Genomic DNA, 72,089 nt, shown 5'->3' with positions numbered 1-72,089 from the left:
CGAGCAAGGAGCGTGGCACGTGGTTGCTTCATTGCCGAAACGGGCATGGTACCAGCAGAAGCCAATTTGTGCGTGATCTGACATCTACAGGGTACAGTTGGAGCGGCTGTTGCTGCATTGCCAGCTGCGCTGCCTGTAGCGTGGTGTGCTGCTGCTGCGATGCGTGCTGCCCTCTTGCCGTGAGCGCGCCAACCAGTCGACTTGCGTGGAGAGAGTTGCCACCTGTGCGGCCCAGTTTTGCACTAGCTTGTGCAGGTCATCATCCAATGTGGGTGTGGGAGGCGCATGCCACCACTGAGGTGGGGGGGGGGGGGGACGGTGTCGTAAGCTTCCACGGTGCTGTCAGCGCATCGTGCACGTGGTCGTCCAAGTTAGCAACAGTGTCCAGCTGCATCTCCATCTGTGCTGTTATCACTGCCTGCACCTCAGCTGGGTGGCTGCGCACCCAGATAGTGCATAACAGTGAATCAGGCACCATGTTGGACTGCGTGAGACTCCGTAAGTGACGCAGGAACTGCGAGGGGCTCTAGTCGCCGCATTCCTCTTGCCGCAGCAGTTGGTGCACTCGTTGTTCTTCAGATGATGAGATCCGCCGGATCAGCTCTTCCTTGAGCCATCTGTAGGATGACTGCGTCAGCGGGGCATCTTGCACTTCGGCCGCGTAATTCTGGTCGAGCTGGCTCACTACGTGTCCAAATTTTGCCAGGTTGCAGGTTATGTGGCTGCTCATAAAGACTGCCTCGACTTGGCTGAACCACATTAGAGGATCGCGCGGCCTAAAGGGAGGCAGCCTGATCAACATCCGACCAGTGCTTGTTGGCATTCCAGTGATCATAGGAGGCATCACTGTGGCAGGGATTTGCGCGCCAAAATTGTCCTGGGCTGTCTGGCTGTGCAGCATCCGCACGTGTAGTCCATGCTTGTAGCTCACTCTCCAGCCCCTTGTTGCATGCGAATGGGTCTTCAACAGCCTTTTGCAACTCTTCCAATGTCGCTATCTTAGCTCAGAGTCGAATCCTCACTAAAGAGTAAAGCACACAAAATAACACGCCAAAGGAAATCACACAAAAAAGAAAAACATTAGACAGCTCACGAACGAAACATATGCGCACAAATACAATACAAAAAAAGAGTTTGTACACAAAAAAAGTTTATCACTAAGGAGCACTGTTCAGCCTACTCGCGGTTCCACATTACTCATACCGACAAACGTTCGTCACCATGTGTTTTTAGCCTTGGATCACGTCGGGGTCTCCAGTTAAGCGGGGACGTGTGGTATTACTGTCATGATGTGCAGTGAACCAGCTTTATTGCCATGCCAACGCACTGTGTTCAAGGGAGAGGCTTGGTGACAGAAACAACTAGGGCAGTTTTTGGTCGTGACACATTTATTCTTCACTAGTTTTACAATAAGTAACAAATACCATTCATCAGTAACCTCCATCCATACAGGTGTGTTGAGCTAGCTGTACAGCTTGATCACCAATCCTGGAGGGTGTACACTCCAGTGATGAGCCTTGGCGCGACAGTGTGGACTGACTGAGACAAAAGCCGTGTCACCAAAAGTTTAGCTCCTGGCATGACCGGAGGCGCCGTGATGTCTGTGAAAGGGCGAAAGGCACTGCCAATGGAGGAGTGTACACCACTAAACGGGCGACTCCATTTAGGGCTGCGCACATGCATTTGCGGTGGAGTCGCTTTCACTCGATGCATGTGGTCCGCGGCATGAGAAGTCAGAGACATGTGTTGCGTCGCGTTGATCAGCTCGCACTGTCTGTCTGCTTTGTCCTGTATGATCTGGAATGGGATGCATTGATGCCAAAACTTGGTATAACGGTATAGCTGCACTCGTGAATGCCGATCGTCGCTTACTTGTGTCGTCTGTGCAATAGTTCAGCAATTTTGAATGGTGTGGCCGCCACAAGCCTATCCTCAATTCATGCCAGTGGCTCGGGGAAGTGGAGTAGCCTGCTGGCCTCGCCTGTGGGATGCAACCAGAGATGGCAAATTGCAGCATTGTTTCCTCAACCATTATCTTTGGCTCTGTGATGATCTTGGATGCAGATTTCTAGGGCTACATTATTGAGTGGAAAGTCGTAGGACCCCTGTTGACAGGTCACGGGTGTAATACACAAAGGAAGGAGCTACTCATGTAGCAGGGGTATTCGTGGAGTGCTCAAGGTTTTTTTAAAGGCTATGTGATACTTTGTATTCATCTCATAACATACATTTACAGATTATCCGATCATGCTGTACAGAATACACGTCAAATTTAGCCTTATGATATACATAATTACATAACAGTATTTTTACCATTACTGGTTGATACTGGACACAGCACTATTATTAAATTGTTTTTCTTATGATGTGACGGTATATTACCTTTATATATGTGTACAATATTATACACAATTCTATAATATTAAACAGTCACACTGTAAAAATGATGGCCATAGTAATTATATAAAATTGTTTTTCTTATGATGTAACAGTACATTATCTTTATATATGTATCCAATATTATACCCAATGCTATAATATTAAACAGTCACACTATTCAAATGACAATTTCATTGTTGATAAATTCCTCAATTGAATAGCAGCATTTTTCCAAGAGGATATTATATAGTTTTCTCTTCAATGAACCTATCTCCATGCTCAGTACAGCTCTACCCTTGAGTTTATTGTAAATTTTCATTTCCATGGACTGAGGTGTCCGTTGGTAGAGTTTTAAGTGATGTGGAAGCATGAAATTTTCTTTGTGTCTAGTGTTGTACGTATGTTTAAAATGGTTTTCTTCTGTCAGCTCAGGTTTACTATTTAAAAAGATGATAATTTAAAATCTGTACAATGCAGGGATAGGTAATATTTTTAGGTTCTTTAATAATTGGTGGCAGGATGTTCTTGGAGGGGCAGCACAGATTTTTCTAATAATTATTTTTTGAAGTAGCAGGATTCATGACATGTAGCTTGAATCCCCCTCCCCCCACATTAAACCATATCTAATTACAGGTTCAAAGTAACTGCGGTTCACCGCTTTCCTGCAGCTTATGTCTGGTATACCACTGCAAAGGCAAGGCTGTTTAATTTTGAAGTTAAATAATCTATATGTGCTTGCCAGCTTAGATTTTTGTCCAAGTTTATTTCCAAGAATTTAATGGACAGAGCTTCGACCATAACTTGATTTTTGTGTACAATACTGAAGTCACTGACTTTTTATTGTTTGGTTCTAAATTGTGTAAAGAAGGTCTTGATTAGTATTTGCTACCTGTTTGTCAGAAAACGCCTGAGCCACTGCAGAGCATTTTGCCTGATGCCATATCTGTCTAGTTTATGAAGCAGCATGGAGTGCTTCACAGAATTGAATGCCTTTGTAAGGTCGCAGTAGACATGTGACATGTTACCATAATAAACTTTATGTCCTCCTTAGCTGAAGAGCATTTCATTACCAGCTTGTGGACTGCAATATACAACTACAGAATGGACCGTGCGTTTGACACTGTGTATGACTGTTTAAGTGTTTTAAACTCTAACAAACATAATTTACAATATGCTCCTATGTCCTCTCTACCATCTACATCTACATCTACATCTACATCTACATCTACATCCATACTCCGCAAGCCACCTGACGCTGTGTGGCAGAGGGTACATTGAGTACCTCTATTGGTTTCCCTTCTATTCCAGTCTTGTACTGTTCGTGGAAAGAAAGATTGTTGGTGTGCCTCTGTGTGGCCTCTAATCTCTCTGATTTTATCCTCATGGTCTCTTTGTGATATATACGTAGGAGGGAGTAATATACTGCTTGACTTCTCGGTGAAGGTATGTTCTCGAAACTTCAACAAAAGCCCGTACTGAGCTACTGAGCGTCTCTGTTGCAGAGAGTTTATCTATCATCTCCGTAACGCTTTTGCAATTACTAAATGATCCTGCAACGCAGTGCAATGCTCTCTGTTGGATCTTCTCTATCTCTTCTATCAACCCTATCTGGTACGGATCCCACACCAGTGAACAGTATTCAAACTGTGGGCGAACAAGTGTACTGCAACCTACTACCTTTGTTTTCGGACTGCATTTCCTTAGGATTCTTCCAATGAATCTCAGTCTGGCATCTGATTTACCAACAATTAATTTTATTTGGTCATTCCATTTTAAATCACTCCTAATGCCTACTCCCAGATAATTTATGGAATTAACTGCTTCCAGTTGCTGACCTGTTATATTGTAGCTAAATGATAAAGCATCTTTCTTTCTGTGTATTTGCAGCACATTACACTTGTCTACATTGAGATTCAATTGTCATTTCCTGCACCATGCGTCAATTCGTTGTTGCATTTCAGTACAATTTTCAGTCGTTACAACCTCTCGATATACTACAGCATCATCCGCAAAAAGCCTCGGTGAACTACCGATGTTATCCACAAGGTCATTTATATATATTGTGAATAGTAATGGTCCTACGACACTCCCCTGTGGCACACCTGAAATCACTCTTACTTCAGAAGACTTCTTTCCATTGAGAATAACATGCTGCATTCTGTTACCTAGGAACTCTTCAATCCAATCACACAATTGCTCTGATAGTCCATATTCTCTTACTTTGTTCATCAAACGCCCGTAGGGAACTGTATCAAACGCCTTGCGGAAGTCAAGAAACATGGCATCTGCCTGGGAACCCGTGTCTATGGCCCTCCGAGTCTCGTGGACAAATAGCGCGAGCTTGGTTTCACATGATTGTGTTTTTCGAAACCCATGCTGATTCCTACAGAGTAGATTTCTAGTCTCCAGAAAAGCCATTATACTCAAACATAATACGTGTTCCAGAATTCTACAACTGATCGACGTTAGAGATATAAGTCTATAGTTCTGCACATCTCTTCGACGTTCCTTCTTGAAAACGGGGATGACCTCTGCCCCTTTCCAATCTTTTGGAATGCTACGCTCTTCTAGAGACCTACGGTACACCGCTGCAAGAAGGGGGGCAAGTTCCTTTGTGTACTCTGTGTAAAATCTAACTGGTATTCTATCAGGTCCAGTGGCCTTTCCGCTTTTGAGTGATTTTAATTGCTTTTCTATCCCTCTGTCATCTATTTCGATATCTACCATTTTGTCATCTGTGCGACAATCTAGAGAAGGAACTACAGTGCAGTCTTCCTCTGTGAAACAGCTTTGGAAAATGACAGTTAGTATTTCGGCCTTTAGTCTGTCATCTTCTGTTTCAGTACCATTTTGGTCACAGAGTGTCTCGACATTTCGTTTTTATCCACCTACCGCTTTGACATAAGACCAAAATTTCTTAGGATTTTCTGCCAAGTCAGTACGTAGAACTTTACTTTCGAATTCGTTGAATGCCACACGCATAGCCCTCCTCACGTACATTTCGCTTCATGTAATTTTTGTTTGTCTGCAAGGCTTTGGCTATGTTTATGTTTGCTGTGAAGTTCCCTTTGCTTCCGTAGCAGTTTTCTAACTCGGTTTTTGTACCACGAAGGCTCTTTTCCATCTCTTATGATCTTGATTGGCACATACTCATCTAAAGCATATTGTACGATGGTTTTGAACGTTGTCCACTAATCCTCAGCACTATCTGTACTTGAGATAAAGCTTTTGTGTTGAGCCGTCCAGTACTCTGAAATCTGCTTTTTGTCACTTTTGCTGAACAAAAAATTCTACCTACCTTTTTTAATATTTCTATTTACGGCTGAAATCACCTATGCTGTAACAGCTTTATGATCGCATGATCACTGATTCCCTGTTCTGCGTTAACTGTTTCAAATAGTTCGGGTCTGTTTGTCACCAGAAGGTCTAATATGTTATCGCCACAAGTCGGTTCTCTGTTTAACTGCTCAAGGTAGTTTTCAGATAATGCACTTAAAAAAATTTCACTGGATTCTTTGCCCCTGCCACCCGTTATAAACGTTTGAGTCTCCCAGTCTATATCTGGTAAATTAAAATCTCCACCCAAAACAATAGCATGGTTGGGAAATCTACTAGAGATATTTTAAAGATTTTCCTTCAGGTGTTCTGCCACAACAGCTGCTGAGCCAGTGGACCTATAGAGACATCCAATTACCATGTTTGAGCCTGCTTTAACCGTGACCATCACCCAAATTATTTCACATTCCACATCTCCGCCAATTTCCTTCAATACTATTGCACTTTTTATCGCTATAAACACGCCTCCCCCTCCACTGTCCAGCCTGTCTCTGCAGTATACATTCCAATCTGAGTTTAGAATTTCATTACTGTTTACATCTGGTTTCAGCCAACTTTCCGTTCCTCGTACCATGTGGGCATTGTGACTGTTTATTAATGAGAGCAGTTGTGGGACCTTTCTATAGATGCTCCTGCAGTTTACTATTACCACACTAATATTGTCATTCGCTGTTGCGTTTTGCCTACTGCTACCTTGTCGCGTCCTAGGAGGCGTCTTGTTGGGCCAAGGGAGGGAATTCTCTAACCCAAAAAAACACACATGCACACTCCACACGTACTCCGCTAACTTGTAGCCGCTTCCTGGGTGTAGTGCATGCATGACCTATTCATGGGGACCCTACAATTCTCTATCTGATTGCAGAGCTCGAGAAATTTGCATCCCAGATCTCTGCAGAATCGTCTGAGCCTCTGGTTTAAGCCTCCCACTTGGCTCCAAACCAGAGGCCCGTGATCGGTTCTGGGAATGACATTCAAAATAGTTAGCTCCGTTTCCACTCTGCGATCTAGGCAGCCACCTTCACCAACTCCGCCAACCGTCTATATGAACTGAGGATGACCTCTGAACCCAGACGGCAGGAGTCATTGGTACCAACATGAGCAACAATTTGCAGTCGGGTGCACCCAGTGCTCCCTATCGCCGCCGGCAGGGCCTCCTCCACATCTCGGATGAGACCCCATGGCAAGCAGAGTGAACACTGGCCTTCTTCCCTGACCTTTCCGCTATTTCCCTAAGGGGATCCATCACCTGCCTAACATTGGAGCTCCCAATCACTAATAAACCCCTCCCCCCATGTGCCTGCTCGGACCTTGCTGAAGGAGCGGCCACATGTCCACTCACAGGTTGAGCGGGCGATGCCACATGGACAGCCTCCACATTGACCCTCCGCCTCATGCGACGCGAACATCGTTGAACCCGCCACTCCCCTTGGGAAGAGGGTGGCCCAACTGTGCCCGGTACCCGCGAAGATGTCTCGACAGCAGGGACTGTGGGTGAAGCATGTAACACCTGGGGTGTACCACGGGATGCATCAGACTCCCCACTGCCCCTACACTCCGAGGCAGCAGCCTGAAGACGGCTGACTGTGGCCATCAGCATGTTCAGCTGTTCGCAAACAGTGGCCAGCTCCTCCTGCATCCGTCACACATCCTGTCCATCCCAAGGAATCAACAATTTACTGTAGAGCGTTAAGTAATCAGTTTTGTACTAGACTGCTAATTCAGTAAAGGCGGCTAATAGCTGACTAAACTGTGGTTACTAGACACTTCTTGTTGGAAACAATGAGACTAAGCACTAACTGTCTCTGGACTGTATTCGAAACAAACACAAAATCTATGGAACACTATTACTAGTGCTCGAAAATTAAAGTTTCCTAAAAGCAAAAACACACGGAAAAAGAAGTGACAAGTAAGAAAAACACAGTTAATACTTCAATTTACGTTGCTTGCTGCACAGGAGATGTGTAGCAGACGGCAGTTACCACTGACAATCATGTGGTGTCAGCTAACAGATACCTTTCAGAACATTTCCAGAATGCTTTTTAACGACATTCTGCAGTATGTCTACTGATATAATAGAGATATATGCAAGTTCACTGCACTACTAGAAAAGAAAACCCTCTGCATCTAAATTGACATCGATCTGTGCTAAAAGATGATAAAAAGTAGGTGGATTAATCAGCTGAGAGGGGGTGTAATGAGTTATGATTTAATGGTAGACTGATGATGCATTCTAGAGACGGTGAGAAGTTGTGGCTGGTCATGTATTGCACTTTCAACCATTTTTTTCTGATGTTTTCTCATAGTGTATCAGTTGTGTGGTATAACTTTCATTCAACTCATATATAATTGTATGTTCTACATGTGATTTAGAGAGCTATGTACCTGCGATCATTAACAGGAAACCCCTCCATACCACAGCCAGCGGAGCACTTCCAATGCATGTGCGATGAACCATGTCTACCAAACCGATGGAAAACCTATTTCAGCATCCTCCTCTAAACAAATGAAGATGTATGCAAAGTACTCCATTCCCCTGCCACATCTTGAACATAAATTGAGGCAGGGGTTTGTGAGGTACTGTAATCCCTGCGTATACATTTGCTTCACAGTTATTGTGTTTGGAAGAGATTGTGTTCTGTTCTCATAGATAGTGCAGCATTGGTGTAGTCTGACATGTCAAACACCACTGCTATGCGTTTGTCTTTTTCCTCATAAGATGTGGTAGTTTCATGAATTTTCCATTGCTGACAGTCATTTTATATGACTGACGCAAGCGTAGAATAATTTTTGAACCATATTTGGACATGAACAGTGTGTGCTGTACACCTCCAGAAAGCTGTATAGTGCATGTTTCACAAAGAGTCTATTTTTTCCTCTTGGTGTAGAAGGTAGTAGTTTTATCATCATAAAGCTTCTCACCATAGTAAGTAGGATAGAAATCTTAGAGGGTGAGTAAATGTCAGGTGTTGGACATATATTTACTCCATTGGAGTATTAATAGCATCGCATTCCATGTAACTAACATATTGGAAACCACACTGCTTTTACATTATAGCATGTTTAAGTGTTGAATCGTGTAGTCTTATGAGTGTATGTTCATTTTCTGTGACAATTTATCTTTTTCCAATACTACAGAATTGCTAGCACAAGTGATTTATGTACAATTTTTTAAACTCCTTCCTCCTGGAGTTCCATCATGCATAAACCATACGTTTCTTCTTCTTGATCATCTGTTATATCACTGCAACAGTCTCAAATGTATCAGGCTCGTATTCGCTTCACACAAGTAAAGAGTGCTAACCTCCTCAGCATGGATGCATCTAGAGAGATCGTGTGTAATTGGATGAGTGATGTAAGATTGGTATCAAACAGTCTTCACAGAACAGCAGCTACAGTAGTGGAATGTGCATACTGGTCTGTATCGCTAGTATCAGTTGGTTGTGCAAGTTTGGAAGTCGTGTTATGCTCTTTCTGAAAGCACAATATCGAAATATATTGATTACATGGAACTCAGTTCATCCCGTTCTTTAACAAGGTATCGAATGTAGTGGGTATAGTGCGCTCATACTTCAGGTCAGTTCCAAATTAAGTTGGCGACAATGTGCGCAGGGAAGGTTGGTTAAAGGCCAAGGGACAGTTACAAGGTGCATAGAGAGAGCGTCTAGAGTTTTTTCTCAGGATCATTAGTCGACAGGTTCAATCAAGGGGCAGCTCATTTTGATATAGAGGGCAGAGTGCTGCTATGAATATGATTCTTTTGTTGGGATGGTAGTTATCAAAGGTGATCTTTCAATCTCAGACTTTATTCTATGAATGCAAGGGACATAGGCAATTGCAATAAAATATTACAGAATGTATGCAGTGTTTTGGCTAAGGAAAGTAGCTTTTGCACATTCTCTCTGCTAATGACTATTTCCCACATTAAAGAACAGTATTTGTCTCATGTCATGTAGGAAGTGTAACAGGGTTTGCGATATGTCCACATGTATATAGCACTCGCAAAGTAATGGAGGGTATGGTTTAGCAGTGATACAGAAAATGAGACTCATGCTGCAGTGCCACAGTTTCCATATGTTGCAGTCTCATCAAAATTTTTGTCAATAAGAAACACCACCTCTGTCTTTTATTTCAACCATCCTGTGTGTTTTGGCAGCAGCTTAGTTTATGCCATGGTATGTCCAAGTTTCTGTGAGAGCTCAGGGATTGAAAAGTGTTAATGTCAGTTTAGCACCTGACACAGACCTCAAAGTCAAGGTAGAAAACCAAAATGTATGGTGGTGTACAAAGCTGTAGCCACACACTGTTTCGATGCATTAAAAAAAAATCAATGTATCAAACTGCTTATGAAACATCAACACAGGAACCCTCTATTGTGACTGATGGTCTGTAGGATATGGTCCTTCCTCCAGCACAGACGAAAAAACTTTGCACTGCTCTGTGCAAGCAACTTTGACCACTGGCCACCTGCTTCAGTGTGCCAATACCTACATATTTAATAGGATCTCCAGATACGTCAGCATGCAGAAAGTATTTGTTTTCGACATATTGGAAATGAGAGGCATGTTAAAACCTTACCACCGTTCTCTACCAGGTGGCGTTGGTGAAGTTTTAATAGTTCATTGGATATTATAAAAGCAAATTGTGTGTGTGTGTGAGTGTGTGTGTGTGAGTGTGTGTGTGTGTGTGTGTGTGTGTGTGTGAGAGAGAGAGAGAGAGAGAGAGAGAGAGAGAAAGAGAGAGAGAAGAATAAGAAAAAGAAGAAGAAGAGAGATTGGTTGGTTGGTTGTTTGGGGAAGGAGACCAGGCAGCGTGGTCAATGGTCTTATCGGATTAGGGAAGGATGGGGAAGGTAGTCGGCCGTGCCCTTTCAGAGGAACCATCCCGGCATTTGCCTGGAGTGATTTGGGGAAATCACGGAAAACCTAAATCAGGATGGTCGGACGCGGGAGAAGAAGAGAGACTTTGCCATTAACAAAGGATCTGACGATCTGACACTATTACACTGTTGTATATCTAGCATAGTAATCATAAGAATATGATAAAGATTAGGACATGTACAGGGGGATATTTATAGACAGTCATTCGATATCGATGAATTGTAGGTGTAGTGCTTCCGAATTTCTTTGTACCGTCCATGTATACCCTGCATAGTTGAGAATTTCCTTCTGCATGTTAGTGTTCTATTTTTCTCGTTGCGATATCTCTCTGCCCAATCAGTGATGGGTGGAGGAATAGACAGTCTTCCAACTAATAGAATGGTGCTGTCAGGACGTAATGGGATTTCGAGAGAATGAACTGGGATGTGGGACTTGCCAGGGGACATCTCTTTCTCGTCGGAATCAGGTGGATACAAATGCTATACCGTGGAACCTCACTTAACGAGCACTGCTCATAATGTGCAATTCGCATAACGAGCAAAACAAATGGTAAAAAATGACTCAATTAACGAGTAATGTTATACATAATGAGTGACGATGGCTAGTGTGATGTCACCAGCCTTTTGTGCATAGCAGGAGAAACGTTCAACAACATAAACACCTTTCATTGTCTGCAGCTACCATCTTAGTGCAGATTATGATCATACATTTTTCTAAATTTGTGTTCACATGGTGTTTTTCTGTGTGCAAACGTTAATAACTTTCATACAAATGTCCCTTAGATAAAGCCATTAGGAGACGACAATAAGAGAGAGAAAGTGGCCTTAGAAATGAAACGTAAAATCATTGAAAAACGCAAATGTGGTGTGAGCATTGCTGATTTAGCATCCATGTATACTATGTGATCAAAAGTATTTGGACAGCTGGCTGAAAATCACTTACAAGTTTGCAACGCCCTCCATCGGTAATGCTGGTTTGCACCATGACTGATGGGGATACTTTCACGAATACCAAACCTTTATTCTTTGCAGAACACATTGAAGACAATTTTGGTGAAGTGGACTCCCTGAGAAAGATGCGGTGGGGTTCGTTGTTGATCAAAACTGCTTCAGCTGCCCGGTCTGTGACCCTTCGTGCTTGTAACCATCTTGGCACAATTCCTGATTCCTGTGTCAATTACCCCCCCCCCCCCCCAAACCAGTCTCTAAATATGGTTCAATGTGTGATTTTTCACAGGGGCCTCATCCTTCAAACTGATGAGGAGCATCGGGACAATCTCGGATGGTGGGGTGTTCACTTTGTTCGGCGTGTTCAGAAGGGTCTGAAGTACAATCGCATTGATCCTGACGTCTTTATCCTGGCTTTTGAAGGGGGATTCCCTCCCTGAGAAAGTAAAGATTATGTTTTATCGATGTGATGTGATGCCGCATATCCCACCTCCTATGAGGTGTTTCAAGTCTTCCCTCTGTTCACGGGCCCCTCTCTGTGGTCACTGTGCACGTCCACTCCATGAGAGGAGTTCCTGTGTTCCCCCTCCTGTGTGTGTTAATTGTCATGCCAATCACTCTCCACGTTCACCAGATTGCCCAGTTTATAAGAAGGAAAAGAAGACACAGGAGTATAAGTCCCTTGATCGTTTAACCTACACTGAGGCTCGTAAGAGGTATGCATGTCTTCCCCTGTGTCCATGACGTCTAGTTATGCTTTAGTTACATTTTCACCCCTTCCTCCCCCTTCCTTACCCCAGTCCCGGACAGCTCTTCTCCCCCCTCCCCTGCGGCTCCCACACCTTCTCCTCCAAGCGCTGCTCCCCCTCCCAAGCCACTTCTTCAGCGTCTGCCAGTCAAGGGCGCCCCTCCCGGGGTGCCCCTTCCCGGCACCTTCCAAGCCAAAGGTCTACTGCCACGCGACGACCGCGAGAACCGTGGTCTGTTGGCCCCAGGTCACCCGATCTCTTTATGTTCCCAATCTTGTTGCAGCTGACTCCATTATGCCACACAGCCCTCCTCGATCTCAAACAGAAAAGAAGAAGAAACATAAGTCCTGGGACAAGGAGCCTCTTGTGTCACCAGAGGTCCCATCCCCAGCTTCACAACCAGATTCTTGTCGGTGATGGGTGGTGACCCGGCGGTATGACTGGCTTTAGCCTGTTCAACCCCCATTTGAATCATCGTTCTGTGGTTATCCAGTGGAATTCTAATGGTTATTACCGTCACCTTACAGAGTTGAAATCAGTTATTTCGTCTTACTGTGCAGCTTGTGTAGTTCTACAGGAATCTCATTTTACTGATAATCATTCACCGACCCTCTGTGGGTTCAGTGTTTTCTGTCGAAATCAGGTCTGACACCTGCGGGCTTCTGGTGGCGTTTGTACATTGGTCCGTACAGATGTTGCTAGCACGTGACTTCCTCTTCAAACTACATTGGAAGCGGTTGCTGTTAGGTTCCACATGGACTCTGAGGTCACGGTTCACGATCTTTATCTCCCTCCTGACAGGACTCTTACACCTGCTGCCGTAACTACCCTTCTTCAGCAACTTCCTCCTCCCTTCCTCCTTCCCAGGGATTTTAATGCTCATCATTCCTTGTGGGGCAGTGCTTTTCCATCTAGACGAGGTCTTCTCACAGATCAGTTTATTACAGACCTCGACTTCTGCCTTCTTAATGATGGCCCCCATACACATTTCTTGCTGGTCATGGTAACTTTTCTGCCATTGATCTTTCTCTTTCTTCTCCCTCCCTCCTCCCTTCATTACACTGGTCGCCACACGACGACCTTTGTGATAGTGACCATTCCCCGTTGATTCTCTTGCTCCCTTCCTGCTCCCCCATGGACAGATTACCTCGTTGGTCTTTCCAATGCACCGATTGGCCTCTATATACTGCACAGGTCATGTTTTCTCCCTCTTTGTCAGGTTGTATTGATGACGTCTGCTAGCGTTGCTGTATTGCGCTCATCTGGACCATTTTGTCGCCGGCAAGTCCCATGGTGGAGTACGGCTATTGCCATTGCCATCCGTGATCGTTGTCGAGCTTTGCAACACCTTAAGAGACACCCATCCATTGCCAACCATATTACCTTTAAACGCCGTCGCAGTAAAGCCTGTTATTTAATCAAATGGAGCAAATGGATATGTTGGGAGCGCTTTGTTTCTTCCCTCGGTTCTACTGTCCGTATGTCACGGGTATGGGCTACACTTCACTCTCTCCAAGGTTGCCATCGGCAGTCCACCCTCCCAGGCCTTTACCTTTGTACGGACCTGTTGATTGTTGCAGAACATCTTGCGACCCATTTTGCATCAGCATCAGCCTCCTATCCAGCTTCTTTCCTTCAGCGGAAACAGCTGGCCGAATCTTCCGCCTTATGTTTTACCCCTTGTCAGTCAGAATCTTAAAACAAACCTTTTACTGAATGGGAATTTCTTTCCACACTTTCTTCTTCTCATTATACGGCCTTTGTGGCCTTTGTCGGTCCTTTGGTCACTCCTGCTCTGTATGTGGATGATTTCTGCATCTGGGTTAGTTCCTTTTTGATGGCCTCTGCAGAGCGGCAGCTCCAGGGAGCTATACGGTGTGCCTCTGTATGGTCCCTCTCACACGGGTTTCAATTCTCTCCTTTAAAATCGTGGGTGGTCCACTTCTGTCACCGTACTACGATCCAACCTGATCCAGAGCTCTATCTTGATGCACAACAATTGCCTGTGGTCCCACAGTTTCGTTTCCTGGGTCTTCTTTTCGACAACAAGCTCACTTGGCTGCCCCATATCAGACTTCTGAAGGTAGGATGTTTCCGTAAACTCAATGTTCTTCGCTTCCTTGCCCACACCTCTTGGGGTGTGGACCGCTCCCTCCTTCTTTGCCTTTATCGTGCTTCAGTTCTGTCTCGCTTGGAGTATGGTTGTCAAGTTTATGGCTCGGCTGCTCCTTCCACACTGCACGTGCTGGATCCAGTCCACCATCATGGTATCCATTTGGTAACCGGTGTCTTCCCTAGTAGTCCTGTTGATAGTCTCCTGGTTGAAGCACGGATACCCACCCTTTCTGTTCGGCGGTCCCAGCTTCTGGTGTCTTATGCAATCGCTGTCCGTTCCTCTCCCATACTTGCTATTCTGTCCTGTTCCAAAACCATGGACGCCACCCACCTGATTCCTGCCCTTGGACAGGTTTACCGGTTGGGCTCTGCTTTGCGTCTCTTCACCGTGATTTTCAGCTTCCTTCTTTGTCCTGTCTTCCACGCTCCCTCCACCCACCTCCACCCCTGCTTGGTTAGTTCCTCAGCCCCGAATTCAGATGGATCTTAACCAAGGTCCGAAAGATTCCATTTTATGGGAGTTTCGGGATGCTGCTGTTTTTTACACCGATGGCTCTAAATCTGCTGATCATGTCGGATATGCCTTCACGTCCTCTGTTGGAATGGAAAATCATCTGCTGCCACCTACATGTGGGGTGTTTACTGCTGAATTGATGGCAATTTCCCAGGCCCTTACCTTTGTTAAACAGTGCCAACAAACAGTCCCAACACAACGGCATTTTGTTATGTATGGACTCAATGAGTGCCCTTCTGGCTACTGACCCGTGATTTTCGGGCCATCCCTTGGTCTCTGCCATCCATGACCATCTCGCTGATATTCGCCGTGCTGCTTGTTCCGTTGACTTCCTTTGGGTCCCTGGCCATGTGGGTATCCCAGGTAATGAGCTTGCTGATCGTTTGGCTGGGGGAGCAATCACTTACCCCCCATTTTCTGTAACCCCTCCTGTAGCGGATTTATGGCTTCAAATCAAATCCCACATCACACAATAAGGGGCAATTCTTGGCAGGCTACATCCCTGTCTAATAAACTTCATGTGATTAAGGTGACACCAGGCCCATGGCATTCTTCCTTTCACCTCTCCCGAAAGGACTCGACCACACTGTGTCATCTCCGCATTGGCCATACAAGGCTGACCCACGGTTTTCTTTTGCGTGATGAGCCACCCCCACTTTGTGGTTGTGGAGCCTTCCAGTCAGTAGCCCACATTTTGGTTGAATGCCCCCTTCTTCTGGCTCTGCGTGCTAAGTACAGACTCCTCTGCACTTTACCTTTGATGTTGGCTGACGATTCCTGGATGGTCGAACTGGTTCTCGGTTTCCTCTGGGAAAGTGGTTTTTATTCTCAGTTTTAAGGTTTTTAATCTCTCTCTGGTGTTGGGGCAGGGTGGTGAGTTGGGGTATCTCCCACTGTAAGCTGTGTTTGGAGATTCCCGACTCCCCTCCCTGGTCGAGATCCTCTTTTCTTCCCCTTTTACTCTGTTTTTATCACTGTTTAGGATTGGTTAGTCTCCTTTTCCCATACGCACTTCTACATTCTAGCAGTTGCACACTTTTAAGTCGCAGGTGGGCTTGCCTCTACTGCTTCAGAGGTGGGATATTTCCTGTCTCTAGCATAGCGTTGGGTTTGCTCTCTTGCTGACTTGCTGTTTTTACCATTGACAACGTGACTGCACTTTTACATTTTTTAGCTTTTCCCTTTTATCGTTCTGACTTTTCTGAGATGTCACACTATCGGAATGGACTACAAGTGAAACAAGGGACTGATGACCTTGCTGTTTGGTCCCTTCAACCCCAATCAACCAACCAACCATCCTCCCAGATAAATGGACACGACCTCCACAAAAATGCGGCAAGTCAGGTGTTTGGTATCAACCTGTTTCTAATCCACCATGATTTCAGCTGTGATAGATGTGGAGTGAGGCATAGATGATAGATGTAACAGTGGAGGTGGGGTCCAGCAGAGGGTGAACACCAAACAGGGAGATCTCGAACCACAAATAAACAGAAAGTTGAAAGAAACTCAGATTTCGTGAGGTTACACCATAAGAGGTAAAACTAAATGTGCAAATTTTTCAAGTGATCAGCTGCAGAACGAAAAAATGCTTCAAATGGCTCTGAGCACTATGGGACTTAACATCTGAGGTCATCAGTACCCTAGAACTTAGAACTACTTAAACCTAACCAACCTAAGGACATCACACACATCCATGCCCAAGGAAGGATTCGAACCTGTGACCGTAGCGGTCGCGCGATTCCAGACTGAAGTGCCTAGAACCACTCGGCCAAACCAGGCAGCGCTGCAGAGCAGCTCATGACATCATCATCCAGATAATTAATGCAAACTGGGACAGGCTTAGTCAATTCCTCTAAAAATTCTTGGAAAATAGCAGGAATGCTAGCCACACCAATAGGAGGGTGCAAATATTGATATAAACCAAAAGGAGTATTCAAAACCAGAACTCACCAAGACACTTTGTCCACAGTAACCAGCAGATATGCTTTAGACAAATCAATTTTAGAAAAGTACTGGTCACCCAATATTTTTGACAACGGTTCCTCCTTGCATGGGAGAGCATATGTATCCACAATCGACTGTGCATTGACAGTAGTACTGAAGTCGCCACAGAGGTGAAGTTTCCCTGACAGCTTCTGAACTACAGTCAGCAGAGATGATCATTCACTATCTATAACACATTGCACCAACCCAAGAGATTGAATTCTATCCAATTCTGCATTCGCTTGATCTTTCAGGGCAACAGGAATAGGACGCGCATGACAAAAATGAGGCAGATACATGAATTTTAACAAAAATTGAGCAGAAAAATTCTCAGCACATGCTACACCTTCCAAAAACAAGCCTAAAAACTCCTCACACAGTTTTTCCAATAGAGAACACTGTACCTGATTGGATATAAGGTGAACTGTGCCAGTGATAGAAAACTTAAATGCTTGAAATGTGTCCATCCTGAACAAGTTCTCAACACCAGCATCATCAAACACCAAAAATTTAATGGAACTCCAGTACATTTTGTGGTGCATACTTGTATGAGGGAATGTGTTGTTTTATTAGTTTAAGTTGTATGGCAACTTGTTGATATATTATTTGTGCTACATTGTCATGTCTTCTAGGGTATTCTGTATATGCTCGTATTGTACATCCTCTTGTGATGAGATCTACTGTTTCTATTTGTTGTTTGCGAAGTCTGAATTTATCTGTTGTGGTATTGGGATCTTTAATAATATGCTTGCTGTAATATCTGGTGTTTATTGTTTGATCCTGTATTGCAATCATGAATCGTTCCATCTCACTGTGTATATTGCCTTTTCTTAGCCATGTGTTGTATGCATCTTGATCAATGTGTGGCTGTGTTAGATGATACGGGTGCTTGCCATGTAGTGTTTTCTTTTTCCAATTTACTTTCTTTTTATCTGTTGATATGTGATCTAAAGGGTTGTAGAAGTGGTTATGAAATAGCAGTGGTGTAGCCGATGTATTCATATGACTGACTGCTTTGTGTATTTTGCTAGTTTCTGCTCGTTGTATAAAGAATTTTCTTAAATTATCTACCTGTCCATAATGTAAGTTTTTTATGTCGATAAATCCCCTTCCTCATTCCTTTCTGCTTAATGTGAATCTTTCTGTTGCTGAATGTATGTGATGTATTCTATATTTGTGGCATTGTGATCGTGTAAGTGTATTGAGTGCTTCTAGGTCTGTGTTACTCCATTTCGCTATTCCAAATGAGTAGGTCAATATTGGTATAGCATAAGTACTTATAGCTTTTGTCTTGTTTCTTGCTGTCAATTCTGTTTTCAGTATTTTTGTTAGTCTTTGTCTATATTTTTCTTTTAGTTCTTCTTTAATATTTGTATTATCCATTCCTATTTTTTGTCTGTGTCCTAGATATTTATAGGCATCTGTTTTTTCCATTACTTGTATGCAGTTGCTGTGGTTATCCAATATGTAATCTTCTTGTACAGTGTGTTTTCCCTTGACTATGCTATTTTTTTCTTACATTTGTCTGTTCCAAAAAGCCATATTTATATCATTGCTGAATACTTCTGTTATCTTTAGTAATTGGTTGAGTTGTTGATTTGTTGCTGCCAGTAGTTTTAGATCATCCATGTACAGCAAATGTGTGATTTTGTGTTGGTATGTTCCAGTAATATTGTATCCATAACTCGTATTATTTAGCATGTTGGATAGTGGGTCCAGAGCAAGGCAGAACCAGAAAGGACTTAATGAATCTCCTTGGTATATTCCACACTTAATCTGTATTGGCTGTGATGTGACATTATTTGAATTTGTTTGGATATTAAGTGTGGTTTTCCAATTTTTCATTTCTATGTTTAGGAACTGTATCAATTTATGATCTACTTTGTATACTTCCAATATTTGTAGTAACCATGAGTGGGGTACACTATCAAAAGCATTTTGGTAATCAATGTATGCGTAGTGTAGTGACCTTTGTTTAGTTTCAGCTTGATATGTCACCTCTGCATCTATTATCAGTTGCTCTTTACATCCTCGTGCTCCTTTGTAACAGTGTTTTTGTTCTTTATTATTATTATTATTTATTTGTATAACATTTTTTGTCAAACCCATACCCTGTTTTAGCTAAGTAATCCTTGAATGTATAAAATGTATTGCATAACAGCTACTTTTCAGCTGTATTTTTGCAAATTCTTTAATCTCTTTTGGTAATTTATTGTACAGTTTTATTCTTGGGTAGAAAGTGCTGTTTTGAGTTTTATGTTTATTTTTTCTTGGTAAATGTAAGTTGAGTCTATCTCTTGTTGGATGGTCATGGACAGAGCTCTTTGTGCAGTAATTACAAATGTTATTTTTGATGTGTACAACTGACTGCTAAATGTATTCACATGGAGCAGTTAAAATCCCCAATGTTCTGAACAGATCTTCACAATGTGCTTGACTACTATTTTTGGTTATTATTCTTATGGTTCTTTTCTGGGGTTTGAAAATTGTGTTCATATTTTGTGCATTTGTTCCCCAATAAAGAATGTCATAGCTAAGAATTGAGTGTACATATGAATAATATGTAACTAAAAGACACTGCATGTTACACAGTGATGATAGGATTCTAAGGCCATAACATGCTGATGACATTTTGTTTGCAAGTACCTTTGTGTGTTCACACCACTACAACTGAGAATAAGTAACCATTCCTAAAAATGTTGCACTTGTTACACAGCCTATAGAGGTAAAATCTACATTTAATTTAACATGGTCTTTTCTCCTCTCCAAACTGAAATTCATGACATTAGTTTTCTTCATGTTCAATGTCACCTTATTGCTTATTGACCAATCACAAACTTCCTTGAGAGTTTCATTTGCTTTCTCAGCAAGGAGTTCTCTTGCTTTCTCAGTGACTATAATATTGCTGTCATCAGGGAAGAGCCCCCCTGCGGGTCCGGGGTAAGAATAGGCCTGAGGAATTCCTACCTGTCGTAAGAGGCGACCAAAAGGAGTCTCAACCATTTCGGCCTTCATCGTGATAGTCCCCATTGGGGTTTGACCTCCATTTTTCAAAATTCTACAGAAGTATGAGCCTTTTGGGGAAGGACACCTTACGTGGTGTATCACTGGTCCTCAGTGCAGTAAGACCTTGACACTCATCATCATAACGGCGTCGTAACTGCACCCACTGATCATCAATTTGGGCCTAAACACCTGATGGGTTGCACAGGTTACGCCCGTAGTGTGTCCCCATCTGCACCTTCAATCGTGATGGACTTTCCATGGCACCCGAGATCCAGCACAGTAGCTAGTCCATTGTGGTGGGGTCATCATGTACCCTCTAGGTTGTAGCCCCCTGACAACACAGGGATCGTACTGCCGGTACCTGAGCTGCACCCTCCCCACGTAAGACAAGGAGTAGATGCCCGTCTACCTGGGGCATCAGGACTCCCGGCAATGGTCATCCTGCCAGGTGGCCCTTGCTGAGGCTGGGTGGTGCCTGTGGGGAGAGCCCCTGGTCAGAGTGCATGGTATTGGGGCAGACGTTTCGCAGATGAAACGTCAACATGAATCGGGGCGCTCTGCGGCCGCGTCTTCTAAGAGGAAAGGTTCTGTCTCTGGTTCTGGTCCTTTTGCCTTTCCCCCCTTGGCCACTCCCTGGGAGGAAGGACAGGCCCGCCGGCTTGGGGCTAAATACTTCCCCCGCTATTTAGTCTGTTCTCGGACCAATGGGGGATGTTCGCCACCTCCAACCCCATGTTCTTTGTACAGCATATCAAGGATATCTTCGGAGAAATTGATGCTCTTAATAAAATTCGTTCGGGGTCCATTCTCATAAAGACCACCTCCGCTACACAATCGGCGGCGCTCCAGGCATGCGACCAACTAGGGGATATCCCAGTGTCCATTGTCCCACATCTGGAGCTCAATAGGATGCAGGGGATTATTTTCCATCGGGACCTCCTGCTGCAATCTGATGAGGAGCTCAGGGCCAACCTGGAGCGCCGTGGCATGCATTTCATCTGGCGAGTCTAGCTCGGCCCCAAAGATCATTGCGTCGACACTGGGGCCTTTATTCTCACCTTCGAGGGAGATGTTGTCCCGGAGAAGGTAAAGGTGATGTGCTACCAGTGCGATGTTCGAACTAATGTCCCACCTCCTATGCGATGCTTTCGATGTTTGCGCTTCAGGCACATGTTGTCCCGGTGTGAAGCTGAGCCCCTTTGTGGCGATTGTGGACATCGTCTTCGCGAGGGACATACATGCACCCCACCACCTCAGTGTGTCAATTGTCCTGGCCTCCACTTGCCTAGATCTTTCAACTGCCCCGCCTATCAGAAGGAGAAGAACATACAAGAATTGAAAACCTTGGACCGTCTGTCTTACTCTGAGGCCAGGAAGAAATATGACCGCCTCCATCCCGTGATGTTGACAATGTCGTTGCTTCAGTCGTGTCCACTCCTTCTGCAGTATCCTCACCCCTATCCTGTCCCCCCTCCACCTCCTCACCCCATCCGGGGTCTATGCCTCCGCCTCCCACATCCCTCCCTTCCAAATCCTCCTCCCTCGTGGCCCCTGCCCCCTCTGCCCCAGGGGCCACTCTTCCTCCTCATCCTCATCCTCATCCTCATCCTCATCCTCCTCCTCATCCTCGTCGTCGTCGTCGTCGTCGTCGTCGTCGTCCTGAGAAGCGATCCTCTTCTCAGGCGTCCATCGGGGAAACATTACGGACTCCAGCTTCCGAGGTCCGGCATTCAAAAAAGGACCCCGAGCGTGAGGACTTTCTTCAGGTCCAGCCCCCACAGCTCACCATCCCTGTGACTCATCAGTCTTCCAAGAAGGCCTCCAAGAAGAAGTCTTTATCCCCCTCTCCACCCCGGCACATTTCGTCTGATGCTCTATCTGACAGTCGCTGCTCCCAGCCATCTTCAGTTTCGCCGGGATGCTCGGCTGCCAGGCGCTTAGCAGGCCTGTTGCCAGCAGACAACACTGCCCGTCCTGTGCAACCCAATAATGTGGCTGCAGCTGGCGACGACTCGATGGAACAGGATCTGCCTCCCGACGGTTGTAGTGATGTTCCCTTGAAACCTGGCTCTCTGCGGCCATCGAGGTGACCGGCTCTCCCCCGTTTCGTTCCCCCTTTCTCTGACTCGTGGTGGCTCTGTTACATTGGAACATAAGAGGTATTTGATCTAATTGGGAGGAATTAAAACTGCTCCTCCGCCTGCACTGTCCACTCGTCATAGGTCTCCAGGAAATGAAGTTACGCCCAACTGACCGTATTGCTTTTACCCACTATACCTCCGAGCGATCTGACCTAACCCCTGTGGACGGTATTCCAGCTCATGGTGGGGCCATGTTGCTCGTTTGGGACGATGTCTATTACCATCCCATCCCATTGACCAACCCACTCCAAGCAATAGCTGTCCGTATTACTCTTTGTGCCTTTACTTTTTCTGTTTGTACTGTCTACACTCCATCGGCATCCGCAGTTAGTTGGGCTGACATGATGCACCTGTTTGCTCAGCTTCCTCCGCCGTTTTTATCGTTTTTTGACTTCAATGCCCATCATCCCCTTAGGGGTTCTCCTGTATTCTGTCAGAGAGGCTCCCTCTTGGTGGATGTTTTCAACCATCTCAATCTTGTCTGCCTCAATACTGGCGCTCCGACTTTCCTCTCGGACTCTACTCATACCTACTCCCACTTGGACCTCTCGATCTGTTCTACCAATCTTGCCCATTGGTTCGAGTGGTATGTCCTTTCTGACAACTATTCGAGCGACCATTTCCCCTGTGTTGTTCGTCTCCTGCACCACACCCCATCCCCACTTCCCTCGAGCTGGAACATACCAAAAGCTGACTAGGGACTTTACTCCTTCCTGGCGACCTTTCCAGACCAAGATTTTCTCAGCTGTGCCAGTCAGGTCGAATACCTCACGGCTGTTATCATCAACGCTGCCAAACGTTCCATTCCTCGTACTACCTCTTCTTCACATCACGTTTCAGTCCCCTGGTGGAATGAGGCTTGCAGAGATGCTATCTGTGCTCGACGACCTGCTTTACACACTTTTTGCCGCCATCCTACACTGGCGAATTGTATTAATTACAAACGACTCTAAGCGCAATGTCGTCGAGTCATCAAAGACGGCAAAAAAGCTTGTTGGGCCTCTTTCACAAGCTCCTTTAACAGTTTCACTCCCTCTTCTGTCGTCTGGAGTGGCCTGCGCCGGCTGTGGGGCATTAAGGCCCACTCCTCGATACCTGGCCTGACTTCAGGTAATGAGGTACTTGTAGACCCTGTGGATGTCTCCAACGCCTTCGGCCGTTTTTTTGCGGAGGTTTCAAGCTCCGCCCATTACCACCCTGCCTTCCTTCCCAGAAAAGAGGCAGAAGAAGCTCGGCGACCTTCCTTCCACTTGCTGAATCTGGAAGATTATAGTACCCCCTTTACCATGCGGTAACTCGAACGTGCACTTGCACTGCCCAGTCCTCTGCTCCAGGGCTAGATGCCATTCACGTTCAGATGCCGACACACCTTTCTCAGGTAGGCAAATGCTTTCTTCTTCGTACCTATAACCGCATCTGGACCAAAGGTCAGGTCCCCACGCATTGGCGTGAGGCCGTCGTTCCCATACCCAAACCCGGGAAGGATAGACACCTTCCTTCTAGTTACTGCCCCATTTCTCTTACAAGCTGTGTCTGTAAGGTGATGGAGCACATGGTTAACGCTCGGTTGGTTTGGATTCTTGAATCTCGACAACTACTTACTAATGTTCAATGCAGCTTTCGTCAACGCCGCTCCGCTGTTGACCACCTTGTCACCTTGTCGACGTTCATCATGAACAACTTTTTGCGAAAGCGCCAAACGGTAGCTGTGTTCTTCGATTTGGAGAAGGCTTATGATACCTGTTGGAGAGGAGGTATCCTCCGCACTATGCACAGGTGGGGCCTACGTGGTCACCTGCCCCTTTTTATTGATTCATTTTTAACAGATCAAATGTTTAGGCTACGTGAGGGTTCCGTATTGTCCGTCTTCCTCCAGGAGAACGGAGTGCCTCAGGGCTCCGTTTTGAGCGTAGCCCTTTTTGCCATAGCAATCATGCCCGTTATGGACTGCATTCCACCTAACGTCTCCGGCTCTCTATTCATCGATGACTTCGCAATCTACTGCAGTGCCCAGAGAACATGCCTCCTGGAGCGCTGCCTTCAGCGTTGTCTTGACAGCCTATATTCATGGAGTGAAGCTAATGGCTTCCGGTTCTCTGAAGAGAAGACGGTTTGCATCAACTTTTGGTGATATAAAGCATTCCTTCCACCATCCTTACAACTCAGTCCTGTTGTTCTCCCCTTCATGGAGTCAACAAAGGTTTTAGGTCTCACACTAGACAGGGAACTTTGTTGGTCTCCACATGTCTCTTATTTGGCTGCCCGTTGGACACGTTCTCTGACTGTTTGTTTGAAGTGGGCCCGATAACAAGTCATTGCCTTCAGATATCAGATGTGCCATTTGAGGCCTTTTATTTCTGTGGTCCTGGTATTTCATCAGTTCAAGAAGTTAAACTTTGCTGGATATTTGCTTAAAAAGTTGTAAATTTAAAAAAGAATAAGGTTTGACGTGACATCGATATTGTCTCTAATACATTTCTTTCTTTTCTTAATCTGAATGTGGAAAAAGACATGTTGTTGTTGTTGTTGTTGTTGTTGTGGTCTTCAGTCCTGAGACTGGTTTGATGCAGCTCTCCATGCTACCCTATCCTGTGCAAGCTTCTTCATCTCCCAGTACTTACTGCAACCTACATCCTTCTGAATCTGCTTAGTGTATTCTTCTCTTGGTCTCCCCCTATGATTTTTACCCTCCACAGTGCCCGCCAATGCTAAATTTGTGATCCTTTGATGCCTCAGAACATGTCCTACCAATTGGTCCCTCCTTCTTGTCAAGTTGTGCCACAAACTCCTCTTCTCCCCAATTCTATTCAATACCTCCTCATTAGTTATGTGATCTACCCATATAATCTTCAGCATTCTTCTGCAGCACCACATATAGAAAGCTTCTATTCTCTTCTTGTCCAAAGTATTTATCGTCCATGTTTCACTTCCATACATGGCTACACTCCATACAAATACTTTCAGAAACGACTTCCTGACACTTAAATCTATACTCGATGTTAACAAAATTCTCTTCTTCAGAAACTCTTTCCTTGCCATTGCCAGTCTACATTTTATATCCGCTCTACTTCGTCCATCATTAGTTATTTTGCTCCCCAAACAGCAAAACTCCTTTACTACTTTAAGTGTCTCATTTCCTAATCTAATTCCTTCACCATCACCTGATTTAATTTGACTACATTCCATTATCCTTGTTTTGCTTTTGTTGATGTTCATCTTATATCCTTGTTTCGAGACACTGTCCGTTTCATTCAACTGCTCTTCCAAGTCCTTTGCTGTCTCTGACAGAATTATAATGTCATCGGTGAACCTCAAAGTTTTTATTTCTTCTCCATGGATTTTAATACCTACTCTGAATTTTTCTTTTGTTTCCTTTACTGCTTGCTCAATATACAGATTGAATAACATTGGGACACTGAACTCACATTCGGGAGGACGACGGTACAATCCCACGTCCGGCCATCCTGATTTAGGCTTTCCGTGATTTCCCTAAAATCACTCCAGGCAAATGCTGGGATGGTTCCTTTGAAATGGCACGGCCGATTTCCTTCCCCATCCTTTCCTAATCTGATGAGACCGATGACCTCGCTGTTTGGTCTCTTCCCCCAAACAACCCAACCCAATAACATCAGGGAGAGGCTACAGCCCTGTCTCACTTCCTTCCCAACCACTGCTTCCCCTTCATGCCCCTCGACTCTTATAATTGCCATCTAGTTTCTGTACAAATTGTAAATAGCCTATCGCTCCCTGTATTTTACCCCTGACACCTTCAGAATTTGAAAGAGAGTATTCCAGTCAACATTGTCAAAAGCTTTCTCTAAGTCTACAAATGCTAGAAACATAGGTTTGCCTTTCCTTAATCTTCCTTCTAAGATAAGTCATAAGGTCAGTATTGCCTCACGTGTTCCAATATTTCTACGGAATCCGAAGTGATCTTCCCCGAGGTTGTTTTCTACCAGTTTTTCCATTTGTCTGTAAAGAATTCGTGTTAGTATTTTGCAGCTGTGACTTATTAAACTGACAGTTCGTTAATTTTCACATCTGTCAACACCTGTTTTCTTTGGGGTTGGAATTATTATATTCTTCTTGAAGTCTGAGGGTATTTTGCCTGTCCCATACATCTTGCTCACCAAATGGTAGAACGTTGTCAGGACTGGCTTGTCAGGACTGGCTCTCCCAAGGCCATCAGTAGTTCTAATGGAATGTTGTCTACTTCCGGGGCCTTGTTTTGACTCAGGTCTTTCAGTGCTCTGTCAAACTCTTCATGCAGTATTGTATCTCCCATTTCATCTTCATCTACATTCTCTTCCATTTCCATAATACTGTCCTCAAGTACATCGCATTTGTATAGACCCTCTATATACTCCTTCCACCTCTCTGCTTTCTCTTCTTTGCTTAGAACTGGGTTTCCATCTGAGCTCTTGATATTCATACAAGTGGTTCTCTTTTCTCCAAAGATCTCTTTAATTTTCCTGTAGGCAGTATCTGTTTTACACCTAGTGAGATAAGCCTCTACATCCTTACATTTGTCCTCTAGCCATCCTTGCTTAGCCATTTTGCGCTTCCTGTTGATCTCATTTTTGCCTGCTTCATTTACTGCATTTTTATATTTTCTCCTTTCATCAATTAAATTCAAGGATTTATACTAGCCCTCGTCTTTTTACCCTACTTAATCCTCTGCTGCCTTCACTACTTCATCCCTCAACGCTACCCATTCGTCTTCTACTGTATTTCTTTCCCCCATTCCTGTCAATTGTTCCCTTATGCTCTCCCTGAAACTCTGTACAACCTCTGGTTTAGTCAGTTTACCCAGGTCCCATCTCCTTAAATTCCCACCTTTTTGCAGTTTCTTCAGTTTTAATCTACAGTTCATAACCAATAGATTGTGGTCAGAGTCCACATCTGCCACTGGAAATGTCTTACAATTTAAAACCTGGTTACTAAATCTCTGTCTTACCATTATATAATCTATCTGATCTCTTCTAGTATCTCCAGGATTCTTCCGTGTATACAACCTTCTTTTGTGATTCTTGAACCAAGTGTTAGCTATGATTAAGTTATGCTCTGTGCAAAATTCTACCAAGCAGCTTCCCCTTTCATTTCTTAGCCCCAATCCATATTCACCTACTATGTTTTGTTGTCTCCCTTTTCCTACTCTCGAATTCCAGTCACCCATGACCATAAAATTTTCATCTCCCTTCACTACCTGAATAATTTCTTTTATTCATCATACATTTCATCAATTTCTTCATCATCTGCAGAGCTAGTTGGCATATAAACTTGTACTACTGTAGTAGGCGTGGACTTCGTGTCTATCTTGGCTACAATAATGCGTTCACTATACTGTTTGTAGTAGCTTACCCACACTCCTATTTTCTTATTCATTATTAAACCTACTCCTGCACAACCCCTATTTGATTTTGTATTTATAACCCTGTATTCACCTGACCAAAAGTCTTGTTCCTCCTGCCACCAAACTTCACCAATTCCCACTATATCTAACTTTAACCTATCCATTTCCCTTTTTAAATTCTCTAACCTACCTGCCCGATTAAGGGATCTGACATTCCATGCTCCGATCCGTAGAACGCCAGTTTTCTTTCTCCTGATAACGGCGTCCTCCTGAGTAGTCCCCGCCCGGAGATCCGAATGGGGGACTATTTTACCTCTGGAATATTTTACCCAAGAGGATGCCATCGTCATTTAACCATACAGTAAAGCTGCAGAGACATATGCAGGAATAATTTTAAAATAGGCATATAATGGGGCCATTGCCATGTGGCTTGAAAGGATATATAGCTGCAACTGACGAAAGAAGGTACCACACTCTGAAAATGGCATATTACTAAAACACTATTAACAATCTCTTGATACTGCCATTACTGATTTTGGCTTACAGTTAATTCATGAAGAAGGAATTCATATATGTATGTATTATCATACTGTGATTCATCAGTTAAGCACTAAGAAATCACCACTAACACAACAATAATTTGTTATAATTTTGAGATGCTGAATGTATTATGTTGCACGTAAAGAGCTATTATCATTACTTGTTGGGCAATATGTGTCTGCTGGATTGACTGGGAATCAAAGGAAAGAGAAGAGAAAATGATATGGGAAGAGCCATGCTGCTACGGGATACTATATTAACACTTTGCTGGCTGCATATATCGTACAAATTGATCCCAACAGTGGTAATTCAGATTACTTGGCTTGTCACTGGCCATTCTTGACATTATTAGGAGATATCATCACTAGTTCTTGTAAGTTCTCAATCCTGTTCCCCTACTTACATGAAATTTCGAAGATATACGTATGTAAATAAATACAAAATTTGTTTGTTTCAAATGTTTGTTCATTTAAACTTTTTGGAAAAATAATCAATTACGAGTTGCACTTTGAAAAGCTGGTAAGCATTATCCAGTTTATTTTGCTGTCAGAAAAATGTAAAAATGATAATATTTGTGTGAATCGCCTGCGGGACAGCGCTTTGTCAAATATCGGTGTGTGTAGCAACGGATTCGTTGACCGATAATCAACAATCCTTGCTTTTTTTTTTTTTTTTACAGTTTCCATAAGGATAGCCAGCCCAAATCACTTTCTAAGTTTGGGTCCTCTAACGTGCGTATGCGCAGACACACGCGCGCACACACACACACACACACACACACACACACACACACACACTCTCTCTCTCTCTCTCTCTCTCTCTCTCTCTCTCTCTCTCTCTCTCTCTATTTCAATACACGAACACTATCCCAATAGCTTGAAGTGCATATAGGAATCTCTGTTATATTCCAAAGAATGATTGGTGTCAAGACAATGTCCTGCAGTGGCAGATTTACTTGGCTGTTGTAAGCGTGCATGCCATTTATGCTCAGAACATTGGCCTTTCACAGTCCTGATAGTCTGACCAATATATGACATGAAACAGCTGCAAGGAATACAGTAGACAGCCACCTTACGTGAACCAAGATCATCCTTTATGTTACCTAAAAGGACCCCAATTTTAAATGGTTATTAAAACACACACATCACATTGTATTTCCACAGAATATGACCAATCCTGTTTGAAATGCTTCCTGTGTAAGGCCAAAAAGCCGTAGAATTTGGTACCACCTCAGTATTATCATGGCTCACACAGTGCATAGTTGGTCAAGAGTGCAACATATGTCTTATCTCTCTTTCACTACAACCATTCCGACAAAAGGTGACTTCAAGATGGACTAACTCTGCTGACAAACTCTCAGGGCCCAGGATGACATGGGCCCTGTGAACCAAGGTTTGAAGTACCCCTTCATGTTAAGCTGTATGGTGAAAACTATTAGCCTGCAGATACAAGTTAGTGTAAGGAGGCTTCCTATAATTGGCATGTCCCAACGCACAATCCATCTTCCTCCTAACCACCACATCAAAGAATGGAAGACAGCCATCCTTTTCCACCACTGTTGTGAAGTGAATATTGAGGTGGGTTGAATTCAGGTGTTCTAGAAAGTCATTCAAATTCTCACTGCCATTAGGCCAAACAACAAAAGAATCTTCTACATATCTGAAAAAAAAACATGCAGTTTTCAAAGCCGTAGACTCCAAGGTAAGTTCTTCAAAATCTTCCATAAACAAGCTGGCAATGATAAGTGACAACTCCATCTGTCCGCTCATAGTACTGCTCATTGAATAAAAAGGAAGTGAGTTAACACATGTTGAAATGGGTTCATTAATTCAGCACCAATCCTAACCTCAATCAACTGTAATGAATCGGACAGAAGTATATGAGTGAAGAGAGAGAGAGACCACATCAAAACTTACAAGAATATGTCATTCAAATGCATTCACTCTAACTGATCTACAAAATCTCCTGAGTTCTTAACATGATGCTTACATTGACCTACTATATGACTCAACAGAGTAACAAAGTTTTTTTCTACACAATGTCAGAGCAACAGTCTTAATCACAATCTTATGAAGAGGAGCCTCTTCCCTGTGGTCCTTAGGGAGGCCAAGTACCCTAGAGAGAACAGCACAATAAGAATTGAGGCTCTTGATATTCTCCTACCATAAGGAACTTTTTCCAGGAGGTTGTTAGTCTTTCTCTCAACACTTTTTGTTGGGTCAGAACCGATCCTGCGATATGTGGAATCAGACAGTAAAAACTGCATCCTTTGACGGGTCAACTCTAAGTGAATGTAAAGCAGTCCTCTCAGCTGCTGTGATATTACTCTTGGGTGTACGTCCCCCAGTCAACACACAATATGCCTTCCTCCTAGTATATTCTGCAACATAAGGAGGTAGTTTAAAAACAGTGTGTACAAGAGAACTTATAGAATCAACCACTGGCAAATGCTTTGGAGCACCGATAAAGCTGCTTCATCAAAAAGCTTTCTCCATGAGACATATCACAGAATGTTGAGATACAGTATAGATTCCAAGCCACAGAAACATTCAAACTTTGCCAAATGCCTGGCAGTTACAGAATGAAATTCCCAGTGCCATGAAGCATCATCCACCAATCCCAAGAAAAAGCTGAAATTTTGAAGCAGGCGTTAAATGAAGCTGAAAAAATTCCTTGGAAACAAAATCCAGCTGTCAGTGAGTGTAATGGATCCTCTCATAAACAATATCTAGGCTAGTGCATTGCTTGATAAGACTAGTGGCAGGAGAATTAATATGATGCACTACTTTGGCAAATGTTGGAACAATATTTTGATCACAACACTGCAGTAAAAACGACACTGCACATTGCAATCTTACTGTACTGCTGCAGAATTTACCCAACCTCCACAAGCAGTGATTAGTTCTATTGGGAGGATATTAACAATGTGAGATTTAGTTTCTTCTGGCATATACAGTGTTCAGATAACTTAAGAGAATGCAGCTGGGTGGCATCGTTGACAACTTCAGATACTTCAACAGGAACATACCTTGCCATTTTCAATGCAAAACTGCAGAAAGTAAGCACTGTGTTGACACCCACTTACTTTTTATTCAATGACCAGTACTGTGAGCAGACAGATGGAGTTATAATGGGAAGCCCATTGTCACCCATCATTACCAATTTGTATATGGAAGATTTCGAGGAACACACCTTGGAGTCTGCAGCTGAAACTAGCATGTTTTTTCAGATACGTAGATGATAGTTCTGTTATTTGGCTTCATGGCAGTGAGAACTTGAATGACTTTCTAGAACACCTGAATTCGAACCAGGGAGGAGGCAGGAAATGGGAGAGGCAGAGGGAGGGGGAGGGACAGCATTGTTATTGAACTTCGCTATTTGAGCAGGTGTAGGTGGAAAACCATTTACCATATGGGTACCCAACTTTACAGTGTTCAGACTGTGTGCTGCAGAATTTGCATTGTCAGCAGTGGTAGCATCATGACTTGCCATTAGTAGGAATACTAGTACAGAGACAAAGTGCTGAAACGTAAGTATCAATGTGCATTACAGCTGCAGACAGTCAATAAGGGTCTGGGCATGTGAGCAGAGCTTTACTCATAGAACTTTTTTTTATCAAAACAGCAGCACTAGTGTTGCTGCTCTTCACAAGTCTCATGCATTAAAGGTATATGAAGAGGTCCTCTTTCTACACCAGTGTTGAAGAATATGATTCAGAAGTCAGAACTAACTGACAATTTGGGAATTACTCCTGAAAAAGGCCGGTGGCCAGTTGTGTCACATGTTGTTGAAGAATGTACTGTTGCCATGGCTGAGAAAGCTGGACACAATAACGATCTTCAAGCTGTGCCACAACTGCTGAACATTCCATTGTCCTTTGTTCAAAAAGTGCTGCAAACAATTGAGATGGTATCCAGGCTATCATGGATGCAGGAGGTCATAACATTGAGCAATATTTGTAACTTGGAATGTAAACATGGCAATTTATGTGTTGAAATTTCTCCCTACTCACTCTATATGTGACTTATTATAATTTATGCTCTGTATTTTATGCATGCCCAAGCCATAGAACAGATTTCTGTTAACTATTTTGTGTCTGTCTAAATTTTTCATGTGCAAAATCCAGATCTATCTTAACTTTCTGAGAATCTTTCTTAAATACCACCTAATGTTCTCCCATTGTGTTTAATAGTGCAATAATACTTCATCATGTGACCTGTGAGTATTATCTAACAATTCCCACCTAACTGATTACCTCATGAGGCTATGCCTAGAAAGTGATTTCATTACATTTCAAGTGTAACCTTCATATGCTCCTTGCAAGACTCATGAGCTGAACTGAAATTTAGTCTCCTCCTTAACCTCAGCTTCTTAGTGTGTCATTGCATAGGATAGCTTTTGAATTGGAACACAACTTATTGATGCAAATTAAATACTGAATAAGACGTAGAAACTGTACTCAAAGTATGAAGAAACAAGCTAATTTTATACAGTGTTATCATGGAAATGTGACTCTACTAAGAACCATGCACAGACTGCACAGTTCAGTGTCAAATTTTTGAGTAGTTGGAGCTAGGTTCATTTGGCAAAACTCGAAAATTTTCATTAAGGCGATAGGCACTTGATTCACTTATTGTATTTATGAAATATTCAAAATAATACCCAAGTTCTAGCTCAAATTAGATCACACCTACTGAATATTGTACCCTTATAGTGTGTAACTACTACACGGCTACATGATAAGAAAGTGCAGACTGATTCTGGGATTACTGTCCAAATCATGTAGCATGTAATACCCCGAGATGATATGCACACCATAGTATGAGATGCAACAGAGGTGCACAGAGGTGAAGAAACAATGTTGATCAGGTCTGTTTAAAGTTTTGTGGGTTTTGTAAATTTCTTCAGTTTTGAAGACATGGTTTATAGTCTTTGTATTCTCTTTGGTTTTCTTATGTAAGTGCTGAGAAACATTACAGACTCAATTATACGCTTCCTTTGTTAATTAATTAATTAATTAATTCTTAAATCTTTGCATGGAGGACATAAAGTAGGGATTTTTTTCTGTTGGCTATATAGAGGATTGAATATCTGCATTAAAAGATTGAAGTAAGAACATGTTTAGTCCTATTTTGAGTTTCCTTAACAGATTGTTTTGGTCTCATTTCATCTATGAAAGTAGCAGTTTTATGAATTAATCTACAAGGTATATAATAACTGTCCCCAAAATAATGTCTATCATTCACATGCCATTATTCAGAGTCTTGCTGGGCACATACAAGAAAAGATAGAGCCACTGGTGGTGCCAGCTATTCTTGAACATGAAGAAATAAGTGGCTTGACAAGCCAGATACCTAGTGGAAAGAGAGGAAGAGCTGTGTTGTCATCATGGGATTCTGAGCCATTTTTGGGTGTACAGAAGTCATTGGATGCACTCTTGCAGGAACTAAATTATATCTATAAAATTATGGGGAACCATGGTGTTGACCCAGAACTTACTGTCCAGATATTTTGGCAGGTGAGATGACCAATTTCCTAACAGTAAGTTACATGATCCTAGACTATAAGGAAACTGCTGTATTTTGTAAATACTGAAGTCTCTAGTAGATTGCAAACCAGAAATAAAAGAAAATACCCATGACAATGTTACCATTTTAAGTGAAGTTGTGTGTTTTAATTTTGCAGGTATTCTACTTCATCTGTGCCATTTCAATGAATAACCTACTGCTCCGAAAGGATTTGTGTCATTGGAGTACAGGAATGCAGATAAGATATAATCTATCACATCTTGAACAGTGGTGTCGTGACATGAGACTACAGGTACATGTAGTGTTATCAGTAGTCTATTTTTTTTCCTCCTCCCTGCAAAGAACAACATTAATGAAACGTGGAGTATTCATAGGCTTTGGCTTATGGAATCACTTTTGTATTGTCAAATCGACAACAATAAGGATTTAGGGAAATCAATGCAGTCCCTTTAATCTCATTATGTTGTGGGAAAAATAATGTTGTTTTAGACTATTATGTAACTAAAAATTAAATTTGGTCTGATTAGGTCACTTACTTGGGGTATTATACAGTGTTTTGCCTTGGGACACCCTCTTTTCCTGTTACTCAACAATGACTTGTCATCAAGTGTAGCAGATGACTCCAAAGTAACTTGCAGATAACATAAGGAATAGACTGTCATCTGGAACCGCATAATGTAGCCCCACAAATAACATATCAGAGGGAAATCTGTTGATGTGTCACATATAAGAGTGTAACTCTGTCACAATAAAAATGTACTATAAGTAATTTTTATTGAATAATTCCTTTTGGATTGGTGTTATTACAGCCATCAATAATGTCCTAATCATGTAGTGTGGTACGTCAGACTTCTAGGACTGAAGACAAGTGTGGCAACTCTTGTGGAAGGCATGTACATTTCATCTGCAAATGGTGAATGTAGATAACATGCTTTACAATAATAATACCAATATCTACAGTCAGCACCTGTGGTATGCTTTAACTACTTTACTTTGAATTGTATATAATTCCTTGATGTCATGTGGGATAATATTGTGAGGTATCTCAGCACAGGTGCCTAGGATACCTTCTACTCTAAAAACATGACAGATACACTTACATTAAACTAACTTCATGCGTGATGTTTCATTGTATGGAGCAGTAGATCTGTATTGAAATAATTTACAGAAGAACCTCCCGTCTCCATAGTGAACTGGATTTTATTGTACAAGGTGTACAACTTTGCTTCCGCCATTTTTCCCCAACATTTGAGGCTTTAATGAAACAAATGGTTACACGTGTTTCATTCAAAGTATTTTCCATTGCTGGCCACTACTTTCTCCCATCTTTCAGGCAGTGTATGAATCCTGCATCAAAAAAATTGTTCAACTTTTGAAGCAATCCATGAATCGATCCAGTTTGTGGCTTCTTCATGAGATTGTAAGTGTTGGTCAGTCAGGCCACGTGCCATTGATCTAAACAGGTGATAGTCTGAGGGGGCAATGTCTGGAGAGTACAGCAGGTGGGATAGGACTTCCCATTTTAATGTTTCCACGTATGTTTTGACCTCTCTTGCAACGTGGGGTTGAGCATTGTCGTGCTGCAAAATCACTATATTGTGCATCTCACTGTATTGCGGCCGTTTGTCTTCTAATGTTCCACTCAAATGCACCTAATTGCATTCGATAGCAAGCATCTGTGATTGTTTCACGTGGTTTTAACACCTCATAGTACACGATGCCAAGCTGGTCCCACCAAATGCAAAGCATTATCTTGGAGCCATGAATATTCGGTTTGGCCATCAATGTGGAAGCATGGCCAGGATATCCCCATGATTTTTTGCATTTAGGGTTATCGTAATGAACCCATTTTTCGTCCCTGGTCACAATATGATGCAGAAATCCCTTCTGTTTTTGCCTTTAAAGCAACTGTTCACAAACCTACAAATGCCATTAAACGTCTCTTGGTTTCAGCTCACATGGGACCCAACTTCCTTCTTTCTGAATCATGCCCATAGCCTTGAGAAGTTTTTAAATTGCTAGATGTGTCACTCCCACTAATTGTGGCAATTCTTCTTGAGTTTGACACGAGTCTTTACTCAGCAATGTCTCCAATTCTGCATCTTCAAAAACATTCTCTCTTCCACCATGCCAGTCAACGACATTAAAATCACTGTTCTTGATGCATTGAAACCACTCAAGACACATTCTTTCACTAATAGCATCCTTACCATCCATACTTGAGAGCATTCAATGAGACTCAACCACTGTTTTCTTCATATTGAAACAAAACAGTAACATCTCCCACAAATCATGAGAACTAGGCTCATAAAATGACATTTTCAATCAAGTACAACTTCATGATGCAGACAAAAATTGACTAATGTTTGACTGAGGTTATGTTGACTGAGGTCCAAGCTAACTGCCTGATGTCTGTGATCTGTTTGTTTCGACTGCTACTTACTATTGTCGCCACCTATTGGCAAACAGTGTAAGCAAAGTTGTACACCTTGTATTGTGACTTTAAATGTTGTAGGAATGCATTTATCTAGTGATACCATTCCATAAACACTTCACATTGCCAACATACCTGATCCAGTATTTAATTTTTCAGCTCATTGTTGCTTTCACAGGAAGAGCACTTGTTCAATTTGTTTGTAAAACACCATGTAGTTAGGACTAATAAAAGAAATCCATAGCTATGTCATTAGATGGTCTGTAGTAAGTGTTCTCAAACAGAAAATAATTCTGTTTTGCATATGTTTCAGTGGTAATTGTTGATGTGTAGCACTATGGAATTCAGCTTAGGTATGTGCAAAAGGTATCTCGATTTGTTTTTGCACTCATCAGTGGGAGTATTTGTATACAAGCTAGTGATGTTAAACGAAACTACCCTACCTGACAAAGAAAGTGAACCTGCAAGAAGGGAAGAAATATAAACTTCACAGTTTGAGAAGTTATGTGATGTTACAGCAGTGGTTACAAAACTGAATCAAATTTACAAAGAGCTTAATAGTAGGAGTCCACTTATCAGTATGATGCTGCAGCCCTCTGAGATTGATGTATGCACTTCTTTGGTTGAAAAAGGTGTCATAAGGAGTTTGTGACCTCTCCTGAGACAAGTTGGCCAACAACTTTTGTAACTAGTCCTTAATATACTGCATGCCAGCATGGGATGTTAGTTGAGATCCAAGCTGATTCCACACATGTTCCATCAGGGGCAGTTCTGGGGATTTTGTTGGCCACCGGCAAACCTCAACATCATGCAGACAGTTCATAGATACACATCATGTGTGAATGACCATTATCCTGTTGAAAAATGGTACCATAATCTTCTTGCATGAGAGGTAACACACAGAATGCCTGTGGTGTACCATTGTCTTTCAGAGTTTTCTGCGTCAGTATAACCTGTTACCTGAAGTTACACCCAATGGCTTTACACCCCGTAATGCCAGGAGTAACACCTTGTGCCTCTACAAAACCATGAAAGAATGGGACCTCTCCCAGACTGGCATTGTACTCACCAATGATGGTTATCCAGGGTAGTACAAACTTCAGTTCATCAACAAAGACAATGTGACATCATTAATTAGCAATTTATTCTTCCTGGCCGTACCATGACTCCAAAAAAAAAAAAAATAGTCTGTTTTGTGGTTTTAATGACCACCTCATGGGATGGTAATTCTCTGGTGAAACTGCTGCTGGTTTCTGACCAAAGGTATGGAATGACACAGAATGTAGCAACAGTTCATTATTTGTTCTCAGAAGGCAGATGTAAGTCAGAAGGGGTTACAGTGTTGTTAGTGCAAACTATGACAGTCCCTCTATGTGGTGGTTAGGTGCGGTTCACTGAAACATTAACAATAAGTATATGAGCCCTCACACTCCCATACAGTCAAACAGTCACTGTCACATACAAATGCCATCAGATCTGGATATTGCACAATATGATGAGGCAGCCAATTGAAGACCCACAATGAGGCCCCTTTCAAACTCTGTCAGGTGCTGATAACACTGTCTAAAAAGAGTATGTGGCACCTCCACGTTCTTCACAGTGATCATTCAACATCTTACACTGTCCATGCTCCTTATATATCCTACCAGGCTTGGTAACAACAATTAACTCAAACGACAGTAATGGACTACCTGCAACTCTAATCATTACATACTCAACAATCGTGCATATGTATATGAAAGTAAATTGATACCTGACCATGGCTATTAAGTGACTTTTTGTCAGGCAGTGTAGTTAAAGCCAATATTGTTTGAATTTTAGCTACAAGAGCTGAGGAATTTCTGATGCCAAATATTAGTTTAAGTTTTGTTTTCTTATTGTGATGTAATCTAGTTTCTTCCATAGTAATCAACAAGAAGCAGAGAAACTGGACACTACTGGCTGTCATACGTATGTAACATAGGTAAACCAAAACATCTAGGAGCCATTGGAGTAATATTTACAAGTGTCCAGCTGCTGGTTTCTGTCCCGAAATTTTTACATGATTTTATAATGTTTTGTTCCTCTTGGTTGTTAGAAGCTGCAGTTGGATCTTCATACAGATTGTGAAATTTAGAATTATTTAGGCATTTTTATTTTTTGACTTTGTTAGTGATAACATCGCTAGACACAAGTTTCCTCTTGAACTTGATAATTGTATTAATTTCACCACACAAAATAGCATCACTATTGGCAGCAGCACTTTTTAATTGTGATCTGGCAAATGTTTCATAGAAGGATCTCCCATTAACACAATTAAAGGTCTATTTATCACTTACAGAAAAACAGCTACTTCTACTGTGACCTGTGCAGGATGGTACCATCCAGTCACAAGTAAGCAGCTTTCAGTTCCTTGGTGTGTCACCTCTCACTGGTTCCATTATCCAAATCTGATTTTCAAACAATATCCATAACTTAATCATTATTTTAAATTAAAGACACAATGAAATATTAAGAGCAGATCAGTGTGTACAAAATCAACTGCAAACACATTGGAAAAGTATAAGTGGTCAGTCAAGCAGATCTGTGGCAGTTAGGTTGTCAGAACACCAGAGAAGATGGACACTATGGAAGATGGGTTCAACCTTGCATCTCTTAAAAGAAAATAATGCATTAAGATGTGTGCTGCAACATTTTACCTAACTTTTTAGGAAAAAAGGAAAATGGATAGTTTAAATCAATAAACGTATGATATAGAATACCACCTTAGTTTTGAATGACAAAACAGTTTTCATTCTCATTTCAAATTAAGGTTCATTTATGAAGATGTTAGATTAGAACATTAAAATCAATTTCATCATTATTTTTTGTCAAATACACTCCTGGAAATGGAAAAAAGAACACATTGACACCGGTGTGTCAGACCCACCATACTTGCTCCGGACACTGCAAGAGGGCTGTACAAGCAATGATCACACGCACGGCATAGCGGACACACCAGGAACCGCGGTGTTGGCCGTCGAATGGCGCTAGCTGCGCAGCATTTGTGCACCGCCGCCGTCAGTGTCAGCCAGTTTTCCGTGGTATACGGAGCTCCATCGCAGTCTTTAACACTGGTAGCATGCCGCGACAGCATGGACGTGAACCGTATGTGCAGTTGACGGACTTTGAGCGAGGGCGTATAGTGGGCATGCGGGAGGCCGGGTGGACGTACCGCCGAATTGCTCAACACGTGGGGCGTGAGGTCTCCACAGTACATCGATGTTGTCGCCAGTGGTCGGCGGAAGGTGCACGTGCCCGTCGACCTGGGACCGGACCGCAGCGACGCACGGATGCACGCCAAGACCGTAGGATCCTACGCAGTGCCGTAGGGGACCGCACCGCCACTTCCCAGCAAATTAGGGACACTGTTGCTCCTGGGGTATCGGCGAGGACCATTCGCAACCGTCTCCATGAAGCTGGGCTACGGTCCCGCACACCGTTAGGCCGTCTTCCGCTCACGCCCCAACATCGTGCAGCCCGCCTCCAGTGGTGTCGCGACAGGCGTGAATGGAGGGACGAATGGAGACGTGTCGTCTTCAGCGATGGGAGTCGCTTCTGCCTTGGTGCCAATGATGGTCGTATGCGTGTTTGGCGCCGTGCAGGTGAGCGCCACAATCAGGACTGCATACGACCGAGGCACACAGGCCAACACCCGGCATCATGGTGTGGGGAGCGATCTCCTACACTGGCCGTACACCACTGGTGATCGTCGAGGGGACACTGAATAGTGCACGGTACATCCAAACCGTCATCGAACCCATCGTTCTACCATTCCTAGACCGGCAAGGGAACTTGCTGTTCCAACAGGACAATGCACGTCCGCATGTATCCCGTGCCACCCAACGTGCTCTAGAAGGTGTAAGTCAACTACCCTGGCCAGCAAGATCTCCGGATCTGTCCCCCATTGAGCATGTTTGGGACTGGATGAAGCGTCGTCTCACGCGGTCTGCACGTCCAGCACGAACGCTGGTCCAACTGAGGCGCCAGGTGGAAATGGCATGGCAAGCCGTTCCACAGGACTACATCCAGCATCTCTACGATCGTCTCCATGGGAGAATAGCAGCCTGAATTGCTGCGAAAGGTGGATATACACTGTACTAGTGCCGACATTGTGCATGCTCTGTTGCCTGTGTCTATGTGCCTGTGGTTCTGTCAGTATGATCATGTGATGTATCTGACCCCAGGAATGTGTCAATAAAGTTTCCCCTTCCTGGGACAATGAATTCACGGTGTTCTTATTTCAATTTCCAGGAGTGTATAACAGTTACCATACAATGACACTCTGTCTCATCATTTTATATATCTTCATATGTGTTTCAATAATATTGTGTAGATGCCATATCATTCTATCTACAGTTGTGATGATTGGCTGTTACCTGTCTGTTGTGCTGCCACAAAGAACAAAGTTAGTTTATCCACATACAAGTAAACAGCAAACACACAAATGGTACAATAAACAGTAGAACATAATCTGAGGATGAGCACCTGCTGTGCTGTCCTTATATGGAGGAGATCTCCAGCAGATGCACCATGTGCCATACCATATGCCCAAATTACGGGCAGCCTCTGGTGGCCATCTTGCACAGATGCCATTGGTAGAGTATGAGTGTAGTGCACTGGTAACCTGGTAACATGGATCATATCCATATGTACAGGATTATAGCACCCCTCCCCCTTACCAAAAGGGCACTCGTCTGATGACGGAATTGGGGCAAATGATGACACAACCATGACCTATGTGGTGGGCATCAGAGATGCTGGTGGCTGTGGGAGGAGATTCTGGCCTGGAACTGATGAGTAAAGGTGGAAGTGACATGGCCCCTGACATGTGCAGTGGCCACCTCTTGCAAAGTGCCATAAGTGAGGGCCGGTGAGAATGGTGTTGGTAGCATCTAGACATCTGGGTCCTCAGAGTGGCAGAACTGCACCAATGCTGAAGTCACTAACCACCTAGGCCAGGAAGAGAGCTTTACCACCTGATGGGTTGCACACTGACAGCAGGCCGTGACAAGACACACAATGTCTTCGTCAATGCCAGGCCAGAAGATGTGTCGATGGGTCAGTGACTCGGTATAATAGAGCCCTCCACTTTCCCAGCTGTAGGAACTGAAGCACACCATACTCTACAGCCATTGGAATCACAACCCTGGATGACAGCCCATCATTTGCTAAGAGAAAACCACCATTACACACTGGAAGGTGGTGACAAAGGACAGAATAGCTACATAAAAAATCAGAAGTCCTGCCCAAAGACCTGTCTGGCAAACCAAGTTGAACAACTTGGTGCAAAGTCAGGTTGACAGCAACAGCAGCTGCAATCCAGAAGCCTGCAATAGGAAACCCTTCCACTATACGTTCTGCCTCAACATCTAAATGAAAACAAAGGCACTCTTCCTGATCAAAAGTAGGGTATGGCCCTGTCAGAATCAGGGACAGTGCATTGACATTGACATGCTGTGCAGTAGGCCAAAAATGTATTTCATAGTTGTAGTGAGACAGAAACAAGGCCCCACACTGGAGGCAATCTGCTGCTTTGTCAAAGTACAAAGCAGAAGGACTAAACAACAGAACCACGGGCTTGTGGTAAGTAATGAGGTGGAACTTAGATCCATACAAGAATACATCAAACTTTTTGAGGGTATAGATGATAGCAATGCCTCCTCCTCAACTAGGCAGTAGTGCTGCTGAGTGGAATTGAGCATTTTTGACATGTCAACTATCAGACATTAAGAACCATCCTCATGACCATCAGGCCATACTTAGAGGAGCCTGTAGCCAAGACCATTTGGTGGCCAGGATGCCAGGAGAAGAATGCAGCATACATTTCAGAAGCATTAATGCATGCTGCCAGGCCGATGTTCAGTGAAAAGAAATGTCCTTGTGGTGAAATTTGTGGAGGGGATGGTCTGCTGTGGGCACAGCCAGAATGAATTTATGGTAGTAAGCAATTTTCCCTAAAAGCAGTTGGGTGTTCTTTGACATTGGAAGGGTGAGGCAAAGAGCTGTGACAGCAACATGGTGACATGAAGGCTTTACAACAGGGCCAGCCACATTGTGCCAAACTTCACGCATGCAACGGGTGTGGACCGTGGGCAGGACAACGCCCAGCCTGTCACTTGGCTTTGCTCAGTCCTCCTTGGACATACAGGGAATGTTGTGACATTTCATTTACTAGTGTGGTGCAGCATTTTTCAGTTGGCACAACTTTCTGAGTTTGGCAGAATTGCACTGCCAGTGCTGTTTAACCTTTGCTGTTTGTTGATGGTATGGAAGGATGTTCAAAGGTCCACTGGTTGTTTTACAAAAAGAGGCAGTCTAGCAATCTATCACTGCAATCCTTTAAAGTGAATAGGAATGACAGAAGAGAGGGATGAGAATTCTCTGTTCGCATAAGTGACAGGTACTGTATATTTGCTATGAAATGAAATTACAATACCATGCAACAAAAATTTGAAGGTTTAGTTGACAATGAAAGAGCAAAAAACTGTTATGATACATATGGGATTCATTGTTCTGTAAGTCAAATTGCATGTTATGATACATTTGCAGGCCTGGAGTGCCTGAAGAAATTGATGGCATGACCAGTAAAATTTCTGAAGTCACACATTATTCCATTGTCAGTTGCAATAGATTTCAATAGAACTGAACAAAGGGTGCAGATATTTCATATATTACTGAAAGTATATTCATTAAGTCAAGGGGCATGCCTGGAATGATTTCTTGACTTAAAAGTCACTATTGTTGAATTTATGAAGGAAAAAGGAGAGCAGGAATGAAAATTTGAACATCCACAATGGAGTAAGGACTTTGCATTTGAAGCAGACTCAACTGCACACTATCCACACTTCTTTCTGATTTTATGTGGATGCATTTGAAAAGAAAATTGCGATGTAGAATGGATACATTCTGGCAAAGACAGTCCAGTTCCATAAGCTGACTAGCATTGAAGAAAATACATGGTTTGAGGAATCCATTGTGGCCTTGCAAGAATTTCAAGGATAGTTTTATAAAGATTTTGAGGACACTGTCAATTGTATATCTATTTCTTAGACCCTTTGTTTCAGTTGAAAGTGCCCCTAATCTTATACAGATGCAATTGATTGAACTGCCTTGTAATTCTAGTTTTCATTAAAAATCTTTCTGCATTAAAACTGTCCAGAACGTATGTATTTTACCAGGTAGAGTTTCAAAGTCATCATAATGAGATTACAAAAGTGCTACAATGTTTCAATCATCATATTTGTTGAAAAACATTTTTTTTTGACTATGAAACTAAATAAGTCACAATTATGTGGCAACTTGAGTGCAAAACTGTGAAATTGTCTGCATCTGTCCATATACCAACAGTTGCTACCAGATAAAAATTATGTCTTCGATGAGCCAAAAATAATTAAATAATACCAAAAATTTGTTTCTTTGTTAGCTATGTTGTTGGTAAATGTAAAATATAAAACCACGTAGTATGCAGTGTGCTTGTACTGCCATTTACATAAGGTGTGTTCCATTTTCCCCTCTTCTCCCACCTTGCACTGAGACAGTGTATCATGGCAATAGCGGAAACATGAAGGGAGGCTGAGCACTTTGGCCCTTGTGTCTGGACATGGCCTGGGAGCTGAAATCTTGATCAACCCTGCTTTATGTTATCCTGAGAGAACTCAAACCCCAAATACACAATTGATGGCTGCAGTATGTAAGGCCATGACCAAATAACATAAGTTGCATAAATGCTCTTCCTTGGATACACCCACCGTGACAATATCATCAGGACAGTTGATGCATGCCAGAACAGACATCATCAATTGTTCCAAAAATGCTGAAAAAATCACAGGTGTGCCAGCCACACCAAATGGGAGGCACTGATTTTGTTATATCCCAAAGGGCATCCCAGTCACAAGGAGCCTTTTTGGATCCTCATCCAATGCAACCTGTAAATAGGTTTCAGATAATTCGGTTTTAGCAAATAACTAGCCTCCTATAAGTCTGACCAACAACTCATCCTGATGGGGCAAAGGGTGAGTGTCAATAATAGTGTGAGTGTTATCGGAAACTTTATAGTCACTGCAGAGGTGCTACTCACCATTTGAATTTTTAGCAGACAGTTAGGGTAGGCCACATATTTGTTGTAATAGGCTGTAAGACCCCAAAATCATCAGCCTATACAATTCTGATTTCATTTGTTTGTTCGAAGCTACAGGAATAGGGCACACATGTAAAAATGTGGCTGCACAGTAGGTTTCAAGGTAATGTGGGCTGCAAAATTAGTGGCACAACCTAAAACATAAAAAAATGTGAACTCAGAATCTGCGAATCTGACTGCTGCTAAAGGGACCTCATCAGAAGCAAGGTGCACTGCATCTGCAATAAAAAACCAGAAACATGGAAAGCATCCAGACCAAATAAATTGTTGGCACCTGCATCATCCACTCCCAGAAGAGTTAAGGAATGAACCACAGATTTATACACAGTCAAGCTGTAAATTGCCCCAGAGCTGGAATACGTTGTTCAGTTGTAACTCGCCAGATGTTAAGTACACAGACACGATGCCAAACATACCAAATTAACATAGGTTCACAAGTTCAGCAATGTCAGAGCTGCATATGTGTGTCCACTTGTTGCCTGAACTCTTTGTCTATTACTCACACTTCAATAAACAGTTTGTTAAAAGTCATAAGCATTGGAGATACACAATTAACACCTGCAGAAGAGGGCTTGGAATGACGCATGCAAAATATTATATATAGTGCACGCAGCTTCTGCACCCTCATCGACAGTGACAAATGACAACCAACCACCTCGCCCATCTTTCCCACACTATTTCATGTAGCATGTCAAGGCTATGTGCCCTAGGCACTGGGTAACTTGCCATCTACATCTACATGGTTACTATGCAATTCACACTTAAGTGCCTGGCAGAGGGTTCATCGAATCATTTTCATACTACTTTTCTACCATTCCACTCTCAAATGGCGCGTGGGAAACAGGAACACCTAAATCTTTCTGTTCGAGCTCTGATTTCTCTTATTTTATTATGATGATCATTCCTCTCTACATAGGTGGTTGTCAACAAAATATTTTCGCATTCAGAAGAGAAAGTTGGTGATTGAACTTTCATAAATAGATCTTGCCATAAAGAAAACTGCCTTTGTTTCAGTGACTGCCACCCAAACTCACGTATCATGTCAGGTGACACTCTCACCCCTATTATGCAATAACACAAAACAAGCTGCCCTTTTCTGCACTTTTCCGATGTCCTCCGTCAATGCCACATGGTAAAGATCCCACACTGTACAGCAATATTCCAGCAGAGGATGAACAAGTGTAATGTAGGCTGTCTCTTTAGTTGGTTTGTCGCATCTTCTAAGTATTCTGCCAACAAAGCGCAGTCTTTGTTTCGCCTTCCCCAAAATATTATCTATGTGGTCTTTCCAATTTAAGTTGCTCATACTTGTAATTCCTAGGTATTTAGTTGAATTGACAGCCTTTAGATTTGTGCGATTTATCATGTACCCAAAGTTTATCGGATTTCTTTTAGTACCCATGGGGATGACCTCACACTTTTCTTTGTTTAGTGCCAACTGCCACTTTTTCCACCATACAGAAATTCTCTCTAGATCATTTTGTAATTGGAATTGATCGTCTGATGATTTTAATAGACAGTAAATTACAGCATCATCTGCAAACAATCTAAGGGGGCTGCTCAGATTATCACCTAGATAATTTATGTACATCACGAACAGCAGAGGGCCTATGACACTACCTTGTGGAACACCAGATATAACTTCTGTTCTACTTGATGATTTAATGTCTATTACTACGAACTGTGACCTCTTTGAGAGGAAATCACGAATCCAGTCACACCACTGAGACAATACTCCATATGCACGCAATTTGATTAATAGTCACTTGTGAGGAACAGTATCAAAAGCCTTGTGGAAATCAAGGAATATGGAATCGATCTGAGATCCCTTGTCAACAGCCCTCATTATTTCATGGGAATAAAGAGCTAGCTGCATTGCACAAAAAAGATAATTTCTGAATCCGTGTTGGTTATGTATCAATAAGTCATTTTCTTAAAGGTGATTCATAATGTTAGAGTACAGTATATGCTCCAAAATCCTACTGCAAATTGAGGTCAGTAGTATGGGTCTGTAGTTCAGTGGGTTACTCCTATTTCCTTTCTTGAATATTGGTGTGACCTGTGCTTATTTCCAGTCTTTAGGAACAGACCTTTCGTCAAGTGAGTGGTTGTAAACAATTGCTAAGAAAAGCGCTATTGTGCCTGCATACTCTGAAAGGAATCTGATTGGTATACTCCAACCTCCCCTCCTTCTTCCCCCAAGAACTAACTGATTTCAAACAACCAGGAACAGAAGTTGCTGTGGTGACATCATACCAAGCCTCAGTCTAATCACCAATAGCATGAGATGCCTCAAAAGATTGACTAATATTCAACACTTCAGCCAAAAATAGATTATCAGACTGTAGTCTGTATTGATGCCCCTCCTTTCCGGAGCCAATCGAATGGTGGCAACACAGACAATAGAATCAGCATGTGAATCTTGACAAGCATCAGTAACAATCTGATATTTGCAACTCAGGCCAAAAATAGATTATCAGACTGTAGTCTGTATTGATGCCCCTCCTTTCCGGAGCCAATCGAATGGTGGCAACACAGACCATAGAATCAGCATGTGAATCCTGACAAGCATCAGTATTAAACTGATATTTGCAACTGAGGCCGTAGGACTGATGGGGCTATTTATGTCAACAATAGAACTCAGCATGTGCTGCAGTTACATGCATGCACTTTTGGTGATAACTGGAGAAATTACACACTTACACATTTCATCAAATCAAAGTGATGATGGTTCCTGGAGTGGGACAAGATGGAACAACAACTGGTAAATTTGAGGGGAAATCCAAGAAGTGAACAAAGCCTTAAGCATGATTGCACTGGTGACACCAAAAACAAAGTGTTGTTACCTAAGCCACTTCTCATAAGCCAATTGTCTTCAGACCCAACACAATAATGGGGAAAGGGTAGTGGTTATGCTGACAACATAGAAGCCTACCTACACAGTCAGTGTGGCTGACAAATTTGTGGTAGCAACTGAAAGGGCCTCCATTTCCTAAAGGAGAGATTTCAGCACTGCTTGCATGGACATGAGAACTGACAGAAAAACCAAATACACTGAGCATGATGAAGTGAACACCACACTCAACACCAATTGTGTCATAATGTTAGACATAAACAATAGTGCGGCCCAAAGAACAATGTTTGTTTATTCATGTACAAGTAAACAGCAAACATAGAAATGGGGAGAATTTTGGGAGAACAGAAGAGGCTCTCTCCTGGAACTGCAGAGTATGCAGTAGGAACATTTTGATTGGGGAACAGGAAAGGAAAATCTATGCCCTTCAGACACAGTCGGAGGGAGCAAGGAAGGAATTCATAAGGATCAAGGGAGATAGAGGGAGGAGGGTGGCTGGGAAGTGGCAGCTGGTAGGAGGATAGGAAGAAAGAGAACATTATCTGACAGTTTTATCGTCAACAGCAAAAACAGGCATCTACCAGTACCAGAGTTACATGGAGAAGTGCCTCAGGTAGAATGAGGAGCAGGAATTATGCAGCACACTTCAACCATGGCCAAGAAGTCTAGGAATGTACAAAGTGTTAGGAAGAAGAAAGTGCTGCTGCTAGGTAGTAGCCATGGTTGAGGTGTAGGTCCTCAGTTAAAGGAAAGTTTAGGGGCAGCGTACCAGGCCACCAGTATATTCAAGCCAAATGCAGGGCTAAGTCATTTGATAGAGGACCTAGGGTCTTTATGTAAGGACTTCACAGAAGAGGACCATGTAGTGATAGTGGGTGGGATGGGAAACAGTTTGGACAGGGATGGGGCATATGACATAGGTGGTGACACGGACAAGATAGCTTCCCTGACTCATGGCACCAACGTACACTTTGTTGAGCTGTTCCTGCTTCATGATCAACCACACCTTGATGGAGCTGTGAGGTGAATCAATGTGGGGTTAAGGATGGCTCTGAGAACAACCAACTTTGCTCATGTTTCTCTGCTGCCCATCGGGATTGTCAACAGATGGGGTTTCATTAGGCATGGCCTGCACCTAAACAGGACTAGGAAGGGAAGATTGATACAGCTGATTCATGAAAGTACAGGGAGTGGATCTTGGGCCACACATGGTCAAATAACTGTTGTCATAGGTAGGAAAAGTAGGTCTTTTTTAGGATAAATCCAGACACCAGGTTCCCCTCATGGAGATTATCTCAAGCAGTTTAAAAAATACTGAAACAATCACTCACAAGACATATTTTAACACTTCAAATTTCACACGTACCAGATGTCGCAAAGAAAAACAAACCATTGGAAAGAGTAACATGGGGCATTTCACAGACTTAACAATCCTCCATCAAAACATGCAATCAATAAAAATTAAAATACAACTATTAGAAGTTGAGCTCCAATCTTTGAACTGCACAGTAGTTTGTATTACTGAGCACTGGTGTAGAGACACAGAAATCGAATATGTAGTATTATCATTGTATGGAATGGCAACTATTTCAAGGGGTGGAGGATCATGTATTTATATTAGAAAAGGAATACAGTTCAAATGAAGACATGACCTCAGTACAGTAAGTGAAGTTAAACACTTTGAAATATCAGCTACTGAATTAACAGGGCTTGATATAACCAAGAAATTAATCCTTTTGTGTGAGTATAGATCTCCCAGTAGTAGTGTGGACATTTTTTTCAATAAATTAACAGAAGTTCTAGAAGTAGTCTGAAGTGCAAAGGTCAACGTAATTCTGTGTGGGGATATTAACATCAACAGTAATATCGTAGATGAATCCAGCAGCACCTTCATAAACATCCTTCAGAGTTTTGGCATGTCCCTATTGGTCAATAGTGCAACAAGGGTTACTACAATGACTGCATCAGTAATTGACCCTGTGGTCACAAATATGGACAGGGAAAAATGTGATTTAGCTGTAAAAGATCTCAAACTATCAGACAATCTCTGTCAAATAACAGTAGTAAAATCAGGCATCGAATCATTCCCTAAACTCCAAGTCTACAAATGACTTCTATCAGAAGGAAACCAATGTGAATTTGAAATTCTCTAAATTCTCCATATTATTTGAATTTAACTTTGAAAAGGCATTTCCAAAAGTATACATGTCTGTATGAACATCTCACAAAAACAGATGGATAACAGCAGGTATTAAGAAGTCCTCCCAAACACTTAAACAACTCAGTTCCAACAAAAAGATTTGCAATGATCCAGAATTCTTAAATTTCTATCACAGATACAAAAAGGTCGTACAAGAATGTGCTGATTTCTGCAGAAAAGTCATTTAATGATAAAATAATATATAATGCAGAGAATAAAAGCAAAACAGTCTTGGATGTTATTAAAAAAGGAAATGGAGAGAGGCAAACAAATGCAGAATAACATACTGCGAAGGGAATGGGATAAGGTAATAAATGATCCACAACACTTAGCAAACTATATAAATGAGCATTTTTCAAGTATTGCCAACAAGTGACAACAAAAATTCCCCAAAACAAATATAACACCTGCAAATAATGTTGCACTAAATACAATGATGTTACTTCCAACCACAGAGAATGAAGTTAATAAAACTGTTCAGTAACTAAAAAATAAATTGTCAGCAGGCTTAAATAAAGTACCAGTGTTTGTACTGAAACACTGCATAGGGATTATACAAGGCCCCTTAACAAATATAATAAATGAATCCTTCACATCAGGGATATTTCCAGAGCAGTTAAAGCAGGCAAGAGTTGTACCTTTGCTTAAGGAATACAGTATAATGCAGAAGACACAGAAAATTACCAGCCCATTTCCCTGCTGTCAGCATTCTCAAAAATAATAGAAGCAATTATGAAAGACAGATTAATGAATTACCTGAATAAATACAATCTTTTAAGCGAATCACAGTTTGGTTTAGAAAGTGGCAAAAATACGAAGTCAGCGATAGAAGAATTCACAAAAGTTGTACTTGATGCTCTTGATAAAGATGAGTATGTCACAGGCATATTTTTGGATCTTTCTAAGGCGTTTGATACAGTCAACCACAAGCTTCTATTAAATAAATTAGAAGCATTAGGAATAAGAGGTGTAGCTAATGACTGGTTTCCATCATATGAAGCAGATAGGGCACAAAGAATAGAGAACACATACTTCAAATAGAACTAAACATTTAGTAAAACTCTTATCAGAACCAAAATACATTAATATAGTGGTTCCACATGGTAGCACATCAATGACTTTCCCACTTGTGTTACTCGTGGTGAAAAAATTGTCTTTGCTGATGACAGCAATATTATAGTCGTGGAGAAAACAAGAGAACTCCTTGCCAAGAAAGCAAATGAAACTCTCAAGGAAGTTTATGATTGGTCAATAAGCAATAAAGTGACATTTAACATGAAGAAAACTAATGCCATGAATTTCAGTTTGAAGAGGAAAAATGACCATGTTAAATTAAATGTAGATTTTACCTCTATAGACTGTGTAATAAATGCAAAATTTTTAGGAATGACTATTGATTCTCAGTTGAAGTGGTGCGAACACACAAAGGTACTTGCAAACAGAATGTCATCAGCCCTTAGAATCCTATCATCAGTGTGTAACATGCAGTGTCATTTAGTTACATATTATTCATATGTACACTCAATGATTAGCTATGGCATTCTTTTTTGGGGAACAAATGCACAAAATATGAACATAATTTTCAAACTTGTAAAGTTCTGTTCATAATACTGTGGATTTTAACTGCTCCTTGTGAATTCATTTACCACTCAATTGTACACATCAAAAATAACATTCATAATTACTGCACAAACAGCCCTGTCCATGGCCATGCAACAAGAGATAGACTCAACTTACATTTACCAAGAAAAGAAACATAAAACTCAAAACAGCACTTTCTACCAAGGAATAAAACTGTACAATAAATTACCAAAAGAGATTAAAGAAATTGCAGATATACACTTCTTTAAAAAGACAGCTAAAAGTGCCTGTTATACAATATATTTTATACATTGAAGGATTACTTAGCTAAAACAGAGTAGGGGTTTGATAAAAAAAAGTTATACAAATAAATAAATAAATAAATGATGATGATGATGATGATGATGCTGATGATGATGATAAAACATACAACATTCCACATTCCACATAAACTCCTTCACTTAGTTTTTTTCGTTCTCTTTTCCTTTCTAGAAATACTTACCCCCAAGCTATGCATGGCACAATAGTATCGTCTCTTCCTCTTTCTGAGCTCAACATCTCACTCTTTATGGAGGAATGCTGATTCAGTTTTTCAGGATAGCAAATGGGAAGTTGCGGTATAGAAAATGGCCCATGTGCAGTGACTGATAGTGAGATATGACTGAACAGTGTGGCATTACATTATTTAACAAATTATTTGTTAAAAAAAGTATTCTATACCAGGAGTAAATCTAATGGTTGTCTCTAACTAGAAGTCTAGAAATGTGTGTGTCTACTAATTAGCTTATTTTAAATTGTTCTAAACTTGTAAATACTTTTACATGTCCAATATCCTTGTAATAAGAGATCTACGGATGAATAAATCTGCTGCTGCTGCTGCTGCTACTAATACTACTACTACTACCACTACTACTAACACTACTACTACTACTACAAATGGCAGTTATCATGACTTGAAACCTAAGTTGGTTAGCTCTTTGTGTGCTACTGTTCTCAGTATCCATGGAAAGTGGTTGAAGGGCAGTGAAAGTATGAGTAGGTGACATGTTGGACAGCTGCACCCCACCAAAGGACATGGAGATTGAAAGTTTGTCTGCTCTGTAACACAGATTAAGAAAGATCCAACAACATAGCACAACACTGATGCAAGCACAAATGTTTCAGAGCACACCATGCTTTGCACATTGATATTTACTGGTCATTTTATGAATGTAACAATCTCTAATCTTCTTTATTATGTGTCATATCAATCTGGTATTGACAGTACTTAATGAGTCTTCATTTTACAGAGTCCCTCTAACAGGGATACCTGAAAAACAGTGATTATTTAATTCAGTGTCCAGTAAAAATGTGTATCAAATATAATTATGAAAGGCCAGTATAGTGAGAAAAATATCAGTGGTACAGTAGCAATGTATGAATATCAGTATTGTTTTGGCAGTTTATTGATATTTCTAACATATTGGTGGTCTATCACTGTCATCTGTAGCCATTCATTTCAGTGAGTAGGAATAACTGCACCAGCCATCCCAGTTTCCCATTTGTGACTGAGTTAAGTGATTTAATAATGCAGTGAAGAGGATCTGTGTACTCCTGCAGGGAATAGAGTTTTATAGGAGAAAAGCTATCATTTGTAGGAACCCCACTCTACATTTGTGTTGTAGAGTGCTCCCCTTTTTTGTGAATAATAATCAAAGATGTCCATGTGACACTAAAATCATTCATCTGTGTTTGTTCATGGAATTTCATACAGGACCAGTCCTAAATTTTCTACTCCTCACCACTGATTTCTTTTTTGACCCTTTCACATTATCAAAAGTGTTCCTCCCTTTCCTGGCTGTACTATCAACAGAGCATTAAAATTTGAAAGGAAATGGGAATCTACATAGATCTTTTTTACCAGTATTCCACTAGTTTTTACATAAAATGGTACTTCAGATGATCACCAGCAGAAGTCCACTTATGACACATAACTTGATTATATCAGTGCCCACATTTGGTAAACTGAAGAATTGAGATTTCTTTTGTGGATGTCTATTCAATTCTGCTGTTCAATACAGACCAAAACATAGTACTTGGTGTTCTCTTAATTATTTTAAATGCAGCAAAATTCAGTGTTTCAAATGGTTAATTATCGCATTTGTTCCAGTATACTGATGTGCCAACCACATTACAGCCCATAATTCAGGCTGCCCACTTGCTACAGGCTCGTAAGCTGGATGAAGATGTTCAGCATGTATGCAATATGTGTGATAAACTTTCAATGTTGCAGGTATGTATTCAAAATTAACTGTATCATTGTTTCAAATTGGTGTCAGTTATAACTGATTTATTAAATTTTGCACATGATTAGATTGCTCACTGTGATGGTTCTTACATAGTAATGCATCCACTCATGTTAAAGACTGGTTTATATACCATATGGGTTAGGAAGAAACATATTTATAAAGACTTGTGAGCTACAGTTGTTTTTTCATTAAAGTAATTTGCATTTCTTGGTGCTTCATATGTATATTATACAGCAACTGATGATGTAATTCTCTGCAGCTAGAACAGGTTGTTCCAACTTATGTGCTTGTAATAATTTGTGGATTGCTCCAACCAGTGTTGGTGTAAGTGAGGAATTGAATTAGCCTGCACAGCAGCACCTTGTAATCTGACAACTATAACTGGTGCACATTGTGTTATTGCCAACAACAAATTTGGAGTGTTACATTAACTAAAAAATGCAGGAAACAAAGGAAGTAAGTAATAAGGAACTCTATTAATAGTATGTAATATGTTCATTAGGCTTCTGAAGTTTGACGTTTTTCCATATTAAGAGGAAATATTGAGAATCAAAGTGTTTGCAGTGTTACTGTGGAAGATTAATTGTAACCTCATAAAGAAAACTCCCTTCTTTGCTTTTTACTCTTGCTATGGACAAAAAAAGTGATAACATTAGTATATATATACCCAAACATGCACATGATCATGACCATATTTTTGTATAGGTTGTGAAACATTTTTGCTGTAATGAAAAATCCCACTAGGACAAAGTCAGTGTGCTGTGGTATCTTTCTTCCATTGAAGTTAGAAATAAAAGATTCACATATTTTAACTTTGGTAGTGGTGACAGATCATGGAATGAAACCAGGAAAGGATTGTTGAATAATTTAATTTCCATTTCCAAAATATTGAGCTCCTGCAGTCCCTTTTTAAAGACATGCTTAACTGGTTTATCTTGACTTGGTAATCAGTAAAACTAGTAATCTTAAAGAAGCCAGGTGACCCAAAAATGTTAAATTGCAGTTTCTCATTTGTGTCTCAAACATAGCTTTTCCAAGAACACTCAGATTTTGTTTTGCACATCAACCATTTAATTCTCCATCCATTGCAGTAACATTTTAAATTGTTCAGATATATTTTCATGTCTGCCAGGAATGCTAGCTCTGATAAACATTTTAAATCTTTCAGATATTACACTTCTTTCCCTATCACTTTCGCAAATGGAAAAGCTTGCTCACAAATGTGAAAGTAATTAACAAGAAATTACCAATCAAGCTAACTGTGGTGTGGTTAGGTATGTCCTCATACTTTGCATCCATATCTTTCTCCTGCCATGGTTGCCATGTCCAAGTTCCAGCGAGTTGCAATTTGTTGGGAAGGGAAACTCCTTAAAATCTCTGTAACTCCTTTCGAGACAAATATTATGCATCTGCTACCAGACTTATTGCTACAATAAACTTTTTTTTTTCAGATGTAACCCTCTTGATATTTTGCTTTTAAGTCTGTTAGATCTCTGAGTATTTTGCCCACTATCTGCTCCTAATGCCCTGCGTGGGAGCATGTACAAGGGTGTGCTGAAAATTTATGCCTCCAAGTTTTTTATACATAAATTCTTAATGCATTTTAAATAAAGCACATGTTATTAACATTCTACATCTTTATTCTTCATTTATATATATTTACAGCCCTCTGCCATGAGAGGTCTCTGAATTGTAGCATGTAACATGGTGGTGAGTAATGTAACTATGTCAGTGGATTAGAAACAGCATGCTAAAATCAGATTCTGGGTTAGAAGAGTTTGTCCACACATGCTGCTCCTTTAGTATGACAAAGGTTGATCACAAATTAGCATTGTGACATCTGCAACAATCATCCACCTTTGTTTCACTGTCATCGATCATCCTCCATACAATTCCAACTTGGCACAATCAAATTTTCATTTTTCCAAAACTTAAAGAACACCTTCAAATATGTTACTTTGACAATGAAAAAGAGGTGCAAGCCGAGGTGAGGTTCTGGGTCCATCAAGCAGGTCAAATATTCTGCAATGACTGTACCAAGAAATTGTCGTCTCAGGGAGAAATGTGTTACCAGGATTACTATACTGAGAATAGAGATACAGACTGCTAAGAATATTTGTTTTATTTAGGAATCTTAGAGTTTTCGTGTAGAAAATTCAGAGGCATTGCTTTTCAGGATGTCTTCGTACAGTCATGTTGTATGGTATACATATTGGCAAAATTAAATACTTCGTAGCATACACAACACTGCAGGCATCCATCTATATAAGTAAATGGAATTGTCTCCTCCTGCAACAAAGGCATGGGGCTTTCATGGCTAACGATATCTGCCATTGTCAGTGTGAGAACACAAATGTGTTGGCATTCGTTATATCAGATATGGTGACATGATACTTGCAGACAGAATATCATCAGAATTTTATGTGCTTGAAGTCTTAATGAGTATCAGCTGTTGTCTCTGAATTATGTACTATTTGTATGTACAATTAATTCTTCCTTCTGAAATTCTTCTTTGAGGAACAGTTTTGTCTGTCTCCATTTTATCAGATACTGAAGTTAGGAGAAAGTTGACATCCTTACAAATGTAATGTTGCAGCAGTAGTAGTAGTACAGCTATTAATTTAATGAATATTTCTGCTGTTGTTATTACTGTATTTTATTTTGTATGGTTCTAACTGCTACACATGTTTTTCAGATAATCAAAATACTCAATCTGTATACAACCATTGATGAATCTGAAGAATGTGTTCCTGTCAGCTTTATTTGTAGAATACAGGCCAAGCTCCTGGAAAGAAGTGAACCTCAGAAACAGGTATGGAGAAATGAGAGCAAATTGCTGCTCTTGCAATGTTTCATAACTACTGAACCTTTTAGAGAAATTGTTAGACGTCTATAAACCATGTAATGTGTTGCATTTTCTACACTGACAAAGGTACCACAATTAGCCTACTTCATTTTAATTCCTCTCAGCAGTATGATGTTTTTGTAGTCCAATGAAAAATTAATTACTCCTGGAGAGCTCTTTGAGAGTAGTGTTCCATTTTCTGACTGACCACCTCGATAGCTTTGACAGTGACATCTCCCACAGTTTCTCCCTGACCTATACTATTACTCACTATCTAGTATTTTGTGTGTGATATCACTGATCAGCAAGATGGTTGAATGATACGACATCCAATCAATTCCCTAAGGATGACAGCTGAAATTTTGTTAGCTACATGGGTTTAGACTATTTTTTGTTTATTATATACTTAGTTGTGAATGCCATATATCCATATTCAATCCCATCTAACTGTTTACCCTTTGCAGATGGTAAGTACCTAATAAATATTCAAGATTTAGAAAGAATGATATGGTGTCTAACAGTCTCTGCAGTACCATAGCTGTTAAATTGCAGTGCTAGTTTATCGTTACCAAAAGACAAAAAAAAGTTTTGCAGCACCTTAGTACCTATAGATATGTATGGGTAAGAATTCTACAGGAGCAGGGAGGGGAAGAATAAGCCTTCAGGAAGAAAAAATATTTACCATGAAACAAAGCAAGCAGCAAAATAAAAGCAGTCTGAAAATGCATATCCGTATAACCAAAAACTGCTGCTGGGTAACACTGAAGACTGTATTCTTGAAGTCTGTCTCCTCTTCAGTGGCAGCCCTCCTGTGGTCCAGAGTGGTTTCTCCTTCTGTAGTTAAAAACTTGCCTTCACAGGTATTGCAGCAGGAATCTTGGAAGATCATAGGAAACTAGTCCTGTACTTCAGCTATTGAGTACGAGGGGTATGCCCCCACAATGGTTACATGATCTGCCCAACTCTCACCCTCCCCCTCTCCCTCCCCCTTTCCCTCGCCCACCCCTCCCCCTTTCTCTCGCCCTCCCCCTCCCCCTGCCCCTTTCTCTCGCCCTACCCCCATCTACCCCACCCCTTTACCCCTTTTTGTGTAGAAAGGATGGCACTATTCCAGCTGGGTAATAAAATTTATTGCATTGAGTCAGCCTAAAGGTTTCATTGTTCCCTGTACCCATTGCTCTTTCACACTAGAGAGGCATATTCCACGGCAGAAAAATAATGTCACTGTAGTTGCACAGATTGTTGTACAGTGTGCAGCAGCTGGACTCTTGTCCCGGGAGCAATTGGTCCCTGCGAGCAGCAGCCACTTGGGCGTGGTCACTCATTGGCTACCTCTGCAAGATTCCTGTTCGCCTTCATTCACCACTGACACCTGTTGTTTGTGGCTCTTGTGACAGTCATATGCCAAGCACCAACTGCAGGTGTCAGCATAGCTGTGTGTGAGTGGGTTGCAGCCAGCTGGCCAATTGCTTGCTGTCATCCTGCTGACCACCTGCCCTCTTCCCATGAAGTGAGGGCATGGTCGCCCCCTTGCACTGATGCAGTGCTAACGTAATAGTGCGAAATAAAATATTAATTTTGGCAGCCACCTCTTTCTGAACCTTCACCAGCCTGCTACCTTGCCTCAACCATTTGCTGTCTGCCATCCTTACATTGTAGTAGCCCCTCCATCTCAGGCTTGGCCATAATTGGCACCAGAATTGGTGGCATCTCCAGTAGGCACCAGATGGTGCATTGTCCAAGCAGCATGATGTCTGGACCACTGCCTACAGTGTCAGCACAGTAGGGGGAGTGAGAGAACTATTGGTTATCTTTGTTGTGTGTGACGGACATGGGATCTAGCAGTAACTATCACCATAACTTGAAGTTATTTGTTTTAGGTCAGAGCAACTGGTTAATGTGTCTGAGTTTCAGGATAATGGTAAGGCTCAGTATATGGAGCATGTTAGATATTCACAAAGTAATCTGCTCGGGAATTCTGCAGTGTGGGCTGAGTGAGTATATGTAACTTGCTTTACGTCCTACAATATGGCCATGTTGCAAGGCTGTATATGGAGTGTAGTGTTAATGATAAGGTGTAGTTTGTAATTTATTTATTTTTTCAGGTTGTGAACTGTTGCATATTTATACTTTGTGTATTGTGTGTGGATGATGAGTAAAGGTGTTGCAATGGCAGTCACACATGGTGCAGTTTGGAGCTTAAGGCAGTTCATTTTTTGAAAGAAAAGATAGTACAGTTGTCAGCAGATAAAACAGTAATGGGGGCAAACTGCAGTTAAGGATGAGGAAATGGCATTGCTCCAGGCACCAGACCAAGTAATAGATCAGCTGCTGCACGCCCCCCCCCCCCCCCTCCTCCTTTTCCTGGAAGGTCATCTGAGGACGTGGTGGTATTTGTTGAGAACCCAATGATGTCAGCAGGTATTGGTGATTAGTTCAATGGTCAGTTGTTGTTGGTGTCAAAATTACATCTAGTGGAAGAACTGAAAACTACTGTGGGATATACAAAGGCACTAAGAAATCATAAATGTTTGAGCAGATAAACTAGGGGCTTCTCAAGAGGTACAAGAAGCAGAGCTGTGCAATGTTCTTTCAGGAATGATTGAGTACTGTTACAAGGAGGCATTGACAAGCCATAGCGGATTATGCCAACAGAATATGCAAGGTGAATATGTACATACATATGAGCTGGGACAGAAGAATGAAGCAAATATTCAATACAATGGAAAAACAGACAAGGCTGAAAATTTCACTTTCATTTACTCATTGACAAGTTTTGGCTTGGGATACATTTTCAAATTATGCAGATAGTCAAAATGGTATTTCCCAAAATATAAGACCCATATCAAGATAACAAACATGTATACCCCCCCCCCCCCCCCTGCAGGTATGGGGGTTAGAATAGGTCTGAGGTATTCCTGCCTGGCATACGAAGTGACTAAAAAGAGTTTCACACATTTCGGCCTTTATGTGATGGTCCCCTGTATGGTTTGACCTCCATTCTCAAAAATTTTCCTGAAGAGCGAGCCAATTGGTGAAGGGTGTCTTACAAGGTACATCGTGTCCATCATGCATTGAGATCTTTAGCCCACTTTCATGTTGTCGCATTGCAGTCCTGCCCATTCTCCATCTCTTGGGTGAGGACAAATTCCTGGGTGTGAGTTCCACCATGCACTATGCAGTGTCAATGTCTGCGTTGACTTCTTGGCACCTGATATCCAGCACAGTAGCCAGTCCGTTATGGTGGGGCTGCCATGTACCCTGTTGGTTGTAGCCCCTGACCACACAGGGACCGCTCTGCTGATGCCTGTGCCATTAACTCCACATGTATGCCAAGTGGTAGATGCCCATCCTCCTGGGGCATCAGGTCTCCCAGCAATGGCCATCCTGCCAGGTGGCCTTTACTGCAGCTGGGTGGCACCCGTGGGGAGGGTCCCTGGTCGGAGTTGGTGGCATCTGGGTGAATGACAAGCGATGAAGCGTAGTCCATCATCTCTTGCTGGTGGTGAAACACTAGCAGCCTCTAAGCGATCACAAGCTCAATTCAACGCACAGAATTATGAATAAGAATCGTTATCCTCCCTGGCCACACCATGGGAGAAACGTCAGGCTAAGTATGGCGACGGATCTTATTCACCCCAGTACCTTGAATGTTCGAGAGCTGATGGGGAATCTTTCATGTCGATGAATCCTCACTTTTTTGTTGAGCATTTAGAGGACAAGTTCATGGAGGTGGAGGGCTTGTCCAAAATGAGATCTGGGTCAGTCTTGATCAAAACCGCATCCTCTGTCCAATCACAGGAGTTACTTGCTTGTGACAAGCTGGGGGATGTTTCTGCAACCATCATGCCCCACAAGAGCTTACATATGGTCCAGGGTATCATATATCACAGATACCTTCTTGTGCAGTCCGACAATGAGCTGCGTGCCAATTTAGAGCGGCGAGCTGTACATTTCGTCCAGTGTGTCCACTGGGGTCCGAAGGATAATCAGGTTGCCACCGGTGCCTTCATCTTGCCCTTTGACGGTGATACCTTGCCCAAGAAGGCCAAGGTGATGGTCTAATGGTGTGATGTAAAGCCCTATATCACTCCGCCGATGTGGTGCGTTAAGTGCTGGAAGTTCGGCCATATGTCTTCCCGCTGTATTTCCAGCATCACGTGCTGAGATTGCAGACGCCCATTACATCCCAATACTCCGTGTGCCCCACCTCCCATCTGTGTCAACTGTGGAGAGCACCATTCACCTTGCTCGCCTGACTGCAGGATTCTCCAGAAAAAAAGGAAAATCATGGAGTACAAGACCCTGGACAGACTGACCTACACTGAGGCTAAGAGAAAATTTGAACGCTTGCATGCTGCGTGTATGACATCGTCTTACACCACCGCTACAACAGTTCTGGCACCATCAGCTCCTCCAACCCCAGTCACCTCTCAGAGCCAGAAGACTACACCTGCCCCGTTGATGGTGGGGGCGTTTCCCTCCCTGTTGCTCCTGCACCACCTACTTTGGGAGCAACACTCCACCAACCATCGGGAACGTCCGTCCCCACTTCTAAGCCAGAGAAGCATAAGTCTTCTTCAGCTTCTCTGGCTAGGAAGGGGTCCCTTGGGTCACTCCCTTCCCAGGTTTCTTCTAGTGGGAAAGATGACGCCCGGCAGTGGCTGAAGAGCCCAAAAGCAGCTGGTTGTAGGGCTTCACGCTCATCATCAGTCCCAGAGACTGAGCCAATGAAGTCCTCCCAGCCAGGGAAACCCAAGGAGCAGCGAGAGAAATCCAAAAAGAAAACCCCTAAGACGAAGGTAAATTTCAGTGGCACCCACACCACTGCTACCTACAAGCTCTGCCTCTGACGATGAGGAGGAGATTCTGGCGTCTGCTGAGGACCTACATCTCACCAGACCCTCAGACACAATGGATATAGACTGCTCAGGCAATAAATCAGAGGCAGCAGGTGACTCTGAGGCGTAAACTGCCTCAGTGAATGTTCCATGTCTTCCCAGTCTCACGATGTCATCCTCAAGTTGAACTACGGCTTGTTTTTCCACCGCCTGGCTGAGCTACGGCAACTGTTAAGCTTTACACCTGCTATCTGCATTACCCTCCAGGAAACCTGGTTCCCAGCAATGTGAACCCCTGCCCTCTGCAGCTATAAGGGATATTACAGGAACCATAGCAACGATAATAGTGTGTCAGGTGGAGTTTGCGTTTATGTCCTAAACTCAGTCTGTAGTGAACATGTGCTCCTTCAAACCCCTCTTGAAGCTGTGGTTGTCAGAATAAGGACGACGCACGAAATAACTGTCTGCAATGTATATCTTCCTCTGGATGGTGCAGTGCCCCTGAATGTATTAGCTGCACTAATTGATCAACTCCCTAAACCTTTCCTATTTCTGGGAGATTTTAATGTCCATAACCCCTTGCGGGGTGGTACCATGCTTACTGGCTGAGGCAGAGATGTCGAAACTTTACTGTCGCAATTCGACATCTGCCTCTTAAATAATGGGGCCGCCACACATTTCAATGTGGCTCATGGTAGTTACTCGGCCATTGATTTATCAATTTGCACCACAGGACTTCTCCTATCTATCCACTGAATAGCACATGACGACCTGTGTGATAATGACCACTTCCCCAGCGTCAGGCACAAGGACGCCTGCCCAGATGGGCTTTGAAAAAGGTGGACTGGCGAACTTTCAGCTCTGCCGTCACTGCTGAAGCTCCCCCACATGGTAACATCGATGTGATGGTTGAGCAGGTGACTAGCACAATAGTTTCTGCGGCAGAATACGCGATCCCTCGCTCTTCAGGCTGCCTGAGGCGTAAGGCAGTCGCTTGGTGGTCACCGGAAGTCGCTGAAGCAATTTAGGAGCATCAGCGAGTTCTACAGCAGCATAAGCGGCACCCTTCCCTGGAGCACCTCATACCTTTTAAACGGCTCCGTGCCCATGTTCACTACCTTATCAAACAACGGAAGAAGGAGTGTTTGGAAAGATAAGTCTCCACCACTGGGTGCCACATGGCACCTTCGCAAGTCTGGGCAAAGATCAAACGTCTTTTCAGGTACCAGGCCCCAAAAGCTGTCCCTGGTGTTACCGTATATGGCGAGTTATGTACCGACGCAAAAGCAATTGCCGAGCACTTTGCCGAGCACTTTGACGTGCACTTTGACCTGCACTTTGCCGAGCACTTTGACCTGCACTTTGCTGAGCACTTTGACCTGCACTTTGACCTGCACTTTGGCCTGCACTTTGACCTGCACTTTGCCGAGCACTTTGCCAAGCACTTTGACCTGCACTTTTACCTGCACTTTGACCTGCACTTTGACCTGCACTTTGACCTGCACTTTGACCTGCACTTTGGCCTGCACTTTGGCCTGCACTTTGGCCTGCACTTTGGCCTGCACTTTGGCCTGCACTTTGCCGAGCACTTTGACCTGCACTTTGGCCTGCACTTTGGCCTGCACTTTGACCTGCACTTTGCGTTGGAGAATTACCCTGCAGCCTTTCGCACACTTAAACAGCGGTTGGAAGAGAATGTCCTCTCATTCACTACATGCTGCAGTGAATCCTATAACGCCCCATTTACAGAGTGGGAGCTCCTCAGTGCCCTTGTACATTGCCCTGACACAGCTCCTGGGCCTGATCACATCCACAGCCAGATAATTAAACATCTCTGATCTGCCTACAAGTGACATCTTCTCGTCATCTTCAACCAGCTCTGGTGCTATGGCATCTTTCCATCGCAATGGCGGAAGAGCACCATCATTCCAGTACTCAAAACCGGTAAAAACCCGCTCGATGTGGATAGCTATCGGCCCATCAGCCCCACCAATGTTCTTTGTAAGCTGCTGGAATGTCTGGTATGTTGGCATTTGGGCTGGGTCCTCGAGTCACATGGCTTGCTGGCTCCATGTCAGGGCGGCCTTCGCCAGGGTCACTCTACCACTGATAATCTTGTGTCCATAGATTCTGCCATCTGAACAGCCTTTTCTTGGCAGCAACACCTGATTGCCGTCTTTTTTTGACTTACATAAAGCATAAGACATGACTTGGCGACATCATATCCTTGCTACATTGTATGAGTGGGGTCTCCACGGACCACTCCTGATTTTTATCCAAAACTTCCTGTCGCTCCGTACTTTCCATGTCCAAGCTGGTGCATCTCAATAGTTCCATCCATATCCAGGAGAATGGAGTCCCTCAGGGCTCTGTATTGAGTGTGTCTCTATTTTTAGTGGCGATTTACGGTGTAGCAGCAGCTGTTAGGCCCTCTGTCTCACCTTCTCTGTTTGCAGACGACTTCTGCATTTCGTACTGCTGCAGAAGTACTGTTGTTGCCGAGCGGCACATACAGGGAGCCATCCACAAGGTGCAGTCATAGGCTCTAGCCCATGGCTTCAAGTTTTCAGCCACAAAGTCGTGTGTCATGCACTTCTGTCGGCGTCGTACTGTTCATCTGGAACCCGCACTTTACCTTAATGACGATCCACTCACTGTAGTAGACACATATCAATTCCTAGGACTTTTTTCGACGCTCGATTGACTTGGCTCCCTCATCTTTGTCAGCTTTAAGCAGAAGTGCTGGCAGCACCTCAATGCCCTCCATTGCCTGAGCAACACCAATTTGGGTGCAGATCGCTCTACACTGCTGCAGCTCTACAGAGCCCTTGTCCAATCCTAAATTGACTATGGGAGTGTGGTTTATGGTTAAGCAGCGCCTTCAACATTGCATTTACTCGACCCTGTGCACCACTGTGGGATTTTATTAGCGACAGGAGCTTTTAGTACGAGTCCAGTGACCAGTTTCCTGGTGGAGGCTGGTGCCCTCCACTGTAGATCGGACGTGCGCAACTGCTCATAGTTACCCTGAGCATCCGAATTACCATCTCCTTTTCCTGCCCGCGGCAGTCCATCTCCCGCATCGGCGGCCCAGATCAGGGCTAATGATTGTGGTTTGCGTGCGGTCCCTTCTCTCCAAACTGGAGTCCTTCCCTTTACCAGCTCTAGTTGCGGTCTGTTCACGTATGCCTCCATGGTGTACACCTTGGCTGCAGCCTCGTCTGGACCTTTTGCATGGCCCTAAGGACTCCGTTAACCTTGCCACTCTCGACTGTCACTTTCCTCTCAATTCTTGACGTGTCCCGGGGCTCTGAAGCGGTTTACACCGATGGCTCAATGGCTGGTGGTCATGTAGGCTTCGCATATGTTCATGGAGGACATGCTGAGCAGCACTCCTTGCCAGTTGGCTGCAGTGTTTTCACTTCAGAGCTGATGGCCATATCTCGTGCTCTTGAGTACATCCACTCATGCCATGGCGAGTTATTTCTCCTGTGAACTGACTCATTGAGCAGCTTACAAGCTATCGACCAGTGCTACCCTTGCCACCCTCTGGTAGCGTCCATTCAGGAGTCTATCTATCTTCTGGAACAGTCCCGCCATTCCGTGGTGTTTGTGTGGACACCAGGATACGTCAGAATCGTTGCTGACAGGCTGGCCAAACAGGCAATGCAGAAACCGCTTCTGGAGGTAGGCATCTCCAAAGCTGACCTGCGTTCTGTCCTACACCACGGGGTTTTCCGGCTTTGGGAGACGGAATGGATAACAGCATGCACAACAAACTGCATGTCATTAAGGACACTACGGATGTGTGGAAGTCTTCCATGCAGGCCTCTCGCAGGGAATCAGTTGTCCTCTGCCAGCTACGCATTGGCCATATGTGGCTAACGCATGGTTACTCCACTGCGAGGACCCACCTCAGTGTCACTGTGGCCCCCTAAATGACAGTTGTCCACCTCTTGCTGGACTGCCCACTTTTAGCCACTCTGCAGCAGACTTTTAACTTTCCCAGCACCCTGACTTTGGTGTTGGTCAACAATGCCTCCACAGCAGCTTTAGTTTTACGTTTTATCCGTGAGAGTGGGTTTTATACTTCTATCTAGGTTTTAGTACATGTCCTTTGACCCTTTGTGTCCTCCACCCTAGTACTTTTAGGGTGGAGGTTTTAATGTGTTGCAGAGTGACTGGCTTTCCCTTTTTTTCTCGTGGTTGGCTAGCCACTGTAATCTGCTTTCATGTTTTACTCTCTTCTGTTTCTAGCGTCCCTGTTGTTTCCTTGTCCTCTTTTGTTCCTTTTAGTGTTCATTGCCTTCCCTTCATTCTTGTGGCTTTTCCTTTCTTTCTGTTTTGTGTTATATGTTTCGTCCGTTTTATTCTCACACTTGTGGCATTATGTTATTAGGAACAAGGGACCGATGACCTCATAGTTTGGTCCCTTCTCCTGCCTTTAAACAAAGTAACCAACCAAACATGATAGGTAACAAAGTGAAAATGAATAGTTATAGAGTATACAATTATTTTTTGGGGTTGTGATTCTTTTCCCCCATTAGTGTCATCAATTTTGTAGCAGTTTTTCTCAAGCAGCAGTTCCACAAGGGCACAGGGCTATAGCAGACAAGGAGATGACATGGAGTCTGTGCTTCAGATTTAGTACCACAGTGCAGCAGACCTTCCTGGCTCACTCCAGCAGCAGCCCAACTCCTGTCATGATGGCAACGAGGCAACAAATTGCAACCTATGCACAGCAGCTGTTTCTCACCACCGCAGTGGACATGCCTCTGTGCCACATGCAGAGGCTGCCTGGGTGCAGTGACTCATTTGCAGGATTGGCTACCTCTGCAAGATTACTCTTCACCTTCATGCATTGCTGACACCCATAGAACGGGGCAAGGCCATCTCCCAGTATAGATACAGTGATAATGTAACAGTGCAAAACAAAACATTAATTTTGACAGTCTCTTCTCTCTCGTCCTTCACCAACCATGAACTCCCCACTGTCTCCCACCCTGACATCATAGCCAACTGTCCACCCCAAGGTCACCTATAACATGCAACTGTTATGAGCACCCACAGAAAGTGGTGGTTGAAGGATGGCGAAAGCACTGGTAGGTGACAAGATGCTGAATCTCCATGGCTGGTCATAGAATGTGGAGGTCAGAGACTTGCCGGCTCTATAAAGGCAGACAGGGAGTGCTCAGTGGTAGATCTGATGACACAGTGCTGAACAGGCAGAAGTGTTAAGGGGTGCATAGTTTTGTGCACATTATTGAAAATAAGCCCCCACAACAGACAACCCTTGTGTGTTCACATGTTGACCCAATGACACTGCCAGTTGTGATTGCAGTGGCCACAGAATCAGGGAGATTAAGCCATGAATCAATGTAAATGTCTTGCTTAGTTAGATGGATCACATTTCTTGTTACACAAGATCAGTAATTGTGTCTGGATATACAGGCCAGGATGCAGGCCAATTGGAGTAGTTTTATTCTCTGTTGGACATTCACCTTGTTTTTCGTGGGAAGTATAGAAATAATCAGACACATTAAAGCTATGGAGTATATGGACACTGTTGTAGACCATTTACATTCCTTCATGCTTGATTTGTTTCTGCCAGTGATGGCATCTTCCAACATAACTTTCCATGTCTCATGCCTGGAAACATCCTGTAGTGATCTAGGAGGCAATACAGTTACCTTACGTTGATGTCTTTACCACCAGATTCACCTGATTTGAACCTAGACATTTAGTAGCATAACAATGCTTCAATCTGGTTCCTGACAATACTATATGTAGCTCACAATGAGTTGCTCCACCCCACAGATGAAATGCACAGACTTGTCTTAACAAGGTTTGGTCTTGGCTGGTTCTGATTATACAAACATCAAAAAACATTTTGCATCACCCCGGTTCCCAGAACTCCTAAAGATAGATGTTGACTGTGGATATTGTATCACAGACACAGTCCCTTTGACTGTTCAGAGATCCTCCTGCGGGTCCGGGGGTTAGAATAGGACTGAGGTATCCCTGCCTGTCGTAATAGGTGACTAAACGGAATCTCGCACTTTTTGGCGCTATAAGTTCTGGTCCCATTTTATGATTTGACCTGCCACTTTCCAAATTCCACAGAAGTGCAGGCCATATGGGGAAGGACACCTTACATGGTGCAAGAGTTGTCCATAGTGCCCTTAGATTTGATCGCCTGAACCTCTTGTCATGGCTTTGCATATCCACCTGCAACTCAAGTATTTGCGCGAGGACACTTTACAGGGTATGTCACTTGCTTCTGTTGTCTCCTGTCCTCATTCGCCACCATGACAGTATTGTATTTCTCTGCACCCACTATCCAGCATGGTAGCCAGTCCGTTGTAGTGGGGCTGTCATGTACCCATTTGGTAGTAGTCCCCTGACAACACAGGGATTGCACTGCTGATGCCTGAACTGTAAACTCCCCATGTATGCCAAGAAGTAGATGCCTGTCTTCCTGCAGCATCAGGACTCCTGGCAATGGTCATCATGCCAGGTGGCCTTTGCTGTGGCTGGGTGTCACCTATGGGGAGAGCCCCTGATCGGAGAGGGTGGCATCAGGGCAGATGACCTGCAATGAAGTTGACTAAGTCATCTCTCGCTGGTGACCATATGCCACCAGCAATCTCTGCGAAGGGCAAGATCGAGTACAATGCTGACAGATATGACACTAAATTGTTTCCCCCCCTCACTACACCATGCGAGGAACAGTGGGCTACAGAAAGAAGAGAGCCATATTCGCCTTGGTATTTAGTCTGTAGCAGAATAGACGGGGACTCTTTTCTACCTATGAAGCTTCAATTTTTTGTTGAACATCTTGAGGATAAGCCTGGGGAAGTGACAGCACTGTGCAAGAAGAGCAGTGGTGCAGTCTTTATTCAGACAGCACCCCAGCCCAATCCTGGCGTTACTCGCTTGTGACCAGCTGCATGATATTCCAGTTTCCATCACTCCCCATAAAAGCCTCAACGTGGTCCAGCGGATTATTTTCCATTGTGATCTACTCTTGCAGTCTGATGATGAGCTACGTGGCAATCTAGATTGGTGGCGTGTTCATTTCATCTAGTGCGTTTACAGGGGACCCAAAGACAACAGGGTTGCTACTGGTGCCTTCATCTTGGCCTTTGAGGGTGATTCATTGCCTGAAAAGGTCAAGGTGATGGTTTACCACTGTGGTGATAAACCATACATCCCTCCCCCTATGCAGTGCTTTAATGCTGGAAATTCAGGCACGTCTTCCCACTGCATTTCCACCACCACATGACAAGACTGCGGACATCCACTGCATCCAGACACTCCCTACCACGTGTATCAACTGTGGAGACCAGCACTCCCCCTACTCACCAGACTGCACAGTGCTCCAACAGGAGCTAAAAATCATGAAATACAAGACCTTGGACCGGTTGACTTACTAAGAGGCTAAACGTAAATTTGATCGATAACACCCCATTTGGTTGATCTCCACATGTGCTGCTGCTACATTACAATTGCCATCACAAGTACCACCCATACCGCACTCTGTGCGCCACGAACAGGGGGCCCTCCAGGCCACCAGAATACATCCGCCCCCTTGGTGGTATGGGGAAAATCTCCTTTCGTTCCTCCCATAGTACCTACTTCGGGAGCAAGGCCCCCCAAATGCAGGGGACATCAGTCCCCTCTCTCCAGCCAGAGAAGCAACAGCCTCCTCCAGCTCCTCTCATGCAGAAGGGGTCCTTTGGTACCCTCTCTCCCAAGGTCTCTACTAATGACACAGGGGGGACACACACCAGTGGCTAAAGGAGCCAAAAGCTGCTGGACGAAGGGCTTCTCGGTCTTCCTCTGTGCCTGAAACTACTTCAGAGAAGTACTCCCAGCGCCCATAAAGAGAAGCAAGAGGGCAAGCAAACAAAGAAGTTTGCTAAGAAAAAGGACCCTCCAGAGACCAATTATGCACCTGCAGTTGAGGTGGATACCTCACCATCCCTTAAGGACCTGGATCTCACTGACATGTCATCCACAATAGGAATGGATACAAATACTCAATCGGTGGCAGCAGGTGACCCTGAGGCGTAACCTGCCTCCCTGCATGCTTCATGCCTTCCCAACCTCACGATATCGTCATCCTCCAGTGGAATTGCTGCAGTTTTTTCCACCACCTGGCTGAGCTACGGCAACTGTTAAGCTTTACACCTGCTTTCTGCACTGCGCTCCAGGAATCTTGGTTCCCGGCAATGTGAGCCCCTGCCCTCCATGGCTATACGGGATATTACAAGAACAGTAGTGCCTATTATAGTGTGTCAGGTAGAGTTTGTGTCTATGTCCTGAACTCAATATGCAGTGAAACTGAGCCCCTTCAAACCCCTCTTGAAGCTGTGGCTATCAGGAAAAGGACGACGCAGGAAATAACTGTCTGCAACATATATCTTCCTCCAGATGGTGCAGTACCCCTGAACACATTGACTGCACTGATTCATCAACTTCCTAAACCTTTCCTACTTTTGGGAGATTTTAATGGCCATATCCCCTAGTGGGGTGGCACTGTGCTTACTGGCCAAGGTAGAGATGTCGAAACTTTTCTGTTTCAACTCGACCTCTGCCTCTTAAATACTGGGGCCACCACACATTTCAGTGTGGCCCATGGCACTTATTCGATCATTGATTTATCCTTCTGCAGCCCAGGACTTGTCCCACCTGTCCACTGGAGAGCCCACGACAACTTGTGTGGTAGTGACCACTTTCCCATTTTCCTGGACGTCCAACAAGATGGGTTTTAAACAAGGCAGACTGGGAAGCTTTCACTTCTGCTGTCACCACTGAATCTCCCCACAAGATGCCATCGATGGTAGTTGAGCAGGTCACTATAATGATCATTCCTGTGGCGAAAAACACAATCCCTTGTTCTTTAGGGTTCCCCCCAGTGAAAGTCAATACCTTGGTGGTAATCAGAAATCACTGAGGCCATTAAAGAGTGTCAGCGAGCTCTACAGCGAGATAAACAGCACCCTTCCCTAGAGCACCTAATAGCTTTTAAAACAGCTCTGTGCCCACGTTTACCACCTAATAAAAAGATGGAAACAGGCATGTTGGGAGAGGTATGTCTTGACTATTCGGTGCCATATATCACCTTCCCAAATCTGAATGAAGATCAGGTGTGTTTGTGGGTACCAGACCATGACAGGTGTTACTGGCATTAACATCAATGGCATGTTACCTACTGACACAAACGCAATTTCCGAGCACTTTGCTGAGCATTATGCCCCAACCTCCATGTCGGAGAATTATCCCCCAGCATTTTGCACCCTCAAATAGCAGATGGAAAGGAAAGCCCTCTCGTTCACTCAATGTCACCATGAACCTTATAATGCACCATTTACAAAGTCGGAGCTCCTCTGCGTCCTTGCACGTTGCCCTGACACAGTTCCTGGGTGAGATCAGATCTGCAGTAACATGATCAAACATATCTTGTCTGACTACAAGCTACATCTCCTTGTCATCTTCAACCAGATCTGGTGCGATAGCATCTTTCCATCGCAATGATGGGAGAGCACCATTATTCCAGTGCTCAAATCCAGTAAAATCCCGCTTGATATGGATAGGTATCAGCCCATCAGCCTCACCAACGTTCTTTGTAAGCTGTTAGAATGTATGGTAAATCAGCGTTTGTGTTAGGTTCTGGAGTGACGTGGCCTACTGGCTCCATGCCAGGGCGATTTCCACCAGGGTCACTCTTCCACTGATAACCTGTTTCCCTCAAGTCTGTAATCTGAACAGCCTTTTCCAGATACCAACATCTGGTTGACGAATTTTTTGATTAATGAAAAGCTTACAACATGACCTGCTGACATCATATCCTTGCTGCATTATATGAGTGAGGTCTCCAGGGCCCGCTCCAGATTTTTATCCTAAATTTCCTATTGTTCAGTACTTTCCGTGTCCAAGTTGGCACCTCCCATAGTTCCCCCATATCCATGAGAATGGGATCCCGCAGGGCTCTGTATTGAGTGTATCTCTATTTTTAGTGGCTATTAACTGTCTAGAAGCAGCTGCCGGGTGTTGGTCTCGCCTTCTCTGTATGCAGACGACCTCCTCCAGTACTGGTTTTACAAGTGGCGCCTACAGGGAGCCATCCACAAGGTGCAGTCATGGGCTGTAGCCCAGTGCTTCCATTTTTCAGCCGTGAAGTCGTGCGTCTTGCACTTCTGTCAGTGTCGTACCATTCATCCAGATCTTTTAACTTAATGATGATCCACTCACTGTAGAGGATACATATAGATTCTTAAGACTGGTTTTTGATGCCCGACTGACGTGGCTTCCTCATCTCATCAGCTGAAATGGAAGTGCTGGCAGCACCTGAATGCCTTCTGCTGCCTGAGGAACACCAACTGGGATGCAGATCGATCTATGCTACTGCAGCTCTACAGAGACCTTGCTCAATCCTGCCTTGAATATGGGAGTCTCGTTTATGGTACACCGGTGCCCTCAGTATTGCATTTACTCGACCCAGTACACCATCGTGGCATTCAACTAGCAACGGGAGCTTTTAGCACAAGTCCAGTGACCAGCTTCCTGGTGGAGGCCGGAGTTCCTCCATTGAAGGTTAGGCATGTACAGGGGTTCATTCCCACATTGGAAGCCCAGGTCAGGGCTTACAAGTGCAGTTTGCATCCGATCTCTTCTGTCTGAAGTGGAGTCCTTGCCTTTACCACCATATACTTGAGGTCTATTCACGTACACCTCCATGGTGTACAACTAGGCCAAAGCTTTGCCTGGACCTTCCACATGGCCCTAATAAATACAAATGTTTGTGGGAGTTGCATTCACTAGTAGTTCATAAGAAATATAAACTGTCTTACCAAGCTACACAAGTGATGTGTGGAGTGGTACATTACAAACAAGCGTAGATATGATAATTCAACAGTGAGTTTGTACTATCATAGTATTTTAACAAATGAGTAAAAAATACAGAGCAAACAAATTGTGATTATCATATGTTAAGGACGGGCTGCAAAAGTTGACATGTAGCTATAGGAGTACTAAAACTCAAGCAGTTGAACTCAGCTGGGTATGTTTTGAGAAGATTTAACAAATACATAAAAAAAAGTGTGAAGGCTCTTCACCAATGTGAGGAGTTAATGTACAGTGCTTCCTGTTAAGTGCTATTTAGTGATTATAACATATTTGTATTACAAAAAGCCATAGATGTTTTGTGTTTATTCAGGACCCCTAGGCAATACTCTTTTTGAATACATTCATGAAATCATTAACATGCCAACTGATGAGTTCGTTTCCACATTATTTCATTTGATTGGCAAGCATCAAGTATAAAAGTATAATTTTAGCATTCAACAATGATGAAATCAAAGTATGCATTGACTGCCAGACATGGTCAAACACACCAGGAGTTTCTTTGATTGCAA

The sequence above is a fragment of the Schistocerca americana genome, chromosome X, assembly GCF_021461395.2.
Source record: "Schistocerca americana isolate TAMUIC-IGC-003095 chromosome X, iqSchAmer2.1, whole genome shotgun sequence".
Classification (NCBI taxonomy): Eukaryota; Metazoa; Arthropoda; class Insecta; order Orthoptera; family Acrididae; genus Schistocerca; species Schistocerca americana.
Note: the sequence above shows the minus strand (reverse complement) of the source record.